Here is a 72,089-nt window from a genome sequence, read left to right on the forward strand (position 1 = left end):
GTCTGACCAGATAGTAAACAGGTGCATCAGTATGCAGAACAACTGTCGGACCAGATTGTATACAAGTTCATCAGCCCACAGACCAACTTTCTGACCAGATGGCATACAGGTACATCAGTACCTGTATACCATTTGGTCAGACAGTTATTCTGTGTGCTGATGTACTTGTATACCATCTGGTCCGAGATGTACCTGTATACCATTTGCTCAGACAGTTATTCTGTATACTTATATACCTGTATACCATCTGGGCAGAAAGTTGGTCTGTGTGCTGATGAACCTGTATACCATCTGGGCAGACAGTTGGTCTGTGTACTGATGTACCTGTGTGCTATCTGGTCAGACAGTTGTTGTGTGTACTGATGTACCTGTGTGCTATCTGGTCAGACAGTTGGTCTGTGTGCTGATGAACCTGTATACCATTTGGTCAGACAGTTGGTCTGTGTCCTTTTGAACCAGTATCTATCTGGTCAGACAGATGATCTGTATATATTCGTACCTGTATACCAGCTGGTCAGACAGTTGTTGTGTGTACTGATGTACCTATCTGGTCAGACAGTTGTTGTGTGTACTGATGTACATGTATACCATTTGGTCAGACAGTTATTCTGTGTGCTGATAAGCCTGTATATCATCTGGTCAGACAGCTGTTCTGTGTACTGATGAACCTGTATACCATCTGGTCAGAAAGTTGGTCTGTGTGCTGATGAACTTGTATACCATCTGGTCCGACAGTTGTTCTGTATACTGATGCACCTGTTTACTATCTGGTCAGACAGTTGTTCTGTGTGCTAATGTACAGGTACACCATCTGGTCAAACAGTTGGTCTGTGTACTGATATACCTGTATACCATATGGACACACAGTTAGTCTGTCTACTGATGTACATGTACATGTTTACTATCTGGTCAGACAGTTTGTGTGTGTACTCGTGAACCTAGAGCTATCTGGTCAGACAGTTGGTCTATGTAATGATTACCTGTATACCATCTTTTAGACAGTTGTTCTGTGTACTTATTTACCTGCATCTATCTTGTCAGACATTTATTCTGTGTGCTGATCAACGTGAAAGTTTCATTTGCCTAGATCGTACGGATTTTAATATATCAATCAGAACTAGTGTACAATTCGTCTTGTTTCCATTCCTTGTACTGTATATCCGGTTAAAACACAAAACACAGTTATCCGAGAAAAAATATATATTGAATTTAATCAATGGTATATATACTTTTTTTAAACTGTTTCTTTCCTAATTTCTTTCCATAGGTCCTATGTCTTAGGTTCTTGGTCATCTTAATATATCTCATGAACAAAATCTGTTTATAAGAAACAATACTTTCAGTTTTCTGGACTGAGGTAAACAACATTATAAACTGGAGTTAACACATTAGTAAACTTGCATATTGAACATATCCGGTTCTCAACGGGAATATTATTAAATATCTATTATATTTTAAAAGTGTAATAATGAAAATATCAATGCATTAAAATAAGGTTGAAATTAGTAGCCACAATACTTGACAAGGAGACTGCATACCATGATACGTCGCATTACTGCTGTTTTCTGATATTTGATAAATACATTTTTTTCATTTCATGTATTGATGTATTAATGTTGACATATACATGATCATAGGTTTACAGGCTTAGGATCTAATAGTCAGTACTATAAACATTAGCTGTGTGACCTATCATGTGTCCTTAATGTGTTTGGTCTTTGTTAGACGATTGTAATTGTGAGAATGATAATCCAACAAAATTTCAGTATAATATTACCTCATGCATTCATTAATGTTTTATCAATGGCCGAGACTGTGATGAAAATTAATTATGTATGTGTTACCATTACGCCGAACAACATCAAATTTTTGCGTCAACTTTCATTTTGGAGCACATTTGTGAAAAGCATAATAAAGGTCAAAATGAACCACATTGAGTAGGAAATCGTGGGAATGATTGAGTTACTAGATAACAGTATCTTTGTAGAATTTGGTGATAAGATTTTCTAGCAGACGTTAGACTTTCTGTGGGAATCAAAAGTGCCTCTCTTTAACCGATTTGTTTTATTTCTCAAACGGAGAGAAATTTCTTGATAAGCTTAACAGAAGTGGAAACAAAAACCTGGCAAGGTCTTTCAATTTCAAGTTCTGATGTATCGACGACGTGAATATTTAAATAACAAGAAATCCATTGACCACATTGATCGTATATATCATCTTTATTTCCTCCAAATTGAAGAGCATGATAACAATGATAAAACATGAATAATACATTATTTACAAAATAGCAACAATCGTGACGTTCATACAAGTTCACAAACGTATATACATATTGTTAAATATCAGTGATATATCATTGGTTTACAAATGATACCTTGCCTATATTCGGAAAAAAAATATGCAATTTTCTTATTTTAAAATGGCAAGCATTTGTAAGACATTGTTATTATCATTATTATTATGTATTTAAATCAAATATTCTTTTTGATCGCATATACGGATGATTTTAGTCTACTCTCGAGAACTTCCTCATGACCAAATGGAGACAGCTTACTACTTAGTATTACGACAGATAAACAGGAGGAATTCATTTTTTTTTTTCATTTAAATATTCAGTTAGCTTCGCCACAAGAGCGTTTTGTATATTAATTCACGTCCACATATACACGGATGTACTACAATATTTAGACAGTATTAAGTAATTAAAGTTAATAATATTATTAACTTAAGTTAAGTAGATAGCTAGAAGCGTCCTCCAGATGTTACTCTGAATTTATATAGTATCTGGCGGAAAGGTTATTACAATACAAAGTACCTTAACTGGACGCCCGGAAATATTTAACTATTCAAAGCACAATAATCAAACGCCCAGAAATGTTTAACTATTCAAAACACAATAATCAAACGCCCGGAAACATCTAACTATTCAAAGCACAATAATCAAACGCCCGGAAATGTTTAACTAAACAAAACACAACAATCAGACGTCCAGAAATATTTCATTATACAAAACACAATAATCAAACGCCCGGAAATATTTCACTATACAAAACACAATAATCAAAAGCCCGGAAATATACAAAACACAATAATCAAACGCCCGGAAATATTTCTCTATACAAAACACAATAATCAAACGCCCGGAAATATTTCACTGTACAAAACACAATAATCAAACGCCCGAAAATATTTCACTATACAAAACACAATAATCAAACGCCCGGAAATATCCCACTATACAAAACACAATAAGTAAACGCCCGGAAATATTTAACTGTACAAAACACAATAAGTAAACGCCCGGAAATATTTCGCTATACAAAGCGCAATAATCAAACGCCCCGAAATCTTTCACTATACAAAAAACAATAATCAAACGCCCTGAACTATTTTACTATCCAAAGCACAATAATCAAACGCGCGGAAATATTTCACTATACAAATCACAATAATCAAACGCGCGGAAATATTTCACTATCCAAAACACATTAATCAAACGCCCGGAAATATTTAACTATTCAAAGCACAATAAACAAACGCCCGGAAATATCCCACTATACAAAACACATTAATCAAACGCCCGGAAATATCCCACTATACAAAACACAGTAATCAAACGCCCGGAACGATTTTACTATTCAAAGAACAATAATCAAACGCGCGGAAATATTTCACTGTACAAACCACAATAATCAAACGTCCGGAAATATTTCACTGTACAAACCACAATAATCAAACGCCCCGAAATCTTTCACTATACAAAAAACAATAATCAAACGCCCGGAACTATTTTACTATTCAAAGCACAATAATCAAACGTCCGGAAATATTTAACTATATAAAACACCATAATCAAATGTCTGGAAATAGTTGATCCTTGTAAGGATGACACAGTAAATTACAGCAATCTCCTTTGTATCATTTGATACACCTATCTCCTTTATGAAAATTACCACGTGATTCACCGATCTCCTTTGTATAGTTTATAACATGATACACAGATATCCTTTGTATAGTTTATCACATGAAACACCGATCTCCATTGTATAGTTTATCACATGACACATCGATATCCTTTGTATAGTTTCACGTGATTCAACTATCTACTTTGTTTAGTTTATCACATGAAACACCGATATCCTTTGTATAGTTTATCACATGATACAGCGATATCCTTTGTATAGTTTATCACGTGATTCACCTATCTACTTTGTATAGTTTATCACATGAAACACCGATATCCTTTGTATAGTTTATCACGTGATACACCGATATCCTGGGTATAGTTTATCACATGAAACACCGATCTCTATTGTATAGTTTATCACGTGATACACCGATATCCTGGGTATAGTTTATCACATGAAACACCGATCTCTATTGTATAGTTTATCACGATATTCACCTATCTACTTTGTATAGTTTATTACGTAAACACCGATATCCTTTGTATAGTTTATCACGTGATACACCAATATCCTGAGTATAGTTTATCACGTGATACACTGATATTCTTTGTAGCTCCGCCAAACAACTGAAAATACTTTCCCATGAGTTTCATACGGACGTTTAAGTTGCAATAACGGCGGCTCGCAGAAGCTATGGGAGTGGTGTTGGCGTCATATTTGTGGACCTTAGTGCCTGTAAATAAGGAGATTATAAAAGTGTGAACTCAAGACAGTTTCTGTAAGAAGCAGTGTATAGACGGTGAATTACAACGTAAATAAAATTTGTCCGTTTTGAAGTCTGAGCAAGCAGAAAGCAAAGTCTGTTTGTATTGTATTTAAACATTTTCTTAATAAGACTGACATTCGATATATCATATTTGCGAAGTCAATCATATTCAAATCAAAAATAAAGTTCAAAGATGAATCTATTGTAGAACTTTTATATAAAATCAATCATCTTTTGCGGGAAATATTCCACTTACAGTTCTGTTAATGGTAAAGAAACCATTTACCATTTAGACGAGGATTCTGATTTGTAAACAAGAACAATAGCTACATGTATCTCTATGTTATGTGTTTGTTGTCGCTGCTGATGGTGTTAATAGAACAGAAAACAGGTTTTTTGTCGCTTAAACCGCTACTCAGATTTATGCAAATAGCATACAGTTTTCTTTCTGTACATGTATGTACTTAATCCCCCCTCAATCCACAACAACGTTCCCCCATTACTTAAATAAATAAATGATAAATTATTTTGTTAGCAGTTGAGTGGTATCTAATACATTACACCAAGGATGACTTGAACTGGACTGATTTACCCTTCGTCTCCTCCTCCAGACCTCTGAGACAGTGTACAGCAGGGGATTGACAGCGGCATTCACTGGCAGTACAAACACCATCACCCACGCATACACTCCATTGGGAACTTGGACTCCGTATTTTGTCGCAACACCTGGAAAACGTCACATGTTAATTGCTCCTGTTTCTGTTTTTGTAAAAACAGAGGCAGTAGGCACAGAAAATGTTCTGAAAATGTGACAGAACAGTTTTCTTAATGTTTTTTGTAAGATAGCGGCAGTCAGTATAGTTTACTACGGTGGCCAACAAGAGCCGGACAAAATGAATTGATTTTTCATATCATTGTTTACCATGGTACACATTTCTTTGGTACAAAATAATATAATAAACCATATCAATGTGTACCATGGTACACTCTTCTTTGATACACAATAAAATAATAAAACATATAAGTGTGTACCATGGTACATTTTTCTTTTGTACACAAAAAGATAATAAACCATATAAATGTGTACCATGGTTGATCCACAACGATATGAAAGGAAAGTTGTTATCAAAACTTTGCTTTTGTATGTTTCTTAAATGTTTTCCAGTGTGACAAATTACCGTTTGATAAGGCTGTTATCACATACACGGAGTATTTTATCTCGTAGAAGGTGTCAAATTCTCATTACACCCAGCATCAGTGGCAATCATGATTGTTGAATTAATTGATATAGCCTATTCAATTAATATAAATGATTATTATTAACTCAAAACTCCGATGGGCTCGATGTAGTGAACAATTGATCTATACAATACATAAATACGGACAATACGCGTACGCCTACTATATATACTATACTACTTTGCATTTCATTTTGGATTATAAACTGTTATTTTATGAGCATACAATCAATAAACAAGATATTATACAGACGAAAAATCTAGTAGAAAACACTATTAAGGCCCAAGCATAATCAGAAGTGAAGCAAACTCAGATCTTCTTCAGAAGTGATTATTGCTCTCCGATCGCTGTTTCGGCATTGTGATTAGGTATTTTATTACCGAGGGTTATTTCAGGTCACGTTGTCTGATAACGAAATCCCAATGCTTTCATATCTTTATGTACCACCCTTTCTGTACCTTTTTAAGGGTACAGCATTGTACACAATGATATGAAAAATCTATTCACTTTGTCCAGCTTTTGTCGGCCATGATAGTTTACTAAAATCGTGATCGGATAGAAACGCTAACTGACTCTGTAAAAAGAGAAGTGGTCAAAACAATATTTTCCTTTAACGAAGAGAACCAGTATCACGTATTGTATATATGGAGGTGAGTAAGTACAGGCAATAGTCACATGACAGGAGATCATCATTTGATTGGTGTAAAATAGAGGTTATTAAGTTTTTTGATGATTCCAAACTAATTGATTAGATAATATTTTAGTAACTGGATAAACGCCGAGTTATCAACTGTTTGATTACCACGTACCTAACACTCCGATAGGAAACCAGCAGCAGAAGTCCGTTGCCACCACAAAGAAGAGTGTCTTTGCTACATTCATATCTCGTTTGCGAGTCTGTGATGACGTAATGTTACCACCGCTTATTCTCATGTTTATGAAAATGCAAATTTGACAAATGACTATGACAACGAAGATGAAACTGTTGAGGCAAACGAACATCGCAAAGGAATACTCCGCTCCTGGTTGCTCTGCAGTTGTCAGTGGCAAGGCGAGACAAACCCCTGACTGGGAATAGAATTCCCCCTTGAAATAGGACTGCAAAGAAATGATAGGGATGGCTGCAATTGTGATAGAAACCAACCACAGGAACCCGGAGATAATGGAGGCCTGTTTCGCCGAAATGTTTCTCTGGTAATGGCGGGCCATGGGGAACACTATGACAATTAGTCTGTCTACTGTCACGAGTAGTATCAAAAACGTAGACATCTCACTAGATATACTGGAGAGAATCCCAGCTGTGGTGCATAGAACGCTTCTTCTCCATTTCTGATCATTCCATGCGTACACACCATTGAAGTATGCATCAACAACGCCTATTATCATCAAGTAGATACCCATGAGTAAATCTGATAATCCAAGGTTGAGTATAAAGATTGAATAACTCTTTGTAATATTGTTTCTATCAAAAGATAATCTGTAACAGATGACCGCAACGTTCCCTATTAGTGCACACATTCCAATTAACCAGAGAAATACTCGAAGTATATTCGAACCAATCAACGCGTGACATGACGATATCGCATCGTTTTCTGATCTACATGTACCATGTCCACGCCAGCACAGAAATACATCGGCTGAAGTACTTAAACATTTATCGTCGGTTACTGATTTCGGTTTAGCACAACACATGAAGGGAGTATCCGTCAGTAAAAGTGTTAGATTATCTAGTCCTTCAAACAGATAATCATTAACATCCAGATTGTTACCTATTATATTCAAAATAGAGAGTTTACTATTATTTGTGAATGTTCCGCCTGGTAAATGTGTAATTAGGTTGTTTTTAATGTCGAGAACTTCAAGGGAGAAAGGTACCAAAGGCAGAACAGACAAATTATTGTCGCGTATCCGGAGAAACCTGAGTGCGAGTGTGTCGTAGCTAAACACATTCTTGGGGAGGAACGTGATCTTATTGTTAGACAGATTCAGATCGACGAGGTTAGAAAGTCCACTGAAGACAGTACCTGGCAGAACTAGTAACAAATTGTTCGCAAGGTCTATTGTGGAAAGTTCAGATAAACCGCTAAAAATATTGTCGGGAAGAACCACTATTTTATTGTTTGATAGATCAAGTCTTATTAGTAGAGACAGTCCACAGAACACTTTACTGGGAAGAAATGTAATTTGATTGTGTGATAGAAACAGTTGGAGTAGTGCAGAAAGTCCACTAAACACATGCTCGGAAAGTACCGTTATTTGATTGTGTGACAAGCTGAGGCTATCAAGAATTGACAGTTCATTGAAAACATCCTCGGGGAGAGCTGTTATTTTGTTGTTTTCCATAGACAATAAAGTAAGTGCAGGCAGTCCATTGAAGAGAGTATCCGGAAGTACCTCTATTTGGTTGTTTGAAAGATCGAGTAAATGAAGTAGAGGCAGCCCACTGAACACTTTATCGGAAAAAACATACAGTTGATTGTTGCATAGCCTTAAATTGGTAAGTACAGGCAGTCCTTTGAAGACATAATCGGGGAGAACCTGTATTTGATTGAAGGCCAGATCGAGGGTATCTAGAACAGCCAGTCCACTGAAAACTTTACCAGTAAGAGTAGATAATTTGTTATTGGATAAATCTAGAAACTTTAAGTTATTTAATCCAGTGACGAAAATACCATCAAAATTTAATAAATCAGTTATCACTAGATAACTCAGGTAGGACAACTGAGGATAAAGACGATCTCCCTTTTTGGTGACAATTGAATTGTTCTCGAAAGTAAAACGTCCACAACTCTGGGGTTTGTTACTACAGTTGATCGTTAAACCAATACACATACAAAATGGCTGACAAGGCTTGGCACACGAAAACTCGTCGTCGTTAGAGCCAGGGCACTGACTGACTCCATCACAAACTTGTGATATCGGAATATTGTTTTCCGGAATGTTCCTCTCATATGAGCAACGATGGGTCCCAGTGCAGTTGTGTAGTTCTGAAACAAAACCAATTAATTATAGCAAGAATAATGTACATTGTAGATAACATGAAAACCTTTTAGAATAGCATGACCTGATGGTAATATACTAAGAAAAAGTAATATTCTAATCAATTCATACAATGTTTATGTGATGCTTTATTTATATTTACACTTTAAATAATTATATTATCAATATTTTAATTTTATGATTATCTACATATCTTTATAAATGTCCTACATGTCCAGCGGAGTAACAGTGTATGAACTCACCATAATCGATTCCTGTTTCCTGCCCTGACCTTTGTGCGTCACACCTGTAGCTCACATGCTGACAGAAGATGGCTGGACATTTGTGACGCTCATCGTAATGAAGACTCCCCCTTTCTAATGAAAAAGGGAAATTAATAATATCATATTATAAATTCTTAAGAAATAAAGTTTTTTTTCGGAGATGTATTTATTTCATGAAAACAATAGGTAACAAGTACTAATTGTAATGGGGGACCATTACGTAAGGCCCCGAAGCTGCCTCCATAGTCACAAAGATGAAAAAATACACCATCATACCATTTGAGCAAAATCTACCAATATTTAATTTCGACCAATCAGAGGCAGTGGCGGCAATCTTGGATGTGCAGCTGTGAAAAAAGTTGGTTTGCCCATCTAGGCACACGTCCCAATACTCATGTGAATTTTTATTGGAATCAAACAATCTGAGAAAAAGCGTGGACAAAATGTTACGGCGGAAGAACGAGAAGAAGAAGAAGACGAAGAAGAAGGAAAAAAAGAAGAAACGGAGTAAAACCAACAAGTTTCCCACTTTGTTTGGGGGACTGAACCACGAAGTTCACGATCATATACATATGAAAGCAGAGAGTTGAACCTCAAACACAATTAATAGCGAAACAGCCATACCATAACTGGAAAATCCAAGTAAAAGACAAAGTACCACTTACCAGATATTGCAGGAAATACCTTACTTATCGAACAGACTGACAAACCAACGCAATAATAGTGTACACTATACAGACTATCTTGTACATAAATTGGAAACAACCATGGTCATGTTTACAAAGAAGAAGACACCAGACTAAAAGTAAAATGTACAAGAAATATAATTTGGATATCATCTAAGGCGACTTTATCCAGATAAATAACACCTGGGCAAACAGACCCCACAGCTTACAATATATGACAAACTATCAAATGTTGCTTAAAATATTTAAAAAACCCACCGAAATTCCCTTTAGGTAAGAGTGCAATAATAAAAAGGTCGATGCGGAAAGCCAAACACAAGAAAAACATTAAATGTACCACATGGGAATTTCGTACATGGATGACTCATTAGGGTAAACAAAGGTCTAAAGAATATCATTCCAGGCATGGAATCTTCTGATGAAAAAGGAGAAAGATGTCTAGAAAAGCCTTATAACGTTACAAATATATAACTTTTTGGTTAGAACAGATAAATAATTTCCAACTTTCAAATCATGACCAACCCTGGCGACTGATATTCCACCAGCAGAGTTAGCCAGCTGGTGACATAGGTGACATACAATATAAATCGCGTGAATTACGAGGTAAACAACCATTCTGTTGGTATTGATGAATCAATATATGTCCCCTACCGGCCCCCCAAACTTAAACCTGCAGATTTTGGCCAAGATAGTTTAGTCAAAAACATGTCAAAAATTCAAAAAGGAAATTAAATTATTTTTCCATTTTCACTAAACAACATTCACTAATGCTAGACCCCTAAAGAACCTCTGTGCATATAATCAGCATCCTAACACTATCATTACGTGAACGGTGAGCCAATACGAAACTTTAACCCAAACTTCAACCTGTAACGTTAGGCCAAGATAGTTCAGTCGAAAACATGTAAAAAAATCCAAAAGAACAGCAACAACAATATTTACCATTTTTAATCCACATAATTAATGCTACCACCCTACAAAATCTCTCTGCAAAGAATCAGCATCCTAACATCATTATTAAGCGAACGGTAAGCCATTACAAAAAACTTATACCAAAACCTTTACCAAAGGTAAAGGATGGAGAATTGACGGACAGACGGACGTACGGACGAACGGGCAGACGGACGGATGCAGGCAAAACCTTTCGTCCCCCAGTTTTTCCGTTAGGGGACTAATAAGTAAGGGAATGCTTCAAACGAATAACCTACAAACACATATCTACTAATCAACCTTTCCAAATACCCTTTTTTATAAGTTCATTTACTTTAGAATTGCTTCTTTCCTTTTCCTAGAGTTGAGAAAAAGAAAGGAAAACGAAACATCATCTAGAAAAAGCTGTGCAAGGTATTGTAGTAATAATCGTTTGAAAAAAACAGATGTCGACAAAAAAAATAATAATCATCATTTACATCTTTCTAGCAGGGTGTTGATTAACAGTCATTTTTATATAGAACATTATTAACATCTCTCTAGCAGAATCTTGTTTAACATTCGTTTCTACAGACGATACAATTTATATCTCTCTAACAGAGTGTTGTTTACATCTCTCTAGGAGGGATTTGTTTTAACAGTCGATAGTATTTACATCTCTCTAGCAGGGATTTGTTTAACAGTCAACATCATGTATATCTCTCTAGCAGGGTGTTGTTTAACAGTCATTTTTACAGACGACATCATTTACATCTCTCTAGCAGGGTGTTGTTTAACAGTCCTTTTTACAGACGACATCATTTACATCTCTCTAGCAGGGTGTTGTTTAGCAGTCCTTTTTCAGACGACATTATTTATATCTCTCTAACAGGGTGTTGTTTAACAGTCATTTCTACACACGACACTATTTACATCTCTCTAGCAGGGAGTTGTTTAGCAGTCCTTTTTCAGACGACATTATTTATATCTCTCTAACAGGGTGTTGTTTAACAGTCATTTCTACACACGACATTATTTACATCTCTCTAGCAGGGAGTTGTTTAACAGTCATTTTTACAGACGACATCATTTACATCTATCTAGCAGAGTGTTGTTTAGCAATCATTTCTACACACGACATCATTACAACTCTCTAGCAGGGTTTTGTTTAACATTCATTTCTTCAGACGACATTATTTACATCTCTCTAGCAGATTGTTGTTTAACAGTCAACATCATATATATCTCTATAGCAGGGTGTTGTTTAACAGTCATTTCTACACACGACATCATTTATATCTCTCTAGCAGGGTGTTGTTTAACAGTCATTTCTACACACGACATCATTTATATCTCTCTAGCAGGGTGTTGTTTAACAGTCATTTTTACAGACGACATCATTTACATCTCTCTAGCAGAGTGTTGTTTAGCAAGCATTTCTACACACGACATCATTACATCTCTCTAGCAGGGTTTTGTTTAACATTCATTTCTTCAGACGACATTATTTAAATCTCTTTAGCAGGGTGTTGTTTAGCAGTCATTTCTTCAGACGACATTATTTACATCTCTCTAGCAGAGTGTTGTTTAACAGTCAACATCATATATATCTCTATAGCAGGGTGTTGTTTAACAGTCATTTCTACACACGACATCATTTACATCTCTCTAGCAGGGTGTTGTTTAACAGTCATTTCTACACACGACATCATATATATCTCTATAGCAGGGTGTTGTTTAACAGTCATTTCTACACACGACATCATTTACATCTCTCTAGCAGGTTGTTGTTTAACAGTCATTTCTACACACGACATCATTTACATCTGTCTAGCAGGTTGTTGTTTAACAGTGATGTCTACAGACGAAATAATTGCATTGACATATAGCCTGTTTACCTGTAAAAACTCAATTTGATCTATACAAGCAGTTCTCTCCCAATTGCAAATATATACATAGTATCATGCTATGTTGTAAATACCAGTATGTTCCTTCTCTTTTGTTAGAAAGGTTGTTTATATAATACTGATTAGTTATATGTAAATAGTTATTCTTACGCTTTCAAAGTCTACTTTATCCCAGTGTGTGTCAGCAAAAAATTAGTAACTAAATTTCAAGTAATTGTAATATTTAAAACAAGACATTAAAAATCGAACAACATTTCCGCTTTCTGAATAACTGTGTCATTTTGTAATAACGATACGGCCGATACATTTTCTGAATTCATGTTTGTTTGTGTTTTACTCGAACAGGACGCTGTTAAAAGCGATTGTCATCAATTTTGGTCAGATTAGCTAACAATTACATACTTCATGCAGAAATTATAAAACCATTACAAAATACGCTTTGATGCAACTGTAAAACTATGTTTATCACATTTATACAACTAATGAATAAATCTTTTAATATATCACGGCATGGATAATTCACTGTTTACTCCGATTAAGCATTTAACAGTTACATTAGTATCAAACCAATATTGACAGTTCGTGCATGCTTTCAACACTTGGATTCGTCATTAATTTATGTTTTGTGCTTGACCAGGGAACGTATTTCAAAAGAATAACAGTAAAGCAATACCGAATCGAGATTAGTCTAGTGGTAGGACGCCGGTTTCGTGATCGAAGGGTTGCGGGTTCGAGTCACGTCACGTCACTGTGTTGTATCTTTGAACAAGATACTTTGCTCCGATTGTTCCAGTCTACTCAGCTGTAAATGAATACAATGTACGTGGTTGGCCAGTGCTTGAATTGTAGAATGTTAGCTGTGAGCGCCGACGTGGCAGCACCGGCCGTATGCTCCCCAGTGAGTTGAAAAAGATATTGGCTGGTTGTAAAGGCCCTATAACCACAGATACTAATTTGTGAACCGCTTTGAGACGACCTACAAACTAGGTTGTTATAAAGCGGTATATAAGGAACCTCGAATTATTATTGTTATTATATGTTGTGTTTTACAACTAAAACTAAGGGTTGTAAGAGTTAGAAAAGTCTAAGAATCTTACTTGTTGGACATTCCTGCACAGACGGCGACACAGCTGCCCTCTCGGGACGTGTTTTCCATCTGTTCGTATAAAGTTCTAAACGAACGTGTGACGTTGTTCCGGGAGGCTTTTCCTGATATCTTGTCGTGAGATTCTCTGACTTTCCCACATCATCTTTGGGAAATACAACATCTTGGAAAGCACATACAATTCCGGTAAAAACAAGCAACAGAGGCAAAACCTTAAACATGTTCGTTGTCACAAGGAAAGCCAGAGATGATGTGTGTTTCATTGACTCAACGCAAAATATTTAGGATATAAGAAAACTATCTAAGTGGTCTGTGTCCGGTATCTCAGGAAACTGTTACTTGTTTATAACAACGACAGACCAAAACTAACTCATTCAAACCACAGCACAGAGGCCTGACGCTCATACTTTTATTTTGTTTTTATCCTATTGTATGTATATGAACAATATGTCGATATCTGTATCACGTGTACAATGTTTTACAACAAAATGAACGAAACCAGTAAAAGTCAAATAAATTACCTCTAAATATTTGTTCATTGAAACTATATCTGCCTCGGAGACAGGATGGCATGACGGCTCGGATCATGTTTATGAAGGTTGTGTAGGAATGTGATATAGAGACTGTTGTGTGGAATTATAATGTGACCAATGGTTTAGCGAGATAAAAGTTCTCGTGTTTTAACAAAATATCTCAAATGGTCTGTTATACATTTTAAATGAAAAATCAAATATTCGAAATATTGATAAATTGATTAGCTTAATTTTGATTATTTTGTTTTTTCAGCAAGAGTTAATAGATTTATCTACAAATAGGCATAAAACGGTAGAATTGTCATGGTTGAAGGGCCCTCGGTTCTCCACCAATCCACCTCTCCACCATTCTACCCCCGATTTCATTCACCAAACCTCCTTCACTCAAAGTTTCTACAGTGTTAAGGATGTACACCTCTGAGAAGCCAAAAAAAAAAAAAAAAGATCGGTCAAAGATACCAATTTACCACAATATGTGATTTTAGGTTTATTTTTGTTGGTTTTGACCATTTGCAGAACAAGATCATACAATTTCTTCCAAGTGTGCTATCAGATATATATGAATGTTTGTAGAAAGGCGATTTAAGTTACCCCTTCCCCTTATTTTTTTGCAGATTAAACGCATGCTACAAAAAGTTGTGCTATTAAACGTAATATTTAATGAATCAAAAGAAAATGCGTTTCTCCTTCTGAAACTGCCAAAAAAATGGAGGGTCCGTGTGTTTCTTTTTTGTCCCATTATTATTTGTGTAATTTTCACCTTTTTCGGGGTCGAAAATCAAAAGTGCTTTAGTTACAGAATATATGTAAAAAAATACCAATTATGTAACATTTTCCACTTTGTTGCATATTATTTTTATCATATTGAACATTATAAAGTTGTACCGCAAAAGTAGAGTAAAAAAGGTGAAATTTTGGTCTTTTGGGAAGTGCAAGAAATACACCTTAAAACACATTTTCAAAATGGCCGCCGAATTGGTCATTTTTTTAATTCTTGTAAATCAGGTTCTACAAACAACAGGCATCTAGTTTTTTGACATATTTGTCGGATGTGTGTTTGCTATTAAACTTGATCATAATTTGTTAAATATTACAAAACCCGTTACACCAGAACAAAACGAGACTTAAAACGTGATTTAAACCTCAGAAGAGTACTTCCTTAACAAACAAGAAATTTAATATGTACAATATCGCCTTTAATTGTTACAGTGACGATTAGTGCATAGAGGATCGCACATTTAGGTTGCTAGAGGCAATATGGGGAACTCACACGTGTGACAGGTTTGAAAAACATTTGAATACCAAATGTGTATGTTTTAATTCAAGGTGGTGGGTACCCGGTACAAGTGGGTTGGTGCTTTTGAACAGCCACGGGGCCCTGGAGAGAGTCTTTGGATTCCTGCTCCAAGACTGATTTGTAAAACGGCCTAGGGATCCAGGAGGCTACACAGGCTGCATTGTCAAAAGGGGGGTGACTGACTGGGAACAAAAGGAACCTGGCGGAGAGTATATGTACAAGGCACTGAATGGAACAGACCCCAAGTACCTACAGGTGCGTGTTGCCCTGTAGAATCATTGTTGTGTGTCCACGTGAATACCACCCTTTAGTTTTTCATTTTTGTGCACATTGCGATGAGTATCTTCTTGCTTACTGTATAATGGTGGTTGTAAGCGTTTTATGTTTTACAATTATATCACTAATACTATTATCTATATGTTGTTAAGCGCTTTAGAGTAAATTATATAGGGCGAGAGATTTTCAAAAGTCAGCCAAGAGACAGAACAGTGTACCAGTTAAGAAGGAAGACATTTTTTCTACAGAGAATATCACTTTTATGTTAGAAGTATGACAGTTCGAGAGATTTACTTGTGCTTAGGGATATATCCTAGTTACATTGTTTTTTGCAGGTTTTTTAAGGTTCAATGAGGTGAGCAACGTGAGAGGTACAGATGTTAATTTTACAGAGGGGCATTTGGAATAATATATCAAAAAGTAAGACAGATCAACAGATCAGTACAGGAAGGGTAACATAGGAGCAGAAGGGATCACAGAAGGGGTCACAGAAGGGGTCACAGAACCTTGTCCATGTAAGATACTGCGAGAGTATATTGAAGTTGATGATATAGGTTTAAACGAAAAAGATTTTGATTTTAACATGCTTAAAGATTAAGGAGGCTCCACCATTTCGTAATAAACTATTAGCATTTCTTGAAACTTAAACATAATGGTTATGCAACCATGTAGAACTAATTTTGGGAAAATCTAAGCTTTCTAAGAAGTCCATCGGTTTTTTTTTTTGGAAAAAATACCAAAAAAATGATTGTATCCCAATTTGCATTTTTTTGATATTCTTTTGGTTTTATGTTGTTCAGAACCATTACAGCATTTACAAAATGTATACAAGGTTTGCTTATTTAGTCAACAAATATTTTATTTATCACAAATTACACAAAGTGCTTTTAGTTGAAATTGTATGGATAAATGTGACCATTTTAAGGCAAAAAACAAACAAAATGCATAGTTTCATGTAAAAAGAATTGAAAAAAAATTTAGGACAATAGGTTTTTATGTCATTTATGCATATTTTACATTTATTTTTTATGAAAGTGGGAGTTACCTCCCTTAAAAAAACAGGAACTTTTGACAGGGGGTAACATTTTCATAATACATGCAGTACATTGTATTTTTCAGATGTTTTTTTTTTCAATTCAAACTACACATTTATATAATATCATGCAAGTAGTAAAAATTGAACATACTTCATTTTACTTACATGTACACTCTTTTCATACTTTCACAATTTAATTGTACACCTATAAATTGTTCTTGTACATGAAATAATACATAAATACATCAGGAAAAAGGACAATGACGAATACACATAACAAAGACAGACAGATGCACAGACAAAACTTTGACAGATAGGGAGAGTATTTAAAAACATATTGATTTGCATGTGTTTCACATCTCACTGCATGTATATGAACAAGAAAAAATACTACATAATTGCATCTTGCCCAATTCAAACACCTATCCATAACTTTAGAATAAATATTAAATAATAATTTCCTTGTTATCAGCATTATTTCCTGTACTATAATGCATAATGTATTATCTAATTTAGAGAGATGGAAGAAAAGTAGATATTATGAACAAATATGTGTTGATAAAGAGAAACTATTTCTTTACTCACAAAAAATAAACAATTTTCCAAGCCCATGTCTTACAACGTCATTTTCACACACAATAGCAATACAATTATATGGCAAAAAATCACAGATTAACATATAAAGGAGTTATGTATAGTTATATCACGTTTGAAATTTACGAAACACAATTTAAACAAAAAATATCACAGAATTGCTTTGCAGGTAAAGGTCACAGCTTCAATAATTGTTCAATATAATAATAATAATAATAATAATAATAATGATTTGGCAGACCCAGTATGTACAGTTCACAGTAGGTTTTGTTGATTCCTAGTGCGTTGCATGGCAATAGTTCAAACTCTACCTTTGGAAGTGACTGACAAGTTTTTCAGTATTTTTTTGTCACTTGTCACTCTTGCCTTTGAAGTGTTGTTTTTTTCTTTCAATAATTTTGACAATCCTTATTTGCCACCCCTTTCAAAACCCAACTTCAAGTTATCATAGCTCAAACCTGAACTAGCTATCTTTGACATCATGTAATCTGTGATACAATTAGACAGAGAATGCAATGTTGACATACACTTTTCAGTTAAACTCTTATACTTCAAATTTTCAAACATGTGATTTGTACTGAAACTGTAAGTCAACATTTTAGAGTTTGGTACATTCAGACGTATAACAAGTTTTTGCAAAGCCAACACATCTTCCAATGTACCATGAGCATTGTATTGAGTTTGTAATACACTAAGCAACAAACTTTCCAATTTGTATGTTACTTGACCTGGTAATACATCTTTGAAGAGAGGCAAAGTGTCAACAAAACCACTTATAACGTCTTTTAACCCTCTGTAAGTGTTGCTGCACAGCACGACACATCACAATAGCATCAAATGCTTTACCGTTATGGCAAACCAACACAGGTTTAGGGCCAATCTTTGAAAACCATTCCTTGAGTTTCTATTTCAAGGTTAGAAATGTATGTAAATTAAAATTGATATTTATACAATTATCAATGTATGACATTGTAACTTCAACATTCAAGTACAGACCCCAAAATTGTTTACAAACACAGAGAACCTGATTTTCTACACCAATAAAAACTGAAAACTTCTGTATATGGCCTCAATATATCAATCACACATTGAACAACACATCCATTTCATCTTCTGACCTAATGACTTACCGGAAAGACTGGCATATCTGTGTCCACTTGACCTTGTCTGCCATCCTGCATCATATGATACTGATTTTTGTTTGGAATTGCTGAAAACAAAAATCATACAATATGAAATAATCCATATTTTTCGTTAAATGACTAAATGCAATGGTAAAAAGTAATATTTATTGAAACTATACTATCATGGTTAAATTGGAGACTGATATATATTGAAGGTGTGCATGTAACTGTTTGGAGTTGATGGATGTTTGTTGTTAATTTATCTATGACAACCATGGAAACCATCAGCTAGATGAATAATGCGAAGAACAAACATAAAAATTTATCATATCTGTATATATTTATTACCTGTCGCAACTTGCTCGTTCATCTACAATTGCCTTGTCACATGTTGCTGTTGCCACTGTCTCAATGGAATCTCCAGCTTCTCGTTCTCTCTTTTTAAGATTTCTAGGTGTTATACCTGGGATATTTAGGGTGGCAAGGACACCATTTACATCACTTTCACCAAGACCAACGTGAGGCATTGCTGAAAACAAAGTAAAGTCTTGTTACATCATGCAATCGTATACATGTATGTAACTTTTTTATATCCTTTGTATACATATAGACTCGTGATAATTATTTGGGTTTTAGAAACACAACAAATATTAAAATACAGGTAGTTTTGCAGGGTAGTATTGCAATATGAAACTGTACATCACTGTATAATTTATACACATAAACTCTAGTTGTCATTTTCTGATCACTGTTATAGTAGCAATATATTATGTATGTGTAGGAATCCAACCTAATCAATTATTGATTATTATCAATTATGTACCTGATCCAAGTTTTGTGTTAACATCCCATGTACTGCTGTGGTGCCGTTTGCCTGATGGTAATGCCGTCGTTTTACCACACGAGTCACACTTGATATACAGCAGGCTACCAAAACCGTAATGTTTTTCTGCTACACAAGCCCCAAGTCTTAAACGGGAGTGGCACCATGGACAACTTTTTTTCCAAACCATCGGCCAAAACAACAAATTCCACCACACGTCGCGCCTCCTACCAACTGATATTGCCGGACTCCAGTGTTGATGCTGACACGGACGACACAGGGTCGGAGTCTGACGACTCATGATTTTCTGGGTCCGTGTCACTATCTTCCCACGAGTCAATATCTGCCCTACCATCACTAGCTTTGCTTTCACAGTGAGTGTGATCATGGTACACTTGATCTGTGTTGCGTTGGCTGAAAGCAAATCTTCCGGCTTCGTCTTGACAACGGTTTGTTGACATTGCCACCAAATGAATGTATTTGTTTTTACCCTCCCGCGCAGAAGAGTTCCATTTGGCGGTGTTAGTACAGTTTACGCTATGTTATGGATACGCCCGATACGCACTACGGAAATGACGACACGAAAATACGACGAGAAAAACATGTGTATTACGAAGGGTGGAAACTCCTTAAGTTCGAGGTTAGTCTCGTTCAACCAGGCGCTTGATCACTTGTAATTCGGCGTAGCGTCCTCATACAACAAGAGTCTGGTAGAGCAACTTGTTCAAGATGTGCACTAATACGCAAGAGTAAGGTCGTTAGTTATACCACACAGCAAGGGGGGCAATTCTAGCGAGACTAAAGTATGTGGAGCACAGACAACTTTAGGTTTACACTCTATGAGAGTCTCCGGACAGAGATAACAAAATATTGATACAACAGGTATCTAACAGGAAATATTTGATAAAACGTTGTTTCAGTTGTTTACAAACGTTTTGTTGCTTTCATTTTTCAGCTCCTAAGAGCGGATCACCCAAATTGCTGTTTACTCCATTTCTGGTTCTCGGGTCCCTGGCAAAACTGTTTTTCAGTCCGTAATACGAACGTATATGGACAATGAACAATGAGACATCTGGAGAAAAATTGTTGGTTTTGACGAAACAAATGAAGGATGTCTTGTTTCCGTTCCCAATACAAACGCAAGCGTTGAATCACATTACATGTGAGGAGGTGCACGTGTGTGTCTTATTATTCACTAATAGTTTAACTGATTGCTTTTTTGAAACATTGACGATTAGAAATAAAGAATACGTATTTGTAATAGTAAATTTCAATCGGTGGGATTAAAATGAGCAAGTTTTAAATTCAGATGTAATAGAAAAAAATGCTTAGTGTGTATGTACTTGATAACTTAAATTGATTCTCTCACATGAAATACGTGATATAGAATTCATATTAATTTGAATTAAATACTTTCAAATTAAATTAAATCAAAAACAGTATATTTCCTTTACAATGACTTTGACTAGTTAAAAATAAATGTTATTGGAAACTGCGTATGCTTTTTTGGTTCTTGTTTTTGTTTTGTTTTTGTATGGAGAACCATTCATCATGTTTTTTAAAACAATGTTTAAAGCATATCAATTGAAATGTCTCACCTATCCTGCATTATCTTTACTGAAAAGAAAAAAGCCACTAAGCACGGGATGTGACGATTCGATGAATAGCTGAAAGTATGGAATAGTGCCAGGTTATCACTGTGCTGGCTGTAGTAATTCAAACTATGAAATATGAAAGCCATCTTATGATGTGTATATAATTATTTATCTTATTAGGAAAGGGCGTTAATAATGGCCATGTGCCCAATCCTTTTGCATTTTTTTGGAAATAAAATATGTTTAAACTAAATTATCTTTACTTAAAAGGGAATAGGAAACAGTATTAAATAGTGGTATCCCGGTTAACTTAAAATTAATATTTGTTATATGTACTACCAATATTTTCTATTTAGCTTTCCTTTTACGATCTCGGTTCCACTGCCAATGATGAATTGGGGGCTTCGGCATGACAATTTCTGAGAAACAAAAACTCACATCTTGCATAACATTTATGAAAGTTATCATATGGTAACATTTTCCTGCCACAGATTGATTTAATTCGAGATAATTATTTCGCTAAAACTATCTCGCTAGATCTACTTTTCATGATAACCAATTCGACTTAAGGGTAATTATCGCTACTATGATAATTTAGTGAATATATCATGACAATTATCTGGCTACGTCGACATTAAGTTGATACTACCGATGATCATCACAACTACATGTGTATTGTTGTTTGTTAAGATGAAGATAAAGCACATTTTTGAGATGGAGCTGGAAGCCAAGACTTCAATGCCAAGGATAAGTAATTGTATTATTAGAAAGGTGACCTATATAGTCTAATTAATTAAATTAGGCCCTTCTCTTTAGACCGCTAACGTTTGTCACGTGATTAATATATGTCTACATCGCGTTTTATCATTACTAATTCTGTGAGCATTGTCCTATTTTGAACATGCATCCTGGAGGGATATATCGCGGGAAAGTGTCAGTTTCAGTCGCCATTTGGTCGACAGACGATCAAAGAGTATCGCTGACGTCATGTTTTATACCAAATGTTTATTTTAATCAATCAAATACATCAGTTTATCGGGATCGCTCGTCAACACATGAAATCAGCATTTTACAGATTTACACACACTTTTGCAAGTCACTTTTGCGCTATGTTATGTTCAGTGGTACATACTTACTGTCAGCTTGACAGTTTTAAGAGGAGGTTGAATATGTCCACTTACAAACCTTAAAATGCATACAAAATTAAACGCGTATACTCTCGTTCCACAAAGAAAACCAGACACGCGGTTCGCTTGTTTACATTTAAGGGGGAGGCTTTTAGAAGAGCGCTGGTCTGCTGGAGAGTGATACGTGTACATGGTGCTTAACAATGAGAAGAGTCGTTACATCGAAGAAGTGGTAAAAATATGTATATTACATAATCTACAGTCTATATTTGGGCTGCGAAAATTACATTAAACACAACAGCATTTTCTTCACAAGGATTTTGTTATTATTTTGCTTTGTTTTTGTTTGTTTGTTAATTTATTCAATTGATAGCATATCAAAACTTAAACATTCAAAATAATTTTAATATTTTTGAGTATCTACTAGCAACATTTCTTAACCACATGATAACTATTTCTTTGGACGCAGTTATTTAAGATTTTAACATATTTGACGGCTTTCTAGCGAAAAAGATGTGTTAGTTTGAATCTGACGAGTTATTGCCCTTTGCATATTGAAAGCTATATTGTTTATGCATGTGAGCGTGTTTTTTTGTAAGATATTGTAATGGTATCTTGTCTTGACTGTAAATTATCCCAATTACAACAGTTTTTCATGTGTTTGTACCGCGGGGATTGGTTTTTATAGACCTGTCAATTACTCAAACAAATTATATACGTCCTTATATTTAAAATTGTGTTGCTGTCCGTCTAGATAACAGTACCATCTCAAAATGTTTTATTATTCAATAAAAGGAAGTGTGTAGTACAATGTAATATTAACAGTACAACATGTACCGTTATATGACCTCTGACCTCACTATATAAACACAACAGTCACCCCCCCCCCTCCTCCCCCACCAAAAAAAACCCTGAGATTTGTTTTGCTAAACGGTTTAGAATTTTAAAGAATGAAAATATATTTTTTTATATTGTTTTTAATCTGTGTTAACAACTATGAACAGATCAACAAGAAATCACAGTGTTAAGTAAATAAGGGTGCTGAAAAATAATCCACAATGTGCAAAACAAGCGATGTATGACTGGTTTTAAATCAAGGCATGCCATGTTTATGTCGGGCCACTGAAGTGAGTCTGCTATTAGATCCTATAACATTTCATTTTCAACAGAACAGAAAAAAACGCTGTCCTCTACACTAGCGTCCGATGGAAATGGTGAAGCAGGTCAATTCATCCCGGCTCGTCGGCCAGTCCCCTCAGCGACAGTAACACATACACATCCCGGCTCGTCGGCCAGTCCCCTCAGCGACAGTAACACTTACACATGCCGGCTCGTCGTCCAGTCCCCTCAGCGACAGTAACACTAACACATCCCGGCCCGTCGGCCAGTCCCCTCAGCGACAGTAACACTAACACATCCCGGCCCGTCGGCCAGTCCCCTCAGCGACAGTAACACTTACACATGCCGGCTCGTCGGCCAGTCCCCTCAGCGACAGTAACACTAACACTTGTCGAATGCTCGAACAAAGAGTTAGCCTCGTTATCACAGTTGGTCGATACAAGAATTCAGTCAACAGCGTTTTTTAAATCGTAATGTTTGTTACACAATTCCCATTTACCCAGCTCGTTGACATTCCAACCGCATCGTATCCTGATGAGCTAAGCCGCTGCACAACCGTTGTTTATTGGTCAGCTACATTTGCGACATATTTTTCAGGTTATTTTTGTTTCAAATTAAAATCTGTAGTCAATTTTAAAGAAAATCAATGCTTTTAAACATTGTTTAAAACATGCTGGTAAATGTATGTAAAGTAAACTATTTCGTCACCACTGACAACGCATCATCTTTTCCGCGAAAAATTCTGTTCAATCAAACTTGTTTTTAGGACGACGTATTTTTTTACGTGAAAAACTTGAGTTTTCTGATTTTAAATAATGAATGTTAATGTAATGGAACGTAAAAACAAGGTTTGAGTTCCGTTCAAACATATTCTCAAAAATGGGCTAACGCGCATCATGGAATATGTTTGAACGGAACTGTGTTGCATACCCTTTACATTTTTAAAAGATGAATTTCAAACCTTAAATTCCTACTGTACATCAAATTTTTAAACTGATCATAGAGTGATTTCACTAAGACTAATTGTATGCTTGCCTCTCTAATCGTATGCATATTCAGTAAGCTTTAATTTCTATAACATCTGTTTTCAGTGAAAACAAAGATTTATTGAAGGACATACGAAGATGAATGTAAAAGTGAGGATGAAGACCCATTCCAAGGATGTGTCAAAACAGAGGGGAGTCTATTTTCACCTGGACCTATATATGGTAAGTACTTTTAAGTCATGTTAATGTACGGAAGTAAAACCATTTACAAACCTTTGTATTACAACATTAAACCTTATTTATTTTACAACAATTATGAAACAAGTTTTTTACAACTTATATTAATCACTCTTGTTTGCCCGGATGTTAGCGCTAAGGGGGTCTTAGTGGGGTAGGAAACCGGAGTACCCGGATAAAACCCACGTGTTCGGGCAGGTGACCCCATACCTTTTTACGTCCGATCGGGGAATCGAACCCCGCCCACCTTAGTGAAAGGCAAGTGCGCTAGACCCTGCACCACCCGACCACCCAAATACATATACTGAGAAGACGGGGTTTTGAGACTAGTGCCTAATATTTCATCCTGTATTTTAATACCTCCTACAACAGCTGAAGTGAAGTTTCTGTCCATTTTTCAAAATATCATATCCATTTTTTAACTTTTCAACTCTAGTCTTTAGACTGCCATATCGGTGCTCGGCTTTGTCTTTGATCAATAAAGCTAATACAATATAACAAGAGGGCAACATGACATGCCATTCCTACCTCATATAAAAGCGATCCGTTAGTCAAACAATGCGAATGTTGGAAGTTTAGATCCCTCATCGTGTCTAGCAGATACTATTATTATGTATATCATCAATAAATCTTATTACCACACACAATGCTTTATATAGTGTATTATTATTCATGCTCAGATCCCTCTGGACTTTGGAAATTCTGTTAGATGCAACAATGTATTTAATGACTAAGCACTTAATCTTGAGAACGTATTCATTTTTGAAAATCTTAGTCACTTCATTAAATTTGTAAAGCATAGAACTCCATCTCAGGTATCAGAAATCTATGTCTTGAACTTAAGCAATTTCTTCAAGGTTTACCCATTTGTTCGTGCAGGACAAGGGTGTAGGGTGGGGGCAGCGAAAACTCTCAAATTAATGTCAAAAGTTACCTAACTTCAGCGCACAGTAATATTTCGAGTGTATTGCTTGTAGTGGGTTGGCGATCATGAAAGATAAAATGCAGATTGTTTTGTTTCGCAGTTATACAAATAGTAAACATTTCAAAATCTATGCGGTAATTGATAGTTTTAGATATGAGTACTTCAATAAGTTTCAATATCTTTCAATGAGTTATTTGCAACATTTTAATTTTATATTTGCGTTGTTTTTAACCTCGTTCGTAGGAAATTTAAGTTTGCAATATTTAGGGTGATTTAGTTTATTTTCATTACAAATCTATCGAGGCAAACACTTTTAGTTTTCCGAGGCAACTGTTCAGATCAATACCAATCAGCTGTGAACAGATAACATAATACGATACATTTATCACTGTAAGTAAATTGGATATGAATTATGTTGTTATCCCTACAATAAATCAAATTTAACCACATATCGAAATTACCTATTTGTGACATAACAAGATAGGAATAAAACTCGAGATGACCATAGGAAATTTAAGTAGATGATAGAATATAACAAGTAGCAAGTACGTTTTGAATTACCTAAATAGAAAATTAAAAAAGATTCTTAATGAATCTTTTTAATTACAAATGCGATTTGGCTGTTCGTTTTACTCAACTCGTCTTATAAAGGTAGCAGAGTACAGTAGAAATGGCTTGACGCTAAAAATAAAGTGCATGTCTCGGATAAACATGGATAACGGATTCATCCTGCACAACACACCTTCATATCTAATATATTTATAAACAACATTTTGAATAAATTTTTTTTAGAAGAATGATTTTTTTTTCAAAAAGTGATTTTCGCAGATTTGGGACTTGTTAAAACCATGGTTACTACATCAAAAAATGCCAAAATTTTACCCACGCAAGTAGTACTTGTTTTCTTAAAACCTATCTTATTTAAATATCACCTACTCAGTACCAGATATACATGTACTCACGTTTTAGCATAGGTCGTTCAACTGGATTTTTCACAATAGTTACACATGTACTAAGTACAAAAATAAACTACATGAAAAGCTAGCTTTTGTTGTGTAGACACAGATTTGTACATGGCCAAAAATGTAGTCTCAAGCGAAATTCGATTTTTTTTTATGTGAAGCCCACATAGTTCAATTCATCATGTATATGTCAATTTTAGAGGGATTTGATACATGTAATATTATAGGATTATTCATTGTACAAAAATATCGCCCATGGCCACCGTACGCTACTGCACACTGCTGACGAAGGGTTATGTATTGATTTGAAAATGTAACAATTCATGATAATGTGTTTAAAGGGAGATGACTCTGAATTGTATAAAACTTACCTACGACCAGTATATAAGGATTTCACTTTTCATTTAGTACATCTCGTATAGCAAGTCAATTATGAACACAATATTTAACATAACAAATCTTATTTATAGACAATTTGCATACCTGATACAGTGTCTCATCAAAGTCATACAATACAGTTGAAAAACGTGCCATTAAAATGGAATATGCATTTATATCAATGCCCTGAGGGATCCAAAACGGGATTATTTAAAAATAACAATAGAATATAGCGTTTCATTTTTAATCGACCTTTTTGTTTTTGAACAAGTGTTCCAACCTTTTGGTGACGTTTAACAAGCATAACACTAAATAAATGTTTAGAAAATATATCACCAATATATATTGTACATGTGCCTTATCAAAATGCTCACGGTATCTCCAATGCTCTTCTAACTTTTATCTAATTCGTGTTGAATATTATTCGTTTCGATATATAAGAAAATAGCAAAAAAAAATAACTCATGCGATAGCACGCAAGTAATACATTATAATTCAGTAATGTTACAAAAAACAACATCAAACACCAGATAACCACAATAAAAAGGAAATGTCATTTACCATCTACAATTGTCGGAAGCGAAACTAATTGAAATATTTGAGTTCCTAACACATTATAAGCCAACCTAAGTCCTGTTTGTAATCAAATCAAGGGAAGTATGTAGGTAAATTACATTCAAAGTCACTGTGAATAGGTTTTGAATCATGCCAGACATTTTAATATAGAAATGGAAATTTTGTCTGGTATTATGTAATAAATAAGAAGTTAGGGTAAAGTATAGAAGTTGTTTCCCTTTTTTCATAGAATAACAAATTACTCATACAAACGAAATGCAACTGGAAACAATATAGCAAACAGAAATAAATAAATAATCTCATAATAAAAAAAAATACCATCAACCGCTTCAAACACTTAAGGTTTGATACAAAATGTTTACTTTATTGGAAAATACTTTCGTTCTAAATGTATAGACTTGTTTGAGAAGAGAAACAATATATATTGAACTTGTGCTAAGTTTTTAAAATAGCAACATTAACTCGGTTTGCAATAAAGTATTAAGGCCGATATCTTCATAAAATAGATCGTCGGTATCATAACATGTCAATATATTTCTGTGACCAAATATAATTCAACAAAATCCAATGTTCTTTTATGTGGTTAATAAGTCTTTTATGACCAGAACCTGCAACACCATAGTTTGAAATCAGGTAATCACGAATATCTCTTCAGCGTTTACTTTACGTTCTCTTGATAAAGACTTGTTTAATAAGGGTAAGGCTTGTACATTTTTGGCATGAATGTAGCTTTGATAAATCATTTATGAAGAACTTTAAGGGACTTTTATGAAAAAATATAACCAATAAGACTTTACAACAGGGTTCTGAGCGTGAACTATTACCAGGGCTTGATCAGAATTCGAGCCATGACTTCAGATTGTTATACTACCGCTATGAACGACTACGCTTCCGGGTCAACGAAAGTGTCATGGCCCAGTTGTTGCTACAGTTATATCCAAATAAATAATAAAGGGGTGGCTACTGTGTTCGAATTCTACAGTGCAGTCGGAAGGGGCTAAGAATGAAATTATATAACCCGAATGATTCACGTCCTATCTAAATTAACATTTCTATATAAACTATTTTTCTCTCGACAATGACTATTTTACAATGCGAGAATTATGCTAATGAGCATAACATGAAAATACAGAAATGTGCACTCCTGATGATGTATATAACTTTTTTGTTAGCCATGGCATAGCGACCCCTTTCAAATTTACAACTGAATCCGGAATAGCGGAAAAAACTGTAACCTGCAAACCACATAACCGTTTGAATCTGATATATTAGGAAAGTTAGGTGAATAATTATGGAAGTGGAGCCAACACAAAAGTGCTTTTTTAACGGCATGTTTATTTTTTTGCATACGTTTTATCGCTATGTGGCTCTTGAAACATTTGATAAATTATACTGTATCCTATTTCAACTCCCTTAAATGTGCTTCTGCAGTTTTATTTTTGTATTTTTTCGAGCATTTTTAAATAAATAGAATTATCGAAGGGTACGGTCGTCTAGGTTTTTATTGACAACATTTACACATTGTAACGTCTAATAAATCAAATAGCTATTAAACATGTGTTTGTGTACATTGCTTTAAAACATATGAGTACTCTTAAGGAACCATGTCTCCCCTTAATTTCGTTTTTGATGTAGCTGCAGTAGGACGGGACCACTGAACTACCACTGATCAAATGATAAAGCGGATAAAAGTGAATGTTTTAAAAGTATATTGTTGCTAAATGACAGCAAAAATCGGAGGTCTCATGACATGTTGCTCTGAAGTTAATTTTACTCATTAACGCCGTCAGAGATTATGTTTACTGTCTCGTAAAACTAACAGGAAGCCATCAATAAAAAAAAAAGATACGAATTCAAATTTTATCAGAGATGATTTCCTTTAAGAATCGTATTTTATCTTAACTCTACCAAAAGCTGATATATCGTTTAAAAACCAATATACATAATACAAACTATTGTTAATTCAAAAGTTGGAAAAGAACAAACTTTGTCTTGTTAATGGATATTCTCTTGTTAATGAATATTCTCTTGTTAATGGATATTCTCTTGTTAATGGATATTTTATTGTTAATGGATATTCTCTTGCTAATGGACATTCTTTTGTTAAATATTCTCAAACAGAAAAGGATTAATGTTGAAATGCTCGATCATGGTTGCAGATTTTATAAACCCTTTTTATATCAGCAGAGGTATATACGCAATATCTATATCAAATGGTGATATATGTTCATAAAATTCATATGAGATGTAACACGGAATTTAATTGGTAAATCGAAATAATTGGCGTGTAAAATTCCCAATTGCATAAAGACCCGGATATGGATTGATATTAATTGAAATAGGGAAGACGCCGTTGGATTTTGTTATTTGCAGCTGTATGTCGTGGTTACATTGTCACAAAATGAGTTTTACTGGAGACGCAGAACTTATCCCGTAATGTTTTGCTTAAACTCGATTAAGACAAACATATTTACATTTTGCTAAAAATAAGAGTAGTGTGCACTTTGAGCGCCTGGATGGCCTTATGGTTTCTATCAGTTGACGGCCAGATTGACCATATATAGGACATTTATTGTTAAAAATGTTTGTACAAATTCAAAGCCATGAACATAGATTTATTATGTAACAAATATGTACTAGTCCAAACGTAGAAATAAACACTTGTGTTATATATCATTTGATGTGTTTCCGATTGCGCACAGACAATTTACGCTATTATCGACGTGATTTTTCACGTAATATCACTGACGATTTAATTTAAAATGGCAAAAGTGGGTTCCAAAACTAAAGTTGAGACATAGTGCACGTCAACGTTTCGGTGATTACTATATAACCTCAAAAAATGATCATGGTTGTTTCTTAAAAATACGACTGGTGTGTTTAGTTAAACGTAATGGACACTTGTACACCCCGTATATTACCAAAGCCATGACTTGCTTGAGTACCTGTCGGTTGATAAAAGGTTGTATAAATTCAATCTGTTCTCGTCAGAAAACGATATCAGGCATGTTATTTAAGTCGACAATTAAAGTTTTAAGATGCATTGCATTTATTAAGTACAAGTAGATATAAATTATTAAAGAAACTTTACACATGGTAATGCACACGTAGTCAACGGTGTGGGATAGGAAAGCATGTAAATCATTTCAGAAATTCAAGACTTAACAAATTTATAGTGGACCTTATAGTATCCGGCCACAATAGTTAACAACAACATTTTATATTTTTGGCAAGAAAAAAGGACAAAACCTGATTAATTTAAATCAATCGTTATTTGTGCACTTTGTATTATGCAGGAGCATCAAAATAGTCTGTGGTCAGGGTCACATTCAGTTGACCCCAATGAAGATTCTCCGTTAAAATTGACCAATCAAAGGTTGCTCTTGAACAAAGTTCGGTGTGTTGGCTTAGTTGTTGACGAAAGGCTTGCAAGGGTTTTGAAATTAATTGTTTGAAAAATGAAAAGGAAAGATATTTTAGATCCAACTCCTTGAATTTCTTCTACGACGGCTATAAGCTATATAAAAACACCTATAAATAGTTTGATAATAAAAAAACTATAAATGTTGTATAAAAAAAGTAAAGATGGGGGGAACACTTCACCATGACAATATGTGTTTTGTAAAACGATAAACGATTTTGAATGTTATTTTAATGAAAACAAGTCTCCAAACCAAACGATTTTTAAGTTATCTTTAGATAAAAATAAAAAATTGTTTTAGACGAATTCAGCGTTTATTGCAAGGCAATTTACGAAATGTATCTCTTGGAGCAACTTCATTGCCCCAACGTCTAATGAAATTGACATTATTAATATCCATATCTTAAATGAACTATGTAAAACATATTTAGCAAACATTTGAATAAAGAATACGGACATAGTTCCTGTTCATAAAAATGCATGTTTTCACAAGTTACGAAGCTTAGAGATTTTTTAGAAAGGTAGCTTTGAATCATGCGACAGACAAAAAAAAAATGTAGGGACATTGATTTAAAATTTAACTCTTGAAAATATTCCCTGTATCATTGATATGAACTTGAAGAGATTGTATATCACTTATTTTGCTGTTGCCAAACACATCTGGTCTTTCGAGTATCTAGGCGATATCTGATTTGTACTAAACAAACGCTGTATTCAACAGGTATGTCGGCCAAGGTTTGACTTTGAGTTTGTTTATGACATTTGAAAGTCAGACTCAGACACGACACAATTGTAAAACAAATAAAGTTTGCCTGAATTATATCAAAATGTCTGATTTTGAAGTAATTAAGCATGTTCCTACGTGTGCGGTCTCTACGTGTGCGTAGAACTAGAAGTATAACAAAAAACAATGAAAGCAGATAAAATAAGCAAAATTTTAATATCTTAAAACTGTTACTTGAATCAGTAAATACATTTACGCCTATGTGGCAAAGGTAGGAGGAGGAGACGTGGAATCATTTGGGGATGTTCGAAATATATCTAGCATCAAATTTCATGTAACATGAAACTCTGAACAGTCTATATTTTCCCCTAAGAAACTATTTCAAAATGAAAGTGAGTGTACCACATGTGGCAACCGCCATTATTGTCTTCTGTCCAAATAGAAAATAGTTCTTTTTAAAAAAATTATGGAATTCAGTCTTAATTGCGTTTGTAATTTGCCATCCTTGTATATTGAAGTTTCTCCTGTTGACATAAACTATCTCTCCTCCGCAGACGGACTAAGAGATTTATCTGTTCAGTAGGCAGTCATTTCTATTTTTGCTGACGTGGTCGCTTAAGGGAACGCTGTGGAGTCAGAAAACGGAACGAAGTTGAGAACGTTGAATAGCGTCGCTAAACAATCGTTAAGCTGCTAGTTGATTTACATTTAACGTCGTCGTAAGGTCACGTGCAGAAAATAACTTTCATGCAACAGCAATGAAATCGACTTCTGTCCTGAAGAATAAACTCGTGCTATCGAAAGATTGAAAAAACTAAAATAAAGATGTTATAAAATACTCTTTCGTTACTGCAATTTGATATATTCCTCAATGTTACAGTTAGACTAAACTGCGTGTTTGGAAAGATCTTCATCGGAAATTCCACGACCAAGAAGGTGCACGGAACTACAGTTGCTTGGAATAAGCCTACCTGATGTGATAAATATGATTGTTTGCATTTGTGTAGTAAGGCTTTTCCTTTGAAATTGTGTTTTTTTTGTGACTGGGTTGGAAAACAAATAAGCACTTCGACTCCGAAAAAAATATTTCCGTGGTATTCCAAGTTTAATTTGATATGGATGGATTTTGAATCTAAGTGATGACTTCGATGTAAATAAATGTTTCCTATGCATGTTTTTATTCAAACCACATTATTTGTTTAAATATTCTTATTGGTGATTGTTGGAAGGTATCAAAGAATATCTATATATATATAAAGGACACTTAATGTAACTAATTAACGCCCGTTGAAACATGCACGGATATTGTATAGTTTAGTAAAAATAATTAAAGGTAGGATCATTTGCAAAATTAGAAAAGAGTTTTCAGAAAGGACAATACATGTACTTCAGTTTTCTTGAATATTTGATTTTTATTATGATAACAAATTTTGAATGGATATTGAATTGCTAAGAACAGAAAAAGAAAGATATGACATTTTACTGCCCCACCATTTACTCCAATATCAAGGGATAAAACGGATTTTATTCAAATACAGCAATTGATATAGATCCGACAACAAAGTATATTCATAAGTGCTTATCGGTGAGGTGCCGTAAAACGGCGAAATATGGCACCCAAAATAAACGTTTTTCAATATTTTAATACACTTTTCTACTCAGCATTAATTGAATTCAGAAATGTTTTCTTCTTGTATTTTGTAGTGTTCTACAAGACATTTATGCCAAACAAAAACAATCTTCGATGACTTTTTCTGTTAAAGAGAAGTCTATATACAATGTGTATAAACCGACAAAAGATTTATTGTCGATGATACATTGATATATATTTCAATAGAGCTGAACGTACTGAAGTGGTTTGTATTTTACAGATGTCATCCATAAATTCCTTTCCTTATTTGTCCACGGTATCATAAAAGCAGTAATTTATAGCATTATCTCACGTGAGTTTATATTGTAGCTTTAGCAACACACGCGTATAGGCCGGGTGATCCACACTATATAAATCTGCACGACAAACTATTGGAAGAACAGATTGGCCGGCGATCGTGAATCATTCACCTGGATGCTAAACGATTCATGTAAGTATTTAAAATTTGTATTAACGACTTTTTTTCATATTATATATTATCAAAAGGAAATGATGAATTTAAATCGAAATTCAAGTTCCTCAAGTTATGTTTTTTATGCATCTTATGTGATTTTAAAACATTTTATTTTGCAAATATTGTTTCATTTTGAAGGTCAAGATGAAGGCGACGTTTTTAATATTAGTGTCGGTGCTTGCGTGCTGTTCCGGTAAGTTCAACTTTACTGCATTCATTACTACATCGTCACAAAAGAAAAGTCACTTACCTCTTAAAAACACCCGGTTGTTTCCCATTATTTATTTTTCAATAGTCTAGGTTTACTTTTCCTGTTCATATTTTGCAGTAGTTTCATCGTCCTTCAATTCTAATTCAGGGTATTCGCACTATTATTCGAAATAATATGTTATTCGTATTTTCCGATATATACGGTGGTGCATTTAGGACATGTGTAATATTATTTTCTACCTCAATTATCTCGAGCGCTCGACATAATAGGTCAAGCGCACGACTTATTATGTTGAGCGCTCGACATAACTTCTCGAGCGCCCGACTTATTATTTCGGGCGCTTTACTTTGACTTTACTTATGAATCGCTTCACAATAGTATTGTATTGAAATCGTGATAGTAGGTTTTCTGTCAGGTCAATATTCTTGTGTAGCTTTCAAATGTCCTATTATGACGTCGTTGTACTATGACGTCAACGTTGTATGCAAAGACCTCAATGTGTTTCCTCAAGACGTCAGACTTTTTGAGCGATCGACATAATACATGTAGACAATAATATTGTGCATGTTCTAAATGTACCACCGTACAGGCCTAAGTATAACAAAGAGGCAATTTATTAGAGTAATATTCTAATTTACGTTTATATATTTGGATAAAAATTGTAATTACCATCATTCCAATCAATCTCAGAGGAACCTTAACGTCATATTTCTATAACATATGTCGTTTTTTGAATCTGATCAGATTTAGTCTCAAGTATATCTTGTGCCTGCATTTTTCTCTCTGTGATGCCAATTGGTGTTTTTTTCGTTTTCTAGTGACGGCATACAACTGTTTAGCTGATGCTGATTGCCCTAACAACAATGATTGTCTCCTAGGATGTGAAAAAAACAACAGTAAGAGTATTTCATATTACTATTGCTTGCGCATGAAAATGTGATGTGCAAATTAATAGAATAGACGAATTAAATCAGAAAACAAATTAGTTTATATTCATATTTATATAGAAATCACATTCATATTTGCAATATTTCACCAGTACTTATTACTTATGAATATCGGTTGGGCTTTTTAATGTAAGAGATAATTAAGTATTGTTTTGGGAATTGTTTAGGATTATACATCTTTGCTGTAGTAATAGTTTACGCCTTATACACTTCTCAGTGAAATAGATGACTACACTACGTCCGGAAAAATACTTAATATATGTAAATGTATCACATTTTCGATCGGAGTTATCATGTTTGTTGAAACATTATTTGCCTGTTTTTATGTTGTTGTTTTTCTTTTGCTATGCTAGATTAAATCAACATCTGTTGAACATTAAACGGCTATAGAAAAATAACAACCTTGACCCTATTTTATTAGCAAGGATATTCCTATACAGATATTATTGAGGCAGTATGTTAAACACCTTCGTTGAAAACTTGTACTTATAACGACATTTGTGAGTCAGTGACCCATGTTGGAATTACTTGACGGATAGGAAAAACACATTAAAAGAGGCAATAATAGTCAACTTAATATTTCAGAATTAATAACAATGTTACAAATGATATTAACTGAAAATATATCTAGTAGTTTGTATTAACTGATATTATTGTTTTGTGTTCTTGAATCAAAAAGTGGTTTCGTATGCCGTAAAGTCATAAAATGCATTCCAACTTGAAAGGAACCAGTTGTAACATCATTATTTCATTCTCTTTATTCCAAAGCAGATGCAACCGTATCATCGACTCTTAAGATTTTTTTAACAAATCACAGAAGAGCATTTATATGCAGCATTGCTGTAAATTAATTATGCAGATTTTTTTTTTAATTTGAAGGGAATTTTCTCAAGTTCGTTTGTTAATTTTCATAATTTTTGTTTTCATCACAAAATGTTATGTACCAAATGTTCACGAAAGTAACAAATTTACAAAACATCTGCCGGTTTTATAGTCTTAAGACGCCTTTATATGTGATGGATTTATACACTACGAAAGAGTCTAGAACAGTACCCCTAACCTAGATTAAAATGTCGTCAAAAGCATATATACGTACTATTAATGTAACGCTAATGATAATTAGGAACAGATAGGGGAAGGCCCTGTAAAATTAGAGGATCTAATTAAATTACTTTTTGATTGTAAATAGGCATTAAAGAGGGGTTTTAAAGCCCAGAAAGTAAACAAAAATGTAGACAAGATATTTTTTAAGACTTTTATTTGCATTAGCTTTGTACAATATATTAAAGTACACGTAAAACCTAAAATATATCACTTTTCAAAAGGCTTGAATGTTTGATAACCCGGATCTATATTGTATTGCGTTTAAATCAAGATCCAGTACACTGATATGTTTATTACACCAGTTTGTACATTTATAATTCTATTTACACTTATCGAGCTTATAATGTCTTCGCCACAAGCAGTTAGTCCATATTATTCAATACCTGTGTATGTGACATAGGACTCGAGTTATGAAGTGTCTTAAAAATATGTAATCGTTGTTTGTCAGTGTTATACTCGTAAACATCAGTCATTCACTTTTATTTCAATAAAGAATGCAAGAATGCCTTAAGTAAATCCTGCCGAAAGATTCAACAATTTAAGAAAAAAAATAATAAAAAAAAACAAGGTAATAATGTAATTAAATTGTACTTGAACTGATTTATTGCTAAAAGCAATGAACTATTAGTATTCAGACTTTACTTGATCATCTTATTTCAGATGCATACATGTACACGATTTATCATAAGCGATGTTTCAAACATATGCCCGGGTTTGCGATTTAACAAAAAGTATTACAAATTGTATATTTAAAGTGCGACATATGCTTTAGTATTGACTATGAACATACAGTTTAAGTGGTAAATAACTTGCAATGAAAATACGAAAATCAATTTAATACAACTGTAGAATCACATTAAAAAAACTTCACTGTTTTAGTGTTGAATGTGAACATATAATTTTAGTGGTAAATACATTTCAATGAAACTACAAAAATAAATTAGATACAACAGAAGAATCAAATAAAAAAAAAAATCATCTTTTTATAAGTTACCAATATAGTTGAATCGACGTTGATCTTCAACGTGGAATAACCATTGAATTTAGTTTTGGATTTGATAATGTAATCAAAGTTGAGATTTAAACGTTGTTGCAACGTTTTAAACATCCAATAATCCAGTTTAATATGGTTTTGTTCACCAACTTCGACTTTGAAACCTCTTTGGAAATAAAGTGTTCATATGTTCAAAAATATTAAAGTATCACATTACCCTTATCAATAATAAAAAAGAAAAAAATACAATGAAGAAGATAAACACATGCTTTTTATGTCATTTTATTTATCAAAATTGCATCTTAAAAACATACAATAATGCAACGATAAAATGAAAGCAACAGCATTTATTACATATGTTATTTAAGTACTTTTAAATCTGTAAAATAGCCTAGCTATCATTATAGGTCCTTATCATCGTTAGATACATAGTTTTTCACTTTATCCTCCAGTTACTTTTTCTAGAAACCTCTAACTAAACGCTCCAGTGCATATTTTAAAAGTTTGCCATTTCCCGTATTACGTTGATTATTGTGATTATAGGAATCAATGACAGCATTTGTAGAGCAGAAAGAACCAAAAAGATAACAGGCATTTCATTGAAACTATTGTACTAAGGGTAGAAAAAAATTGCAAGCTTATCCCAAATGATGATCGAAACGATGACTTATCTCTCCTTTTTGTTCCTTACTGTTAATTTACCCTAAAAATGTCTTCTAGCACATTCGAACCCATAGATCGGTAGAGCGTTCCTCTTGTTTCACACCAACCCGATGATCCCATTTTCAATATAAATAACAAAGTACTGTTATATATATTTCTAAAATGAACTTTAACGGATATGTTTATAAAACAACATGTCATAAAAGTAAAGGAAAAAATGTATGTTTATATACATGTGATCATAATTTGACAAGATATCGCTCTTTATTTAATTATATTAACCCATATATACTTGAAAACATAACTTTTATTTATGCATAAAATTAGATTAGCATAAAAGTCAAAGTTTTAAGGATATGCTTAAATAACTTTTTATACACTTTATAGCCAACAAAAACGAATAAAGGAGATTTTTGTTCATGAAGTATCGGTCTATCTTACGGTCAAGGAGTATAACGTTCTGAATAAAAAATTCTGATTTTTTTACGAATACAAATTTGCAGATTGGGACAATTCATGTTAAAATAAGAAAACTATGGCGCTAGCTTTTTAATTGGGATTTGTCAATGTACAGGTCCTTTTATAAACTTCCTTTGCTGGATCCTGTCAAGCGAATTCCGCAGGTGTTTGAAAATTATAGCTGATGGTATTCATAGAGGTAGCCTTGCACAATTAATTGCAGGGCAAATTGAAACTAGGGTCCAAGTTTGAAACTTTCTACATTTTCACATTTTTGTTTATAATATATTGCTTTGTGATGCATTTGTTTAAAGCACCTTCAACGTGTATCCCAACTTGCGTATTACCAAAAGTTTGTACCTGGTCATGCAGAGGTAAGTCATATAAGAAATTAACATTATGTGCTACATGTGTAAAATATCTGGAAAATATAAAGGAGAATTGTCATCACTAACTGTGCTTTCATATTACCTATATCAAGCTGCTAAGATGTACTAGCATTATCAAATATCGTATACTATCGCTTATCACGTATTATTGCGTTTTTACCTGCGAAATGTAAGATTTTATTGTGAAATTATGGTTGATGTTTTCTACTGTGACACAGTAAATGTTTTAGAATTTGGTTTGAAAATTATCAAGCAAAAGGATGAATCCCTGGTAGTTCTAATGTATCTATTGTCACCTCACAATAATGCATTTATTGGCTAAACCATGTTTGATAGGAGATTGACTCTCTGTTTACGGAATCCAATATGTTTACAAAGAATGTAACACATATAATATTCCGTTGTATCCTTTGTAGATTGTTTTTTGATTTACTCGTGCTATACGCTCGTGAAAGTATTTTCCCCACTTGTGAAATATCATAGTAATTAATCAAGAAGTAATCTTTACTAATGGGAGCTACTTATTTTGGTCTTACGATTGTATGATATGAATATTTTATTTTATACTTAATGATCTCAATATATTATCTAGTCTAGAACAACATTGGAATTTAAGCAAACCAATAATCTAACTTCCCCTCAATTTACACGTCACTATCCCTAAGCTATAGTTAATGTTGGTTACGATTTATTAACACTTGTTTCTGTCTCCAATTCATTTACGTTTAATCATGTTTGTATTATGTATTACATATGTTATGTGAATAAAACAAAGTTTTAATTAAACCAATAATCTTGTAATATAATTTTCTACTGCAGATTCTACTACTGAGATTACGGGTAAATAATATTATTTATATAATTAAAATCCAAAAATATCGAAAATGATACCTATACGTACATGTATTTATCTATTTATTAGTTTACCTTCAAAATATGTCACACGCCTGTTAACTAGACTTTTCTACGAGACAAGTCAGTTTCAAAATACTACATTAGGTATTAATTTTGAAAAAGGCATTATTAATTGTAGCAAAAATGTTTTCTTATTTTATTGGTTTATCGGTTAGGCGATTTTGTTCTTAGTCCGTGCGTTCCAGAACCAGAAAAGGCAGGAGACGTTATGTTTTTATCCTTGGATATTAGTGTTTCGTGTATGAACAGACATACGTTATTTTCTAATAATGTAAAACGTCTAAGCTACCTATTTGCTAAAAGGTTTACACCTTTTCTGGTAATCCCTGTACTTTAAGTTGATATTAATATAAAACTTTTTTTTAATTCTTATCAACGTTTTACTCTTAATCTTGCTACACGATGTGAAGACAACCTTGATTATGTTAGTACTGTGTAAGTAGTCGAGACTACAATGTGTTAGGAGCCTTCATTTGTCTTGCTTAAAATATCAAAAATGATGACTTTAACTGCATGATTGTACTACAATATCTTAAACTAGAAATTAATTCAAAATCGTGTTTCATGATTTTTCATTGCTTTTAAATAGGTTGGTATATAATCTAAAATAATGTTGCAAATGGCAAAGCCACGTTAAATTTCCTGCCCTAGAGTCGTCTTTCCGATTGACTAAATTATCAATTCATGTGTATTTATTGTACATTATTTTGATTATCATTTGGCATTTGTTGAACGTTTTACTTATTATCCTTTAGGTGACACACAACAATGTACTGCCGTTGACAATTCTTGTGGTACAAATGGAGAATGCAAACAAGTGTGTAGAACGCCTGAAGGTAAATACAACAGTTTTAAGGATTACCAGTGATTAAAAATGAAACAACTGTAAGAGTTGTAACTGATTTTGTCAGCTTGACTGCAACTAGAAAATACCCATGCCAATACCTTGCGGAACGTTCTATGAGAAATAATAAAGATGAAATAAACATCATATCCTCGACAACAATGTTCTGGCAATAAAGAAAGACCGAGGGGCTCGACCGAGATGCGAACTCTGACCACTTCAGGTTGATTTACTATCACTCTTACCGATTTAGATACCTGTTTTACGAAACTAGCCCGGTTTATCTGTGCTAGTTATATTCAATGTAAGGGGTTACTGTATGTAGGGAAAATACAATGCAGTGGAACAGGGATCCGTTGATGAATTGTTTGTAGGGATTCCAATATTAAGATAATATGAAGATGGTTTATAGTTTTAATTAGCAATAAAAAAATATATATATATATTATTCCACTGACAATCCAACAAAGTATATCATTTTCACGATTGAGTTACAGCGATACCCAAGGAGGTACCGCTGAACAAATATGAAGTTAGGGAAAAGGATAGTTAGAACACCCTAATGCAGTATTTATGGCATAAATGTACTTAGGTGTTTTGGGATATGACATACGTAGCATTATGGATCATGCAGTTTGACTTATCAGGTTTATAATATAATGCTGTTATCCCCAGTACTTTCTGTTATAGCTACGCTATTTATTTTCAGTTTGCGATCCAACCTGTGGTACTGGCAACATTTGCTCCAGGATATGTCAAGGTAAGTTTGAATACAAATAAGCAAAAAATGGCATCGTGATTAATTATTTTTCACAATATATAACATCACATATAACATATTTTTCATATATATTACTCACAGCCAGCTAACAAACTTGTTATCAAGGCAAGGAAAACAGGAATTATTATTTGAAGACTTTCATACCCTACTGAATATACTAAAAGTCATGCAAATGCTTTTTAAAAATAATCCATTACAGGGACAGTGTGTAGATGTGTCTAACCGAGGTCAATTTTCAATGTGTCTGTGCTAGAATTCGAACCAAGTTCTACAGATAACTAGTTCATTTTCTAACTTATTGAGCTAAAGGAAATTTCTTCTATTCTATTCAGCAAAATGAAACGAATGATTCACACCATACATTTGTTACATACAAAAACGTTATTACCATACTTACGCAATCAATGACATTTTTGTAGGCTGAACCTACCAGAAAAGAACAAAAACGGTAGCACCGCGTTAAAAAAGCCGATTCAAATTGGCGTCAATCCTTGTTGTCAAGCATTACGTCATTGGAACTAACATCAAATATTACGCTTTTTAAGCCATAAAAGTTTACTTCATCGACTCATCAAATTTTAAACAGTTTCTTGCGTACGTCTCTTGTCATGAAAATCTAGTAAATTAGAAGTCTAGATGCAATAAATGTGCCGATGTCACTGGAAAAAGCTTCTTAATTACAAAGCTGACGTGTTTGAACTGACTTTCTTACAGATCCCCCGACAACGACTACGACTACCGGTACGTATAACCGTATAGAAGGATATTTTCGCGATTTCGCAAGACAACAACGTAGTCGCCAAAATTGGATCCGGCGAATAATACGACAAGTTTTAAAATGAGCCGCGATAATAAACTTCATAACCGTATTGTCGTCATGAAATAGAGCGCATTTGTTGGTACGATTAATTTACATAAAGAGTTCTGTTGTTTGAAAATATATTTTGTCACCCTTCTAATTTGTAACACTTTTTCTAATTGGATATCTTGCTGGGGTCTATATTTCTATAGACCCCGCTCTGCCGGGTCTATAAAAGCACGTGCAATGGGATATTACTCAAACTAGAATCTCTCTTATAACAACAAAGATGGCGTCCGTCACAACCAAGCGATCGAGGTAACCAAGATGTTTGTGTATTGTCCGAAATATTGCCAAAAAGAAGTCGGGTAGGGCCTTTTTAGTGGAAGAGATTTATGATTTTGCATACAAAAAACCGTCGCCTTCGGTTCGACGTCTATAGAGACCAGACGGGGTAGATGAGCCCGTAGATCCCTTCAAATTTAATAACTTGTTGGTGTTTGTTTAACAAAATCGCGTAATTGTTGCTCAATATTCTGTCATTGAGCCTATTGATTTATTTATTTGACACTTTATATGCAGGTGTCCCGTCTCCGAGCTTTATCACATCAAACATTAGGTTCATCCACGTGTATATATCGCGAAATTATATATTCCATGTAATTTATTATTTTTTGTAATTTCGGGTAAAAAACGCGAAAAAGTCAAGCCCGCGTAAATAGCCCGTTTTCTGGTATTACTACTGCAAAAACAATTTGAATAGTGTATTTATGTTTCTACATGAACTGTAGCAAATCAAAGTAAGATATTTCATAATAAATGTGCCGATTTCACTACTGAACGTTTCTCAATTACAAAGCTGATGTGTTTGAACGACTACGGCTACTGGTTCTTATTATTACTAATGCAAAAACTAGTTGAACTATGTATTTTTTTTATTACCTTCAACTGTAGCAAATTAAAGTGTGATATTTTATGCATTGAATATCAACCGTCTGAACATAGGAAGTCTTTCTAAAGAGTCGAGTCACGCCTTGAAATATCAGTTATACTGCAAACGTATTGCGTTTGACTATTATGCTTTCTAACTTAAAGTTGTTACTTTTCCTATATAGAGTTGTAATATTAAACGCAATGAGATTGCATTGCGGAAAAAAGATAACATACATTAATACCAAAGTTATCTAACTGCAGAAAATGTTTATGATGAAATTTTTAAAAGCGTTTTGATGTTTACACTTTCCAGGTCCTGAAAGCGGATCAACCAGATTGGAACTATTCACACCACTTTTGATTCTCGGGACTTTAACAACAATGTGCTTTAGTCTGTGATAGGAAGAGATACAGACATAGAACAATAAGATACCTGGAAAACGTCGTTAGTTTTAACGAAACAAATGAAGGGTGTCTTGTTCCGTTCCTGCTACAATCGCAAGCGTTGAATCACATGACATGTGAGGAGCTGCACGTGTGTGTTCTATTTATTCAATAACAGTTTAATTCTTTGATTTTACAAAACATTGACGATTACAAATAAGGCATACGTGTTTGTAATGAAAAAAAGCGGTGGAATTAAAATAAGCAAGTTCTTAATTCAGATACATGATAAAAAAATAGATTCGTGTGTTACATGTATAATCTTGTAAGTACTTGATAACGTAACCTGATATTCTCACACCAAACACGTTATATAGAAATTATTTTATTTCGAATTATTGCTTTCAAATTAAATTAAATCCAGAACAATTTGTTTCTGTTACAATGACATTGACCAGGTGTTAATAAATGTTATTAAAAAACTTTGTATTGTTTATTCTTTCAAAGATAAGCATTCATCATGTTTTAAACAAATCATAGAGCACATCAATTGAAATATTTTACTTACTCTACATTATCTATATTAAAAAGACCGTTTGAAACAACATAAAACAGCAGTATCTAGGTTAGCTTATAATTGATAATTATTTTTATCGATATTTTCTGTTAAGTTTCCCTTAAATAATCCTCGTTTTCTCAGCCAAAGACATAAAGTCTGAATTGGAAGCTTTAACCTGCATGACAAACACTTTTATAGGTCAATTGCTGATAAAAAAAACCTCACACCTTGTATAACATTTCTGAAAGAAAACAAAATGGAAACAATTAATTAGCATGATAAGTCGAAATAGTGAAAAAATTATGACGATATACTTATCTCAACATAAACGAACTTGTGTCACCTCATTTGGAGCAGGACCTGGACGCCGGGGACACAACTACAGTACTGGTGGTAAGTAAAGGTATTCCGTGCACATGACGACACAATTTTACTCTACTTTCTGAATTTATAGGTTGAGTCGTAACAAGCTTTGTTACGTTTATGTTGGGTAACCTTGGATTGTTAAATAATGAAAGCGTCACTCCCTACAAAATCGCTTGATATTCATAAGAGTATAAAATTATGCTTTTCTTTTTTAATCATCATGCAGCATGGTGGGGGACCATTTATGAATTTGCGGAAACCGAGAAAGGGCTACTTTTAACAATACAGTAGCCATCAATATTAATAAGAACAGTTGAGAACAATCAAACCCCTATACACGTACGTGTTTATCAATCATTTGGGGAGGGAAATGTTTCCTACGGTTAAATCTTCACCCCTTAATGTCTTCAATACTCTCTTAAAGCTACATCTGGATGGGTCCTTACATACATGTATATTGACGGTGCCATGTTTTCCGGGCCACTGTGAAAAATAGTAAACAAAATATAATGGTTATAATGATATGCAATGCCTTCATCGTGATTAATCTTTTCTGTATTGTGGTATTATTATCTAGTGTCAGTTAAGGTTGTGACCCAGGTCACCAACAGATACTGTAAAATGCACCAATTATTACAGTTTCCTAAGAGAAAAAAAAATGTTAACTTGTGTTTGTACTGAGAGGAAATAGGTTTTATAAACCTTAAAATTTACTCGATACATTTTTTCAAACGTTGTATACGTCCCCATACTGAATGTACATCACATCTTCTTCAAACTGATAGAGTGATTTCAGTTAGACAAAATTCATGTTTGACACTCTAATCGAATGAAAATTTAGTAAAATGTATTATTTTAAATATTTGTTTACAGTGAAAGCAAAGTTAAATATCGGACTCATTGACGAGTAAATGAAGAGTGATCTAAAATTGAAGATGAAGATTCATTCCAGGCATTTGAAAAAGAAAAAAACTGAAACAAATGTGTCAAAAAGAGGGAATATATATCGATTTACCTGGACCTTTTAAAGGTAAGTATTTTAAAATCATGCAAATGTACGAAAGGAAAAAAACCTGCAAACATTTGATACAGGAAGCAGGGATTTGCAACTTGGAATGTCTCTCTAACTTGTTACCTCATTTAAAAATGTTGCCACTTAAAAAGCAGTTAATGAGAAAGTATGAATACGGGAAGTTTGGACCGCTTCTCTTGTCATGAAAGTATAATTAGTATGTATATCAACAATACATATGAGTACTTCACACAAGGATAAATATGATGTGTCATTATTCATACTCAAATCCTTCTGGAACATGGAATTCTGTTAGATTCATATTGATATGTTTCAAGCGACACTGTTTCATTTTATGTTTTCAGAACTTAATCTTTAGATTTAATTCAATTACGAAAATTAATTATGAAATATTAGTGGTTTGAAGCTTAACTCTCTAGCCCAGGAATAGTTAACTAAAGACCTCATATAAGGTTTCTTAGCCTTAAACTTAAGGCTCACACAACTAAATCATTGACTTTATGTTAATACTAGGCTTCTAAGCTAATGGCTTTTGAAGTTCAATACTAGTGACTGGTGTCAACTATCCAGATTCATAGATGCATACCTAACAAAGGCTTCAACATAAATTTTTGGCAGTTTTAGTGGTACACTGTATATAAGGGCGCTAAAGGCTTCTGCTGTTGACAACCGGAAGTGTACAAGCCTAAACCGGTTAGGTTTTCCAAAGCTCGATATCTGTTTATTTCATTCGATATAAAATTGTCAATATTCACGTATTTAGATTTACTGGAACATTTTTAGTACGGGGTTACAATCGTATGAAACACTTGCTGATTGACCAATTTAGTTGTGCAAGTCCTGAAGCAAATTCATTTCTGATTTTTTTTAAATTTAAGCATACAATGACATTTCGAGTATTTTACCTGCAGTTGGACGACGATCCTTAAAGAAAAATGCAGATTCTTTATTTTTGCAATAATACTAATAATAAACTTATCAATTTTTTTCGCGATAATAGATGTATTCAGATAATGGATTTTTTTACTTTCAATTTGAATTTTCAACGGATATTTTTTATTATAATTTCACTACTTTGAAACTCGTTGGAAACTTCAGTTTCAAATATTAAGGGTGATTTAAATTATTTTCATGATAAATATCTCGGGGCGAAAACTTAGGTTTCCGAGGAAAATGTTCCGATCAGAATGAATCAGCTGTGAAAAGATATTGATTTATCGCTGTAAGTAAATAAAAATATAAATTGTGTTGTTATCCCTACAATTAGTCAAATTTAACCACATATCGGAATTACCTATTTATGAAATAACAAGATAGGAATAGAAACTCAACGTGACCTTAGGAAACTTAAGTAGATAAATAATGGATTGTAACACGTAGCAAGTACGTCTCAAATAACTACAATACATGTAGAATATCAAAACATGAATCTTTTTTAAGCACAAGTACTCGTTTAATTTAGGGTATGTTTTGATTTGATTCATGGTAATGTGTTTAACGGGAGAATTCTATAAAACTTACCTTCGACCAAGTAAATAGGGATTTAATATTTCATTTAGTTCATCTCATGTAACAATCTTTCAAAAAGATTGTATGTTTTGTTCTTTAAACTTGTATGAAAAAAATATAACATAATAAATCCTATTTATAGACAATTTGCATACCTGATACAGTGTCTCATCAAAGTCGTACAATACAGTTGAAAAATGTGCCATTAAAATGGAAAATACATTTATATCAATGCCCTGAGGGATCCAAAACGGGATTATTTAAAAATAACAATTGAATATGGCGTTTCTTTTTTGATCGACCTTTTTGTTTTTGAACAAGGGGTCCAACCTTTTGGTGACGTTCAACAAGCATAACACTAAAAAAATGTTTAGAAAATATATAAGCAATACATATTGTGCCTGTGCCTTATCAAATGCTCATGGTATCTCCAATGCTCCTCGGCTGTATATACCCAGTAACTGAATTCGTCAGATATTTAGAATTGTAAAATAATATGTAGATATTACAATCACAAAAACTAGCTTTTATCTAATTCGTGTTGAATATTATTCGTTTCGATATATATCTATCACTGAAACAAATAGCATTTTATTAGCCAACTTAAGTACCGTTTGTAATCAAATCAAGGGAAGTATGTAGGTAAATTACATTCAAAGTCACTGTGAATAGGTTTTGAATCATGCCAAACATTTTAGTATAGAAGTTGAAGTTTGGTAAGGTATTACTGTATGTAGTAAATAAGAAGTCAGGTTAAAGTATAGAAGTTGCTTCCCTTTTTTAATAGAATAACAAATTACTCATACAAACGAATTGCAACTGGAAACAATATAGCAAACAGAAATAAATAACTATCCTCATAATAAAAAAAAAAATATCATCAACCGCTTCAAACACTTAAGGTTTGATACAAAAATGTATACTTTATTGGAAAATACTTTCGTTGTAAATGTATAGACTTGTTAGGGAAGAGAAACAATATAAATTGAACGTGTGCTTAGTTTTTAAAATAGCAACATTAACTCGGTTTGCAATAAGGTAGTAAGGCCGATATCTTCATAAAATAGATCGTCGGTATCATAATATGTCAATATCTTTTTGTGACCAAATAGAATTCAACAAAATCCAATGTTCATTTATGTGGTAAATAATTCTATTATGACCAGAACCTGCAACATCATAGTTTGAAATCAGATACTCGCGAATATCTCTTCAGCGTTTACGTAACGTTCTCTTAATAAATACTTTTTTTTAATAAGGGTAAGACTTGAAAAGGTTCGACATGAATGTAGCTTTGATAAATCATTTATGAAGGGACTTTTATGAAAAAATAAAAATAAACAAATTAAACTTTACAACAGGGTTCTGAGTGTAAACGATTACCAGGGCTTGAATTCGAGCCATGTACTTCAGATTTGTATACTACCGATATTAACGACTACCCTTCCTTGTCAACGAAAGTGTCATGGCCCAAATGTGATACAGTTATATCCAAATAAAAAATAAAGGGGAGGCTACTGTATACGAAATCTACAGTGCAGCGGTAAGGGGTTATTATGAACGAAAATATGTAACCCGAATTATTCCCGTCCTATCTAAATTAAAATTTCTATATAAAATATTTTTCTCTCGACAATTACTATTTCACAATGCGAGAACTATGATAATGAGCACAACATGAAAATACAGAAATGTGCACTCCTGATTATGTATATAACGTTTTTTTTTTTTGCCATGGCATAATAATATACAGCATTTATATAGCGCCCTATAAAATTTGTAAAATTACTCTAAGGCGCTTAGCGACCCTTTCAAATTTACAACTGAATCTGGAATTGCATACGTTTTATCGCTATGTGGCTCTTGAAACATTTGATAAATTATACTGTATCCTATTTTAACTCCCTTACATGTGTTTCTGCAATTTTATTTTTGTATCTTTTCGAGCACTTGTAAATAAATAGAATAATCGAAGGGTGTGGTCGTCTAGGTTTGTAATGACTACATTTACAGCTTGTAATGTCCAATAAATCAAGTAGCTATTAAAATGTGCTTGTGTACATTGCTTTAAAACAGATGAGTACTCCTCAGGAAGCATGTCTCCCCTTAATTTCGTTTTTTATGTAGCTGCAGTGGGACTACCACTGATCAGGTGATAAGCAGATAAAATTGACAATATTAAAAATATGTTGTTGCTAAATGACAGAAAAATCGCAGGTCTCATAACATATTGCTCTGAATTTTATTTTACTCATTAACGCCGTAAGAGATTATGTCTACTGTCTCATAAAACTAACAGGAAGGCATCAATACAAAAATATACGAATTCCAATTTTATCAGATATAATTTCCTTTAAAAATCGCATTTTATTTAAACTCTTCCAAAAGCTGATATATCATTAAAAAGCTATACACATAATACAAACTAATGTTAATTCAAAGTAGGAAAAGAACAAACTTTGTCTTGTAAATGGATATTCTCTTGTTAATAAATATTCTCTTGTTAATGGTTATTCTCTTGTTAATTGATATTCTATTGTTAATGGATATTCTATTGTTAATGGATATTCTATTGTTATGGATATATTATTGTTAATTGATATTCTATTGTTAACGGATATTCTCTTGTTAATGGATATTTTATTTTTAATGGATATTCTCTTGTTGATGGATATTTTCTTGCTAATGGATATTCTCTTGTTAATGGATATTCTCTTGTTAATGGATATTCTATTGTTAATGGTTATTCTATTGTTATGGATATATTATTGTTAATTGATATTCTATTGTTAATGGATATTCTCTTGTTAATGGATATTTTATTGTTAATGGATATTCTCTTGCTAATGGACATTCTTTTGTTAAATATTCTCAAACAGAAACGGTTATATCATCCTGGACATTTTGCCTGATTGAACCGTGTCTCAATGTGATTTTCTATCTATACAATTTATATCTCCCAAAAAATCCATAATTAGTGTACACATGATGCGAGTATAAATAAAATACAATTTCAAAATTATAAATAGTTTGCTTACCTTAATGTCAATAAAGAATGCATTGACTATTAACGTTTAATTGCTAGATCCTGCTTGTAGATTTTATATACTATTTTATATCAGCAGAGGTATATACGCAATATCTATATTAAATGTTGATATATGTTCATATAATTCATATGAGATGTAACTCGAAATTTAATAGGTAAATCGAAATATTTTGCGGCGGTATATACCGTCGGTAAATTTCCAAATTGCATATAGACCCGGAATTGGATTGATATAAATTAAAACGGGACAGATTCCTTTTGATTTTGTTATTTGCAGTGGTATGTCGTGATCACACTTTCACAAACTGAGTTTTACGTATCCCGTATGTTTTTGCTTAATACACCATTAGGACAAACACATGTACAAAAAACAGTTTGCTAAAAAAAGGAGTAATGTGCCATTTGACATATATATGACATTATATTGCTAAAAATTGGTAAAAGTGCAAGTCATGAACATAGATTTATTATGTAATTAAATATGTACTATTCCAAACGTAGAAATAAACAATTATTTGTGTTCCATATTATTTAATATTGCTTAAGTTTTCAATTGCTCACAGACACTTTGCGCTATTGACGAGGTATTTTTTTTCACGCATATTTTCACGTCAATTTCGTACAGGATGACCTTATACTTAATATACAACAAAATTTCGCCATATCAGTCCACTGAAGATTCAATTAAGAATTCAAAATTTTAAAGTGGATTCCGAAACTAAAGTTGAGACATAGTGCACATAAACTTTTCGGTAACTACTATATAACCACAAAAAGGATCATGGTTATTTTTTTTTTTAAAAATACGACTGGTGTGTTTAACTTAACGTAATGGATACTTGTAAACCCCGTATATTACCAAAGCCATGACTTGCTTGAGTACCTGTCGGTTGATAAAAGGTTGTATCAATTCAATCTGTTTTCGTCAGAAAACGATATCAGGCATGCTATAGAAGTCGACAATAAAAGTTTTAAGATGCATTGCATTTATGAAGTACAAGTAGATATACATTATAAAAGAAACTTTACACATGGAAACGCCAAAGCAGTCAACAGTTAGAGACAGGAAAACATTATATCATTTGAATTTCAAGACTTAAACCATTTATAATGCACCCTATATTATACGGCCACAATAGTTAACAACAGAAGTCTAGATTGTTTTGGTATGAAATGTATAGAAAAAGAATAAATCCTGATTGTTGTGAATCGATCTGGATTTGTGCACTCTGTATTATGCATGAACATCTTTAAAGATTGTTACATTTAGTTGACCTTCATATTCATAAACCCTTATTAAATGTTGACCAATCAAAAATTGCTTTCAACAGGTGTTCGGTTTGGTGGCTCAGATATAGACAAACGGCTGGAAAAGTTTAAGATTGCTTTAAAAAGGAACAGAAACGATTTCCAATGGACTATTGGATAAAAATATTAAGATTTGTTTTAAACAAATTCGTTATTTATTACAAGGCAGTTTACCCAGTATGTCTCTTAGAGCTGCTAAATCACCCCTTCGACCAACGAAATTGACATTCTTATTATTCACATCTTAAAATACACGACATAAATCAAATAAAGTGTACATGTGAATATCGAATAAAAAACTGACTATAAAAGATGCATGTTTTTACAAGCTACGAAGCTTAGAGATTTCAGAGCGACAGCTTTAAATCATGAGACAGAAAGGACCACCTCGTCACATTTTCGAAAATTTTACTCTTAAATAACATTCCCTTGATCCTCGATATGGACTTGAAGAGGTTATATATCAATGGTTTCTCTGTCGCCAAACCAAATCGGTCTTTTGTGTATCTAGGCAATATCTTACTGATTTGCATTAACATGTCCCACACGTGTTCTATTGACGAGAAATCGGGACTGGATGGAGGCCAAGGTAACGTTTCGACATAGTTTAGGCAAAGATAGTCAATCGCACGTCTCGCTACATGGCACTGAGCATTGTCTTGTTAAAAGATTTCTTTATGCTGGCGGACAAAAGGCACGACGACAGGTTGTAAAAAAGCCTATGTACCGTTGAGCTGTCAAAGTGCATCCAATGACGATTAAGGGGGTTTTGCGGACACTACAGATCTCATCCCACACAATAACGCTGCCACCACCAAACCTGTAGCTTTCCACCATGCAGTTATCGGCATAACGTTCACCACGACGTCGAATCATTGGAGTCTGACATCACGTTGATGACGGTTCAGGGGCTTTAACACTACAAAGCGATGTGGCTTAATGCCGTAGGAACGGAGAGGCCTCAGCTCTGTACTTTGAATGGTTAACGAAAATAGCTTTGTACTGTGTGTCCTTTTTGTTTACAAAATGGTTTGCTTGATGCATAATACCCACACTATTCTGCTCTTTGATACTAATTTGTTATTTACTAATAAAGTGGTTATGTGCACGACTCTAGATGCATAAATTAAGCTTAGTGTTTAGCTGCCTTTTACCTATTCTGTTATCTAGGAGCTAAACCCATTCTTGACAGTATAACTGTCACTCTAATACTATGTAACACGCATTGTAAAATTGAACATAATCTTAATTTACATGATGAGAAACTTATATATACAGTGTTCCTTATTCCATACGAGCCTTCTGGGTTTTTCAATTCCGTAATATTGATAAACCAAATGTACCAAATCGTACATTTGTGCGGAGAGAAGCGCACAACTGTGCGATTAAAGTATCGTTGGCCCCATTTGTGGACGATGTGCGGACGGTGTGCACAGGTGTATGCACGATGTGCGTACGCTATTTTAGGTGCGTTGTGCGGTCACACAACTTTATATTGTAAATACATATCTGACTAAACTATTTTTGCCTAAATAATATGTTTTGAATGAGTATTAAATTTATTGGAACAGAGATACGGAATATTTGTCATTTTATTTCTCCTCCTTTTACCAATGTATAGCAAGATGTCAAACGGATATTATTTTCCGAAAACAACTTATGTAGATCTGACCAAAAGGCATCTTCACGCAAAAATAAATGTTCATCGATAAGAGGCCGTAAAACGTCCAAATATATGGCACCGACTATTTAGATTCTCTCTAAAGATAATATTCCTCATACGATGTGCAGTATTTATGTAATCAAGAGAAACGCTACTAAATTGGCTGACCGTCTGTAACCCAATAATCTCCTTTAATGTCTCGACATTTTTCCCAATATCATTCATTCCTTCAGCTTCATGTTGCTTTCGTCTAAACAAAATCTGTCTTTTTGCTTCAAAATACCTTTTCAACATGCTGTGTTGAAATTATATATGTTATCTACTTCTTATCTGTAACTGATTTATTTTTGAAGTCAAATACAATTCTCATTTGAAAATTTGAGTATTAAAAAAATGTGAACGATATCTTTATATCCAATTTTAATGCAATATCTTTATATAGTGGAAGTTGTTACTAAAAGTTCAAATATATCAGTTCTTAGACTTAATTCGACAACATGAAACGTTCTACGCCTAAAAAGACGGTCGATTTTAATATTTATGATATTGTGAAATATTGCTTTGCTACCTCCTCAATCAATCCCTCTCCTGGTGCGTTAATGTCGAGAGCGATCATTATTCTTCAGTGTCACGTGAGTGTCGCTACGGGAACGTTTACGACCATCACACCTTACCGTATAAATACATGTCGCTGCATATGTGCGCATTCTGAAGCGAGCACGGACCAGTAACCAACGTCAACTCGTACAATAAACGGAACACGTAGGTTGCTGTCGATATATTGAGTAAGAAACCATAAGTGTTACCTTACAAGTTCTTCCTTTTATTAAGCATTGTTATTTTTTTGTATCTGATCAAATATTATAACAGCTTCTGTTGTGTATAATTTAACCGATTGAAATGAAGATATGTTTTTTTCAATTACAATATGAGATTAAATATACTTCATATTAAATAATGTATTGCCTTTTATTGTATCGTTTTATAGAGCAGGATGAAGACGATACGTTTGGTTTTGTTATTGACAGCAATAAATGGATACGGTACGTATTATGTCACTTTAAATAAGTACGTTTTATTCTACGTTTTTTTCTATACAATCGATTGCAGGTTATATTCTTAGGAATAATATCAAACGAGTAACATCAATTACATTTTGCTCAAATACCTTATAGCATGACCTTGTTTTATAAGAAATGATGTCTTATAATAGCAAAAATGATAACATTGATAATAGTATACCTTAGTCGCTTCTTTCAATCTGACGTAATTTGACAGACGAAATTAAGAGCAAGATACAGGCGGGAAGTTTTAGAGAAAACAAATGGTATTATGATATTAAATTTATAAAAACTGAACACCGTTTATAAGAATTGCAATTATTTTAGCTATCCTCCCTAAGAAAGAAAAGAAAGTCACACAACATTTACTGCAATCCAACCCTATACATGTATCTTATCAGTAAACATTATTTATATCATCATTCCAATGACACTAGTGAGTTTTAATTTAAAGTATGCTTTTACAAATCTTGTCTGTTGTTATTGTCTTTGAGATGCAGAAGACATTTATTGCTTTTTTTCCCTCTTGTTAGTGAACGCATACAACTGCATAGAAGATGCGGATTGTCAAAACGACGGAAAATGTGTCCTAGGTTGCGAAAAAAACGCAGGTAAGATATGTTATATTACCTGTCACCCGCATAATTCTTTTGCTTGGACTTTGAAATTTGGAATTTCAAAATGAATACAGACTATTTACTTATTTCATTTAATTGTTATAAAGGAATTTTGATGGGTTTGTCAAACCAGTCGAATTTTAGTAACCTGTCAAACAATTAATAACAACACATGTGTTGGTTTTTCGCAAATGTCTTGTTCAAAACGTATCGAATATTAATTTGCCCGACAGAATACTCACGTATTTCAAATTCTCAACAACTAAATGCTGGAGAAACATGTTATCTAAATGAGTTTATTTTACCGACAACAATTGGTCAGAATAAAACGGGATGGAAATAAAGAAATATTGAATTTTTACTAGCTTTCACATCGGGCAAAATTGTTCATGAGACACGTAATTTGATTAACAAATTAGTTCATAGATGATTGCACCGCTTTTAATGTTTTATTCATATACAATGTACATGAAACATTTGATTGTGTACAGTGTAGATTATTTTTATGGATGGACCTTAAAGGCGTTTTCTACCTGTTGGCAATGTTTGCATCCTGGCCCTCTTTTAAACTCCGTCAGGCTTTTGATGGTGTAGTCGGCATCTCTTTGTCAGTCTTTACAAAAACAAAACTAACAGTCATAACACTGTTTTATAGCAATTTATAAAAATAAATAAGGGGTTCCAAATGGGATAAATAAATATCCTACTATTTGTTTCTTGATTTTGGTACCCGTTTCAATCGGCTAAACGGTAACAACCCAGAAAGAAAAAAAATCAATAATAATAATAACAACAGTTCGAGGTTCTTATATACCGCTTTATCACAACCTAGTTCGTAGGTCGTCTCAAAGTGGTTTATATATTATTTTAAGTGATTATTGGGCCTTTACAACCAGCAAACATCTTTCTCAACTCCTGAGGAGCATACAGCTAGTGCTTCATAAAATAGATATAATATATAAGACAATGAGATATTAAAATAGACTGATTATAAAGGCCTTTCGGCGATTTGAATTTAACTCTCGCCTATTCTTTTGAAATCAATTTAAATTCAAAAACACGTATATCTGATTTCATTGCAAATCTCCAGACGCTTTCAACATAGCCACACCTAGGTTCAATTTGTACATGTTATGAAGTCATTAAATGAAGGGATAATGACAATATTAGTTCTAGTATTTTTGGTGACTGTAACTGCTATTATATCAAAACCTGCCCGGGATGTTTCATTGGAAAAAACAGTTACACATTAACAGCCCAGATCCGTGTATATAACCTGCACTTCGATATTCAAACTCAGATGAAAAAAGACATTACTGTATTCCAATTTAAAAAAAAAAATCAGACATTATCCAAACATTACATATAAACTTATCATAGGTATATGCATATGCTCGCAAGCAACCTAAAATCCCTACAAATGGTGGTGTGTACAACAGTCTCATTTTCCTCATATTTCTTTCACGGTTTTCAAATTAACAATATTTCTACACTAACTCCACTTTTACTGGATGCACTTTGACATCATGCTAATTAAATCAAAATATGAATTAAAACCCAATATAATACAAGCACAAATGTTAAAAAGTTGAGAAATATCAAATCCCATTAAGTATTTGTATCCGTAACCTTTTTTCAAAGTGATGGGATAAATTATTTGCCGGATATTATTACTTAAGTTTTGAGCGAATAGCTTTGATATTTAAAGATCAACACTAGCAACAGCTACCTAGATGTATAGATAAATACCTGACAAAGGCGTCAAAGGGCATTTGTGACAGATTTAAAGACACATAAACCCCAACTAGCTTCTTTTTTTTTTTTACAGTTTACAACCCAAACCGGAGACACGGTACAGGAACACTTCCTGACTTTATATCCCTTTTTGAATCAGCCTTCAGATATTCAAATTCTCTAAAACTGTACATCTTTTCAACGTTACAATCCTGTAGTTTTAATTCAATACCAATATGTACACATGTAATTACTCAGAGTCACTCAGTTAACCGGACCAGATTTAAGGTAGGGATAACAATCGTATCAAACACATGCTAATTGGATGATTTAGTTGCGCGAATTTTTACATAATATCATTGTATTACATGCTTGTTAATTGTTACGGTAAAATGGTAGTGTAATTACTTTAAAAAAAAGTGGGTGTCCCGAAAAGCAAATCGCTCTAAAATGTTTTAATACTTACATGTATTGTCTTCTGCAAACTTTCTACAAATAGAACAATATATTTTCGTCATTTTAGTTTAATTGATTTTTAATTTCCCGTTTACGAAAGTGGCATACACTTTTTTTTTTTGGTGTTATAAATGGTTCAAATTGGTACACATATGCTTAAAGCGTTCTTCTATCGGCGAAATCTGTCACTCGCGAATTACCGTATATACATAATGGACAAGAGCTCCTAATTGATGTGATAAAACTTGTTTTATAAAATTCAGTTGGATTGGAACATGATGAAAATTATTTTTTCATATACACACTATTTCTACCACGGACTTGATTCACCTTACGCCTTGGTTTATGTGCACATTACAATGTATTTTTGTTATGCCTTTTTTAAAGCAACTCCAACGTGTAGTGCGGCGTGTACAGGAACAGAAGCTTGTTCCTGGTTATGTAAAGGTAAGTAATGTAGTACATTGCATTATGTTAAATACGAATTGATACTAGGAAACATGTTTTGGTGATTCTTCATCGCAAAATGTTGCCCTGATAGTATGCAGCTACTGATGAGTTGGTATATAAAGCGTTCATTGACACGAACGAGTTCCTGAAATGATTCATACATAGATTTTTACTTGACAGTAACGAGTCAATGCTAATTGCTGTAAGAGCGCATCGTTCTGAAAGGCAGGTTAGGAATATATTTTATCCTTGTTTTATGACAATACACATACATGAGAATGAACACATTTTTTACCAGTTTTGTCATTCAATCGTAGATTATACATTATATAATCTGTTCTTGCTGCTCTAAATATAAGTAATAAAACCTAAGTCTGAAATGTAAGCAAATCATTAATCATTTAATAATATAAACTTTTTTTTGACATGAAGATGACGAGGATGATGTTGTTAATGGTAAGTAAGACTGATGCTTTGAAAACGAATAAGTATTGCTACATGTAATCTGAATGTACTGATTGATTAGCAAACCTATGTAGTATTTGTTCAGCTACATGTAGGCATTTCCACTTGACAACCTATTTTCCCGCGGCACTGAATTAATATTAATTGATTTCAATTCAATTATACGTATCATATTTGATCATTAGATTGCTGAATTGTCTTTCAGTTCATTTATTGGTCGACGCAAGGTTGAAAACTTTACAAACAGAAGCTGTTTACAATGCAATGCCCGAATAGAGCACGGGCTATCAATTGTATTCCTTTGTGAATTGAGGATTTCAATTGTTTGAAAAGAGGAAAACAACTGAATTCGGAAATATTTTACGTATATTCCGTTATCGTGTTTTTTTTAGCAGGTAATATATAGAAAAACAAGGAAAAAAAGGGATGGTTAACAAAATACTGTTTTAAACTTTACCAAGTATCATTTTCTATTGGTGGTCTTGCAGATCTGTTTTCTAATATATTGATGGTGTCATAGAAATAATTACGTGATAACCCTACTGGATTTTGAAATTTGCGGCGGGATATCGTGATTATACTGTCGCAAATTGAGTTTTACTGGAGATGTGGAGCAGAGCCAGTACAACGGATATTTGCGACTGTATAACCACGATATACCGCCGCAAGTTTCAAAATACAGTAGGGTTATCCTCATTCTAATTCATATCAACAAAAACCACTAGAAGAAACGACGATTTTAAGATATTTTGAGTGTTTTCTTCAAATTCTTGGTTTCTCTGATGACCACAATGCGTTTGAATACATCTTTGCATACAAAATAAAATCTATCAACGTTAAATTCATACTTTTAGGTAACACTCAAATATGTTCTACCGACGGCAGTTCTTGTGGACAAGATGTAACATGCAAGGCTGAATGTGAAACACCTCAAGGTAAATAAATACTACCAAAACCCCTTTATTAACTTACTTTCTGCTACCACTAGCCCTCCACCACTGGGTCGCGGGTTCGAGGCCTACGCGGGGCAGTCGCCAGGTACTGGCCGCAGATCGATGTTTTTTTCCGGGAACTTCGGCTTTTCTCCACCACCAAAACCTGGCTCGTCCTTAAATGACCATAGCTGTTAATAGGATGTAAAACCACAAACAAACCAAACCAAATTTTTATTAATGTTATTAATATTATGATAAACAAATGTTTTTAAATGATTTCGGAAACATTTTAATGCAATTTGTATGCAGTGGGACTCTATTCCATAATCAAGCACTTACGATGTTGCAATGTTTATTGACAAGTGAGTTATCTTTCATTACGTTTTTCTCAATTTTAGTTTGCGCTCCAACCTGTGGTGCCGACGAAGTTTGCTCCAAGATATGTCAGGGTAAGTATGACTATAAAATTAGCGATAACAAATCCACTGTCGAATTAATAACGTTGCAAGATTAATTAATATGTTTTAAACCAGTTTCAAATATTTATTCCATAGGAAGACGAACTTAAAACATATTGGAGATTTTGCATTTGTGTATTATAATTTTTTAACTTATGCCTGTATACAATTTACAACGGTTGTGATGACAGCTTCCTCATTATACCCCTCGCTAAGAATTATCCTGGTTTGGTATTGACAATATGCTGCAATCACATCTTAATTTCACATGGACTGGTTACGTAGCTACATATTTGTAAACGTTTAGTCAAGTAAAAGAAAGAAATACGTGTTAAGTTTACTGCCATGTCTACTATGTATATATGTGTTATGCTTTTGTATTTTGTAACAAAAACACGAATAGGCACCTTTGGATCTATACGCGTACATTTTACAATTTTCTGTTTACTATTGAGTAAAGCCAATCGAACCAAATTGAGAAATAAATGACCAAATAACATCAAGTTATTATAATACTATGGAATAGTGTTGAGCCAATGGTAGCTCATGAACAGTTTTGTGTAACCTGAAGGTCAAAACCTTTTGCACTTTATATTCACTCCGTTTTGTATCTAGGTCAAGTCTGTCACAGCAGTGTTAGATACCAAGACTACCAGGAGTCCAAATTGAGACTTTTAATGTGCAAAAGGCCATATACTGTACAGTTTTTTAACTATTGTTCTGCCTTTAGACATTATCCAACCAGTTTTCTAGAAGGGATTTTATCTTAACATGATATATAGGATATCCAATGGTTCCCAGTTAGTTACAATATGTATTTCAAAGCATGGCAGACTGATGGATATTCTTAACAAGTACCGTAAAGGGGGGCCCTAAGGAGATCATCCTTCACGCTCCTTGCATGATTTTGCTTCTTTTTTAACTTTACAATTTGTTTTGCATTCAGAACAAACATATCATTGTACCATTTACACTTTCAGGTTTCAAACTGCTTTATTGTCAAAGACTTAACAGTGTAGCTTAGTAGTTTTTAGGAGTTCATTTTATAAGACACCTAATAGGGTGAACCTCTACCTTAATAGTAACTAAGCGTTATCTATTTTTCACCTTTACCTCGTAGGAGATCGGATTTCATATAGTGTGCCGAGAATTATAAATTTCGCACTGCCACTCTCATAAAATGCTGAGTCTATGTAAGCAGTTTATGGTTTAAATTTGCACAGAGACAAAAGTATCAAACATAACTTTATGAATACAGAATGATTCATGGCAGTAGTTTTTAAAAGTAATAGATAAACAAAGATTATTTGTTACACCTTGATTCAGCAGTGAAAATAAATCATCTCACCCTATAAAACACCATTGTCTTGATCTCAACTATTGTGTTTGTGTCGCGTCAGCTGTAGTACCTGAGAGGAAAACGGCTTTTTTTACCTATACAAACATAATTGGATCCCGACCTTTAAAGAGGAATTATTAAAAAAAAATGTGTTTGCTGTGTTTTAATACCATGTCTACAGTGTTCATTATTAAAACCGCCTTTGTGGTATAATTAGAAATACAGGCATTAGATAACATCAACGAAGTACCTTGATAGATATGCACAAATCGAGTAAATTGTTTCTGTTGTATGAAGCCAAATAGAACGAATGATATAACATGAATAAATACAGTACTTTACATGAATGTAAAAAATGACCGAATAATATGAATATAGACATACACTATCAAAGGCCGTTGCTCTATGACAGTTCAAGCACATTAATTTGTTTTCTAAAAGCTTAACAACTGTGCACTTCGAGTCCTCTCAGTTTATACTCTGAGTGCAATCTGTTAGGACTCCATGTGAACTTTGTTGTACGAAATTTTAATGTATCGTTTCGTTTAACTGCTGTTCTGCTTATACCGCATTAAGAATAATTATTTAATCAGTTTATCATAAAAAAAATTAATTGCTATATATGATAATAAGTTCATAAGGTCTAAAATCATATCTATCACGAGTACGGCATGCGTGTAATATGTTTAGAATTGGTATCATATTCCTTCGAGAGATAATATAGTACGTTACGCTTGACAACAAGACTGCACCAATTTTAAAATAATTGCTCTACACAATGCTACCTGTTTCAGCTATTGTATGGATAGGTCTTCTTACAAAAATCGTATTAACTGTTTATTAAAGGAAACATGCCGTAATTTACTGAAACAACAGCTAATTGTATCGTCGCTATAAAAACAGACAACCCTTTGCTTTACATTTCCAATTGGTCACTACAAAAAAGAGTGATATATTCACATTGTGAGTATATCAATCTTTGTACCTGTCACAGTATGAACTATATGAGAGTATCACCTATATACTGCTTTATACCAATTACCGGTATCATTAGCTATCAGTATTTAAGGTAGAAATGTATAAGGTAGTAGTATATAGATGATACACATTTTATCACACATTGCTTTCAGGGTTCCCGTTCAAACAATTTTCTCACCGCGATGAGAAAATTGTTCGAACGACAAACCCTTAGAGTACAGTGTAAATATTTTTAATTATCAAGGTAATAGAATGTCATATCTCAATGATAACAACTGTAATAAATCGCATCAGCAAAAACATGTATTTATACATTCGTTTAGAATATGTTTTCGATATTTGAACGACTTTAAAGGTGTAAGCTAATATAGGATCAATGTAACACTGCCATAAGCTTAAACTATGTACATCAGTTTCGAAATAACGTTATAATATTCAGGACTTTATGAAAACAAATAGCAAAGATAAATAACGTTCCTCGTGTAAAAGATCAAGGTGGTCAGACCAGGATTCGAACATGAGCCTTAAGAGTGTCATCTAATCGCTAAGACCAGCTGTAAAGAGAAGTGATTTTCCCCAATTACACCACTAAATTTATATCTGAAACAATGTAACGGGGTGGTTAATGAATATACGAAAATAACAAATTTAAACAGTCACTATAAAAGAATGTATATGATATTATCAATCATTATCACTTCCATACTTCATAACGTAAACCTTTTTTCACATGCAATATATTCGAGTTAAAATATTACACCATGTTATGATCGATTGAAATTTACAATGTAAGATCAAACATATAGAAAGTGTAGTTACATTGTAAACACTACAAGTTTCATTTATTTGTGTACAGTTCAGGATAAAACTCTAGTATTTTGCATAAATACGACAAATTTTACATCAAATACTTACATAAAATAGATAAACTGTGAAAGCAAAAACATTTGTATCTTTATTGATACGGTTATAATCTATGTTTCGACAACACTTCTGAGAACTGAGGTCTTTAAACTGTTTCCTTTACAGGTTCTTCTGCTACGACTGCTGGTACGTATAATTATTTCTGCAAAAAAATCAATTTGGATATTGTAATAATGTTACATATACTGTACTAACAGCTGTTTTATGTCGACGTCAGTTTATCTCTATATTGTATAGCAACCGTCTGAACGATCATAAACTATTTTAGAGTAAGTTTGTTGATACACACACACATACTTATATAATGCAGTAATAATGCAAATTATTATATTTAGTGATTACCCGTGAGGTATATTAAGTTAAAGTTGGTATGCTGCCTGCAAAAAACAGCCAATAACATATGACAAGATGGGATAAAACTAAGGAAAGTGATTAAATACCATAGATAAAAATAAATGTCTAACTAATATGTTGGGAGGGTATTGATCAAATCGTTGTCGCAATTGTTTAAAAACGTTTTGTTGCTTATATTTTTCAGCTCCGGAAAACGGATCTACCAGGTTAAAACTGTTCACACCACTTCTAGTTCTCGGGACTCTGACAAAAATGTGTTTCAGTCCGTAATAGGAATGGATACCGGCATAGAACAATGAGATATCCGGAAACCATCGTTAGTTTTAACGAAACAAATGAAGGGTGTCTTGTTCCGTTCCTGCCACAATTGCAAGCGTTGAATCACAAGACATGTGAGGAGCTGCGCGTGTGTGTCTTATTTATTCAATAATTGTTGAACTGTTTACTTTTACAAAATATAGAAGGTTACATATATAGCATAATTGTTTGTAATAACAAAAACTCAATTCGGGAAACTTGATTCGGTCGATTAATGTGAGATATTATAAAATCAGATGCAATACTCACAATCTCGTATTAAGTTTATCATTGTTCCATGTTCTCTTACTTGTAAAACGTGATGTATAATTTGGTTTATTCTGAACCAAATGCTTTAAATTTAAAATTAATTAAGCAAAAAAACAATTGTTTTTATTACAATGACTTTCACTGGATGTTAATAAATGCTACTAAAAACTTCATGTTGCTTTATTTTAATTTAGATATGAAAATCACGATGATTTGAATTTCCAAAACTCTGCATTATCTATACTAAAACGATATAATTAGAAAAATAGTAGTATTGGTATTATATGAGGATTGATATATATTACTTAGCTATTTCCAATAATTTTCCATTGAGTTTTCATTGAATGAACCACGTATCACTGACCAAAACTTATGGAATGAATATGAAATTTTCAGTTGTAACCAATAGCTTTACTAAGTTAATATCTTAAAAAGAAATAATTCTAACCTTGCAGAACTTCTATAAAAAGGTGAATTCTCGGTGGCATATGCCTGTCACAAGTTATTTTAATTTGAGAAAGTTATGTCAAAATTATCTCGCTATTTCTACTGGTATTGATACTTTGGTCAACTACAGGCAAATATCATTTTGATAATCCCTCTATCATGATACATGTATTTTTCACTGCTTTCACTGTACATCATACATTGACATATGTAATTATCTTGCTATCATGATAATCAAGTCAAAGCAGTATATTATGATAGTTATATTGCCAATAAGCCATGAATAAATAAGTATGCAGCATTTATCATTTCGATACCTTCAATGTAAACTACTGCTATCACTACTATATTTTGATGCGTAAAGTTAAAAATATAGCAGAGACATTCGGGACACATCATTGTCCAGCTGTGTCTGGAAGCTGAGGACATGAGGACAGTGCTGAGGGTACGTAATTTTGATAACCACGACCATATCATGTCAGTTTCACTTTTGTTTTTCGAACCTATGTCACCTCTAATATTTCAACTTTAATTCTGATAGAGTTATTGCCCTTTGAGTATTGAAAGGTATTGTAATTATGGTAGTTATGGTAGCCCTAGTGTCACAGATGACCTACAAATGCAACAAATTATACTAATAATAGCATTCTTTTCAGGGAAAATGATTTATTTATCTGTGTTGGAGCCGTTACGAAATTGATAAGATGAGGCTGATGATATTTTTTGTTTTTCACGTTATGTACGTCCTCATACTAACTGTACATCAAATTTTCAATAACCTGATACAGTGATGCCAATTGCATGCTTGTCAGTGTGTTTACATTACTGTATAATTAAGTGAGCTTAAACGTGTTTTTTTTATTTCTTCTAGGAGTCACAGAAGAACATATAAGTCTTGTCATCAGGACAGATTTGTAGTCAAGGCATTTGAGGAAAATCTGCAACATATGTGTGTTCGAAATACCAAGAAAATATATATGTAGCTGGATCTTCGCAAGGTAAGCTTTCCAAAGTCATTTAAATGTACATAGTTAAAATCAACAGAGTAGAATTTAATTCTTGTGAAGGAATATATACAAACTCGGTATTCCAATATACAGCGATCTTTCCTCCTGTATTTGGAATCTTTTAACAACAGCTGGAAGGTAGTTCCTGTCCATTTCCGGCTGAAAAGATAAAATAGAAAATATCTTATGCAAAATTTAGCATGTGTATCTTTTAAATATTTAATACTCAGTATCGGTCCATTAACAGGCATATTGGTTCCACCAAGCAATTTGCAGAAGTCTCTGGACAAATCTAATTAAGCTAATATTAGTGAACAAGCAGTGTAATTGGCTGGTAAACCTTACCTGTAAACCATTAAAAAGAACACTGGAACCTAAAATGCAATTGATGATAAATATCTATATTGGGATTTTGGACACCTTTTGATAATTGTGAAAAACACGCCAGGAGTCTCAAATAGCTAAAACATAATTAATGTCTTATTTGCAGAGAAAAAATACAAAACCCATAGCATGTGCTACTGCATTACTATCACATAGATGCAACATGTATAACCCCTAGTATAGTTAATGATGTCATACGTTTTTACTCAAATCATTTAATGTAGGGTATGTTTATATGTGTTGATGAAATGGTAACAATGATAGAAACATGTTCAAAGGGAGATAACTCTGAATATTAGAAACGTTGCTCCGACCGGGAAATAGGTATTGCTTATCATTTTTAATGCAAATTCAACTAGCTTACGCAATAATCTTCCGTAGTTTTGTTTTAGGTTTTGTACTCTAAACTTATAAAAAGAGCATTATTTAACACACAAATCTAATAAGTTGGCATTACAGATACAGCGTCTCACTGAAATCGTTCATAATAGTTGAAATCATTTTCATTACAAGTGATTGAATAACGTGAATATAAATATTAGGGGGTCGAAATTGGAGAAATCAGAAGATTTTGAAATTGTATTTTTAAAACAAAGTAATGCGTTCCCTTTTTAAATGACCCGTTTGCCTTTTAATTATACAGCCAACCTTTAAAAATCTTAAACAAACACGTCATGCATCACAAAGATGTAATGTGTATACGTCTCTATGGTTACGTCCTTATGGTCGATATTCCAATTACTTATGTTTTCATTCGTTTAATCAAGGGAGTGACTTTTTTTCATTTGATGATGTAATAATATTGTATTGTGATAAAGGGAAAAAACTACTAATTGTAGAACACTTACCTCTAACCAGGAAAAGGGGTTTCATAGTACATACAGTACATCTCATGTAACAATCTCCCATATAACTTGACTGTTTTGTTATATGAATAACAATTCTATGATAACAAAACTTATCAATAGTCAATTTACATACCTGACACAGTGTCATCAAAGTCGTATGATACATTTGAGAAATATGGGATGTTCATTGAAATAATATAAATATTGATGCCTTTGCAGTTCAAAAACGGGATGATATATAAATATTAAAAACGAGGTATGACGTTTCGTTTCGTTTTTAATCGCCCTTTTTGCCTTTGAACCCTGTGTCTCCTTTAAAATCTTACGATATCTCAAATGCTCCTCGGTTGTATATACCCAACTTCTGACATTCGTAAGTTAAAAGTTTTTGATCAAATAGTTTTTATTTTTAATTAGGAAAACATAATTTTGAATATTATTCGATTCGATATATTATCTTTGGTTGAAAAATATAGAAAACAAATATTCTTAGGTATCAGCACTAAAAAAAAATCATTGGAATTCGGTTTTGATACCGAACGACAATATCAAACTCCACATGACTATCATAAAAAGAAAAATGTCGTTAACCATCTATAAATGTTGGAAACTAAACTAAAGGAAATATTTGAGTTCCTTGCATTTTACAGGACAACCTAAACTCTGGTTTTGTCAAATCAGGGATGGTTTGTAGGTAAATTGCATTTCAATTCACTGTAAACAAATTTTAAATTATACAAGACAGTGTAATAAAGTAATTGAAGCTTAGTCATGTCTTCGGTAGTAAATGAGACGTGGGTTACGTGCAGAAGTTGCTTCCCTTTTCTCATATGAAAAAAAGAAAATCATTACTTTAGGCGAAGGGCAACAGGAAATAGTGAAGCAAAATAAATAAATAATAAAAGATACCTTCAACCGCAAAATAAACATAAACTTGTTGTATATAATTATCTATGGGCAAATACTTCAGTGATAAATGTATAGGTTTGTAAGGGTAGACGAACGATATGTGACTCGTCAGTAGAACAATAAACACATATTAAGGTTCCACGAGCTCCCAAAACAATGGTGTAGTCATCCCAAACTCAACTCTCTGTTAGGCCATACGTTAAAATCCCCAATTAATCATGGGAATTTGTATGTGTTGTTCAGATATATTGAACTTATACTTTAGTTTTTAAAATGATACATAACAAGTTTAACCCAGTTTGCAATAAGGCAATATCTTCATAAAATAGTTCATTGGCATTATATTATGTAAATATCTTGTTTGTGGCCCAATATGCAATATACAAAATCCAACTTTCTTTGATGTCGTAAATAAGTCTTTATTATTATCAGACATTGCATCCCCATGGTTTGAAATCAGGTTATCACGAATTTCTGTTCAGCCTTTTAACTTAGCCTCTCAACTTTAAAATCCTGGTATCGCGATAGGTATGTTCTATTTATTTCGGATCTCTTAATGAAGACTTTTTTCTTTCTATTTTTAATAAGAGTAAGGCTTCAAACGCCAATACTCAAAATATCCAAAATTAGAATTTTATCACTTTAAGTATCCCCGAACCACTGTCTGCCAAAAGCAGTAACTATTTATTAGGGACTGTTTTTTTATTTCGGGATGAATATAGCTGTGATAATCACCAGTGAAACACTTTGAGTGACTTTTATGAAAAATTATTCGGACAAAATAAACAAATTGTATTTAACAACAGTAAGTGTAAAATATTATCAGGGCTTGATCGGAATTCGAGCCATGGACTTAAGATTGTTATACTATCGCTATTAGCTGGTCAACGGAAGTGTCATGGCCCAAATGTGCTACAGTTATATATAAATAAAATTCAAAGGGGAGGTTACTGTATTCGAAAACTACAGTGCAGTGGGAAGGGGTTATTAAGAATGAAATAATATAACACGAATAATTCCCGTCCTATCTAAAATAACATTTCTATATATACTATTTTTCTCTCGGCAATTACTATTTCACAAAGCGAGAACTATGCCAATGAGCACAACATAAAGATACAGAAATGTGCACTCCTGATTATATATGTAAGTTTTTGTTAGTTATGGCATAGCCACCCCTTTCAAATTTACAACTGAATCTAGAATAGCGAAATAAACTGTGACCTACAAACGACATACTTGTAACCGTTTGAACATGATATATTACTACGTATACATATGAAACTAAGGTGAAAAATTGTGATAATGGAGCCAACACAAAAGTGCTTTTTTAACGACATGTTTAGTTTTTGCATAAGTTGTATCGCTATGTGGCCCTTGAAACATTTGATAAATTATACTGTATCCTATTTCAACTCCCTTACATGTGCTTCTGCAATTTTATTTTTGTATTTTTTCGAGCATTTGTAAATAAATAGAATAATCGAAGGCTGCGGTCGTCTAGGTTTGTAATGACTACATTTACACCTTGTAACGTCTAATAAATCAAGTAGCTGTTAAGATGTGCTTGTGTACATTGTTTGAAACAGATGAGTACTCTTCAGGAATCATGTTTCCCCTTAATTTTGTTTTTGATGTAGCTGCAGTAGGACTACCACTGATCAGGTGATATAGCAGATAAAAGTGACAGTATTAAAAAGATGTTGTTGCTAAATGACAGAAAAAAATCGCAGGTCTCAAAACATGTTGCTCTGAAATTTATCTTATTCATTAAAGCCGTCAGAGAATATGTCAACGGTCTCAGGAAGCCATCAATAAGAAAAAATGGGAATTCCAAGGAAGAATCGATATATTTTTCAAAAACCAATACATATAATACAAGCTAATGTTAATTCAAAGTTGGAAAATAAAAAAAAAACTTGGCTTGTAATGGATATTCTCTTGTTAATGTATATTCTCTTATTATTGGATATTCTCTTGTTATGGATATTCTCTTGTTAATGGATATTCTCTTGTTATGGATATTCTCTTGTTTTGGATATTCTCTTGTTAATATATATTCTATTGTTAATAGATATTCTCTTGTTAATGGATATTCTCTTATTAAGGATATTCTCTTGTTAATGGATATTCTCTTGTTAATAGACATTCTCTTATTAAAAATTCTCAAACAGAAAGAGTTATATCATCCTGGACATTTTGCCTGATTGAACCGTTTCTCAGTGTGATTTTCTATCCATACAATTTATATCTCCCAATAAATCCATGATTAGTGAACACATGATGCGAGCATGAATTAAAGATAATTTTAAAATTATAAATTGTTTGCTTACCTAAATTTCAATACAGAATGCATTGACTATTAACGTTGAAATGCTCGAACCTGCATGGAGATTTTATAAACTCTTTCATATCAGCAGAGGTATATACGCAATATCTATATTAAATGATGATATATGTTCATATAATTCTTATGAGATGTAACACGGAATTTAATCGGTAAATCAAAATAATTTGCGGCGGTATATACCGTCGGTATATTTCCCAATTACGTATAGACCCGGAATTGGATTGATATAAATTAAAACGGGGCTGACCCGTTTGGATTTTGTTATTCGCAGCGGTATGTCGTGAATACACTTTCACAAACTGGGTTCTACTTATCCCGTAATATTGTGCTTAATACACAATTAGGACAAACACATCTACAAAAAAACAGTTTTAATAATAAAAAAAAGCAGTAGTGTGGCTTTTGAGTGCCAGGAGGGCTATATATGGCTTCTATAGGTTGACGACCAAATTGCCCATATATAGGACATTAAATTGCTAAAATAAATGGTAAAAATGCAAAGCCATGAACATAGATTTATTATGTAATCAAAAATGTACAAGTCTAAACGTAGAAAAAACACTTATTTGTGTTACATATTATTTAATGTTTTTTAAGTTTTCAATTGCTCACAGACACTTTGCGCTATTAATGACGTATTTTTTTCTAGCAATATTTTCATGTCAATTTCGTACAGGATGACCTTATACTTAATATGCAACAAAATATCGCCATATCAGTTCACTGAAGATTCGATTTAGAATGCAAAATTTTAAAGTGGTTTCCAAAGCTCAAGTTGAGACATAGTGCACATAAACTTTTCGGTGACTACTATATAACCCCAAAAATGATCATGGTTATTTCTTAAAATACAACTGGTGTGTTTAACTTAACGTAATGGATACTTGAACACCCCGTATATTACCAAAGCCATGACTTGCTTGAGTACCTGTCGGTTGATAAAAGGTTGTATAATTTCAATCTTTTTTCGTCAGAAAACGATATCAGGCATGTTATACAAGTCGACATTTAAAGTTTTATGATGCATTGCATTTATGAAGTACAAGTAGATATAAATTATTAAAGAAACTTTACACATGGTAACGCACACGTAGTCTACGGGTTGAGACAGGAAAGCATGTAAATCATTTGAAATTCAAGACTTAACCAATTTATAGTGGACCCTATATTATCCGGCCACAATAGTAAACAACAAAATTACATATATTTTTGGCAAGAAAAAGGACAAAACCTGATTAATTTAAATCAATCGTTATTTGTTCACTTTGCATTATGCAGGAGCATCTAAATAGTCTGTGATCAGGGTCACATTCAGTTGACCCCCATCTAGATCCTCCTTTAAAATTGACCAATCAAAAAGTTGCTCTTAAACAAAGTTCGTTTTGGTGACTCAGTTGTTGACGAAAGGCTGGCAAGGGTTTTGAAATTAATTGTTTGAAAAATGAAAATGAAATATATTTTAGATCCAACTCCTTGAATCTCCTCTACGACGACTATAAGCTAAATAAAAACACCTATAAATAGTTTGATTATTAAAATTTAATTTGTTTTTAAAAACTATACATATTGTATACAAAAGTAAAGACGGGAGGAACGCCATAACAATATGTGTTTTGTGAAATGAACGATTTTGAATATTATTTTTATGAAAACAAACCTCCAAACCAAACGATTTTAAAGCAATCTTTGAATAAAAATAAAGATTTGTTTTAGACAAATTCAGCGTGTATTGCAAGGCAATTTACGAGATGTTTCTCTTGGAGCAACTTAATTACCCTAACGGCTAATGAAATTGACATTATTAATATCCATATCCTTAATGAACGATATAAATAACATTTAGCAAACGTGTGAATAAGGAATACGGACATAATGCCTGTTCATAAAAATATGCTTGTTTTCACAAGTTACGAAGCTTAGAAATTTTAGAAAGACAGCTTTAAATCATGCGACAGAAAAAAACAATATAGGGACATTGATTTAAAATTTGACTCTTGAAAATATTCCCTGTATAAATGATATGAACTTGAAGAGATTGTATATCACTGATTTTGCTGTTGCTAAACCCAATTGGTCTTTCGTGTAACTAGGCGATGTCTTACTGATTTGCACTAAACAAATGCTGTATTCAAAATACATGTCAGCCAAGGTTTGACTTTGAGTTTGTTTATGACATTTGAAAATCAGACTCAGACACGACACAATTGTAAAACAAATTAAATTTGCCTGAACTATATCAAAATGTCAGATTTTGAAGTAATTAGGCATGTTTCTACGTATGCGGTCTCTACGTGTGCGTAGAACTAGAAGTAGCGTAGAACTAGAAGTATAACAAATAACAATCAAAGCAGATAAAATAAGCAAAATGTTAATATCTTAAAACCGTGACTTAAATTAGTAAATACATTTACGCCTATGTGTGCAAGATAGCAATATACAAGGAGGAGACGTGGAGTCATTTGGGGATGTTCTAAATATATCTAGCATCAAAGTTCATGTAAAATGAAACTCTGAACAGTCTATATTTATTCCTAAGAAAATATTTCAAAATGAAAGTAAGTGAACCACATGTGGCAACCGACATGTTGTCATCTGTCCAAATAGAAAAAAAGTATTTTAAAAAAAGTATGGAATTCAGTCTTAATTGCGTTTGTAATATGCCATCCTTGTATATTGAAGTCTCTCCTGATGAAAAAAATGCATGTCAATTGTATTGGTCAACAATGACAATAGTCTCCCTAAACACATATATGCCACAATGCAATAACATTTAAATCACATAAACTAAGTCTTCTCTGCAGACGGACTAAGAGGGCTATTTGTTCAGTAGACAGTCATTTCTATTTTTGCTGACGTCGTCGCTTAAGAGAACGCTGCGCAGTCAGAAAACGGAACGAAGTTGAGAACGTTGAATAGCTTCGCTAAACAACCAACCGTTAAGCTGCCAGTTGATTTACTTTTAACGTCGTCGAAAGGTCACGTGCAGAAAATAACTTTCATGCAACGGCAATGAAATCAACTTTTGTCCTGAAGAATAAACTCGTGCTATCGAAATATTGAAAAATAATAATAATAATAAAAATGTTATAAAATATATTCCTCAATGTTACAATTAGACTAAACTGCGTGTTTGTAAAGATCTTCATCGGGAATTTCACCACCAAGAAAATGCGCGGAACTGCACTTGCTTGGAATAAGCATACCTGATGTGATAAATATGTTTGTTTGAATTTGTGTGATAAGGCTTTTCTTTGAAATTGTGGTGGGTTTTTTTT

At 33.3% G+C, this 72,089-nt stretch overlaps 2 protein-coding genes across 4 annotated transcripts; both read right to left on the reverse strand.

Moving 5' to 3' along the window:
- Nucleotides 1-3,755: 3,755 nt before the first annotated feature.
- Nucleotides 3,756-14,134, reverse strand: LOC110462978 (relaxin receptor 2-like). 3 transcript variants are annotated; one of them, XM_021517275.1, is made up of 5 exons: nt 13,776-14,134; nt 9,156-9,269; nt 6,723-8,900; nt 5,267-5,400; nt 3,756-4,641 (listed from the first exon to the last, which is right to left on the reverse strand). In XM_021517275.1, exons 1-5 carry the CDS (start codon nt 14,044-14,046, stop codon nt 4,600-4,602), a joined length of 2,739 nt encoding a protein of 912 aa, XP_021372950.1. In that variant the 5' UTR covers nt 14,047-14,134; the 3' UTR covers nt 3,756-4,599. The 3 variants fall into 3 exon arrangements, with proteins under 3 accessions (XP_021372950.1, XP_021372951.1, XP_021372948.1); XM_021517276.1 differs by lacking the exon at nt 3,756-4,641 and having other exon boundaries at nt 4,920-5,400; nt 8,748-8,900; XM_021517273.1 differs by lacking the exon at nt 3,756-4,641 and having other exon boundaries at nt 4,920-5,400.
- Nucleotides 14,135-18,575: 4,441 nt separating this feature from the next.
- Nucleotides 18,576-19,962, reverse strand: LOC110462916. Its single transcript, XM_021517157.1, has 3 exons — nt 19,467-19,962; nt 18,992-19,172; nt 18,576-18,729 (listed from the first exon to the last, which is right to left on the reverse strand). Exons 1-3 carry the CDS (start codon nt 19,852-19,854, stop codon nt 18,597-18,599), a joined length of 702 nt encoding a protein of 233 aa, XP_021372832.1. The 5' UTR covers nt 19,855-19,962; the 3' UTR covers nt 18,576-18,596.
- Between the last annotated feature and the right edge of the window lie 52,127 nt (nt 19,963-72,089).

The sequence above is a fragment of the Mizuhopecten yessoensis genome, unplaced genomic scaffold, assembly GCF_002113885.1.
Source record: "Mizuhopecten yessoensis strain PY_sf001 unplaced genomic scaffold, ASM211388v2 scaffold10847, whole genome shotgun sequence".
NCBI classification, from domain to species: Eukaryota; Metazoa; Mollusca; class Bivalvia; order Pectinida; family Pectinidae; genus Mizuhopecten; species Mizuhopecten yessoensis.

Bases quoted from the DNA above. Each gene is read 5' to 3' on its own strand.
- LOC110462978 (XM_021517273.1), bottom strand. From the start codon at position 14,046: ATGAAACACACATCATCTCTGGCTTTCCTTGTGACAACGAACATGTTT. The intron at 9,270-13,775 runs GTAAGATTCTTA...CTTTTTCATTAG, and splicing joins TGTGCAGGAATGTCCAACAA to AAAGGGGGAGTCTTCATTAC. The intron at 5,401-6,722 runs GTACGTGGTAAT...GACGTTTTCCAG, and splicing joins GTTTCCTATCGGAGTGTTAG to GTGTTGCGACAAAATACGGA.
- LOC110462916 (XM_021517157.1), bottom strand. From the start codon at position 19,854: ATGATCACACTCACTGTGAAAGCAAAGCTAGTGATGGTAGGGCAGATA. The intron at 19,173-19,466 runs GTACATAATTGA...CTTTGTTTTCAG, and splicing joins TAACACAAAACTTGGATCAG to CAATGCCTCACGTTGGTCTT. The intron at 18,730-18,991 runs GTAATAAATATA...TTTTGTTTTCAG, and splicing joins GAACGAGCAAGTTGCGACAG to CAATTCCAAACAAAAATCAG.